This window comes from Bos javanicus, chromosome 5, assembly GCF_032452875.1.
Source record: "Bos javanicus breed banteng chromosome 5, ARS-OSU_banteng_1.0, whole genome shotgun sequence".
NCBI classification, from domain to species: Eukaryota; Metazoa; Chordata; class Mammalia; order Artiodactyla; family Bovidae; genus Bos; species Bos javanicus.
The window spans coordinates 15,936,240-16,008,328 of NC_083872.1; the positions used below are offsets into that span (position 1 = coordinate 15,936,240).

Genomic DNA, 72,089 nt, shown 5'->3' on the forward strand with positions numbered 1-72,089 from the left:
AATGTATGTTCATTTAATTTTTCTTAAGCCTATGTTATATTTATATGAATCAATATATGTACTACCATCATATATTTTCTGTATGTTTATGGCATGCATATATATACAATTGCATGGAAAAAAATAAATGGTTGATGGACCTGTTAATATGTTCTTCTTATGAGTTTTTATTATTGTGGTACCCTCTATTCCTCTGTATCTACAAACATTTTGAGGCCAACACTAACATATTAGTAATAAGTAATAATTCTTTCATATTGTTTTAGAAATATGAGTATTTGTAGATTCCTATAACACCAGAGTTCCAAAGAATAGCAAGAAGAGATAAGAAAGCCTTCCTCAACGATCAATGCAAAGAAATAGAGGAAAACAACAAAATGGGAAAGACTAGAGATCCCTTCAAGAAAATTAGAGGGAACATTTCATGCAAAGATGGGCTCGATAAAGGACAGAAATGGTATGGACCTAACAGAAGCAGAAGATATTAAGAAGAGATGGCAAGAATACACAGAAGAACTGTACAAAAAAGATCTTCATGACCCAGATAATCACGATGGTGTGATCACTCACCCAGAGCCAGACATCCTGGAATGTGAAGTCAAGTGGGCCTTAGAAACCATCACTATGACCAAGGCTAGTGGAGGTGATGGCATTCCAGTTGAGCTATTTCAAATCCTAGAAGATGATGCTGTGAAAGTGCTGCACTCAATATGCCAGCAAATTTGGAAAACTCAGCAGTGGCCACAGGACTGGACAAGGTCAGTTTTCATTCCAATCCCAAAGAAAGGCAATGCCAAAGAATGCTCAAACTACCACACAATTGCACTCATCTCACACGCTAGTAAAGTAATGCTCAAAATTCTCCAAGCCAGGTTACAGCAATACATGAACCATGAACTTGAAGATGTTCAAGCTGGTTTTAGAAAAAGCAGAGGAATCAAAGATCAAATTGCCAACATCTGCTGGATCACAATAAACTGGAAAATTCTGAAAGAGATGGGAATAACAGACCACCTGACCTGCCTCTTGAGAAATTTGTATGCAGGTCAGGAAGCAACAGTTAGAACTGGACATGGAACAACAGACTGGTTCCAAATAGGAAAAGGAGTACGTCAAGGCTGTATATTGTCACCCTGCTTATTTAACTTATATGCAGAGTATATCATGGGAAATGTGAAGCACAAGCTGGAATCAAGATTGCAGGGAGAAATATCAAAAGCCTCAGATATGCAGTGACACCACCCTTACAGCAGAAAGTGAAGAGGAACTAAAATGCCTCTTGATGAAAGTGAAAGTGGAGAGTGACAAGGTTGGCTTAAAGCTCAACATTCAGAAAACGAAGATCATGGCATCCGGTCCCATCACTTCATGGGAAATAGATGGGGAAACAGTGGGAACAGTGTCAGACTTTATTCTTTTGGGCTCCAATATCACTGCAGATGGTGACTGCAGCCATGAAATTAAAAGACACTTACTCCTTGGAAGGAAAGTTATGACCAACCTAGATAGCATATTAAAAAACAGAGACATTACTTTGCCAACCAAGGTCCGTTTAGTCAAGGCTACGGTTTTTCCAGTGGTCATGTATGGATGTGAGAGTTGGCCTGTGAAGAAAGCTGAGCGCCGAAGAATTGATGCTTTTGCACTGTGGTGTTGGAGAAGACTCTTGAGAGTCCTTGGCCTGCAAGGAGATCCAACCAGTCCATTCTGAAGGAGATCAGCCCTGGGATTTCTTTGGAAGGAATGATGCTAAAGCTGAAACTCCAGTACTTTGACCACCTCATGCGAAGAGTTGACTCACCGGAAAATGCTCTGATGCTGGGAGGGATTGGGGGCAGGAGGAGAAGGGGATGACAGAGGATGAGATGGCTGGATGGCATCACTGACTCGATGGACGTGAGTCTGAGTGAACTCTGGGAGTTGGTGATGGACAGGGAGGCCTGGCATGCTGTGATTCATGGGGTCGCAAAGAGTCGGACACGACTGAGTGACTGAACTGAACTGAACTGAACTGATAACACCAGTTCACAAATGTGTGCTTCAATGAATGTAAAATCAAATATTCAATAGAAGCTTCAATAGAAATGAAGCTTTGTTTACTGAGTTAAAGACAAAAGAGAAATTAGCTGGCTACTTATTTCAATAGAGTAAAATTAGAAAAACTAAAATATTCCAGAATAATTTACTTCCTAATGAATGTGAAAATATAATTGCTTAGACTATAATTTAATTTGCACTAGGCAAGCCATTGTTTCCCCAAATGTCTCATAAAATGCTACTTTAGTGGATGCTTTATAGATGTAACAGAAAAAATAGAGTTCAGAAACCAAATAATCTTGGACATAGTTATCTTTAATGAAGAAGGGTATTTATTATTGTGTTGTTCTTATTGTGTATTTTTGTTTGTTTTTAACACAGATATTCTCAGATACTTTAACATGCTCATATGCATTGCAAATAACCAATAATAGTAGGATACACTATTTCCCAAAATATTGGACCATGGGACTCCCCTATTTCTTTTCTTTTTTAATAACTGACAAGTGTTTTAGTGAAAAATCCCTGGTTAATGCTTGTGTAAAAATATCAGAAATGATTTTTCTTGAATATTTAGCATGTTATTTCTTTTAGTAGCTTCCACTTAGTGGTCTATATAGACTAGATTAGAAATGTTGTGCAATTTTTTTACACAATAGTCTCACAAGGCTTCAAACTCTTTAAATTCAATGATCTTTACTCTTTTGACTCTTTAGTCCTCAAGGTATTTGGATGTTAATTTCCATTTTTTAAAAAAAATTTTAGGCCATGCTGTTCAACATGTGATATCTTAATTCCCTGAATTGGGCTCAAACCTGCATCCCCTGCCTTGGAAGTGCAGAGTATTAACCACTGGACTCCCAGGGAAGTTCCTTCCATGGCTTAATCTTAAACCCTGAAATATTTTTCTCTTATCGTCTCCTCTATTATACTTCTTTACTTACGTGAGCAAATTCCCAATTATTAGGCATCACAGTCAGTACCTCAGTGAACCTCTTCCTTTTTTTCTCCTACTTTGGTTTTATCAATATAATCATCAGAGCTCTTCTTAAAATCATTATAGGGAATAGCCAAGGCTCAAGGCTTGGACTGAAAGGAGATCCAGCCAGTCTACCTAGAGGAAATCAGTCCTGAATATTCATTGGAAGGACTGATGCTTAAGCTGAAACTCCAATACTTTGGCCACCTCATGTGAAGAACTGACTCATTGGAAAAGATCCTGATGCTGGGAAAGATTGAAGGCAGGAGAAGTAGGGGATGACAGAGGATGGGATGTTTGGATGGCATTGCTGACACAATGGTCATGAGTTTGAACAAGCTCTGGGAGTTGATGATGGATGGGGAAGCCTGGAATGCTGCAGTCCATGGGGTTGCAAAGAGTCACACATGACTGAGTGACTGAACTGACTGAAGGCCACTGCTCCATGAATTTTCTCTTAGTGATAGCAACCGATTTTTAATTCTAATGAACCCTCAAAATCAGCAAATCAGAATCTTTAATTTTTTAATCTACTTTGGTTCTACTAAGTCCTACTCAATTTACAATTTTATGTATGTTTTGTCTCCTTCCTCAACCATAGACCAATATTTCAAACACTTTCCTACAGTTAATATTCCTGAATATCTGTCCTGTTTTTCCCTCTATAATCCCAATAGCAGCCACCCTTTAACACCTCATTTCCTCCTAACTACATTTTGCTATACCATCTATTCGTTTATCCTTCCAGCATGGTAATCTCAAAAAAGTTTTGATCATGTTATTGCCAATTTATTAACTATTTAAATTAAATACAAACAAATGCAACATTTGTTTATCACTTTTCCCAAGTCTGTTTCCTTTAGCCAGGCTAGACTATTCAGATCTCTTTCTCATTCCTTAATCTTTGTATTCCTTTGTTTACATTTTTTTCTCTCTACCAACTATTGAGACTTCCCTAAAGGTAAAGAGTCCGCCTGCCAATGCAGGAGACCCTGGTTTGATCTCTGGGTAGGGAAGATCCCTTGGAGAAGGAAATGGCAGCCTATTAAGTATTTTTGCTATGGAAATCCCATTAACAGAGGAGCCTTGCAGGCCACAATCCATGGGGTCATAAAGAGTCAAACACAATTTAGTGACTAAATAACAACCACAACTTTCCAAGTCCTTTGGGGTCCAAAATAAGATCTTTGGCATCATGAACTTAGTTTCAAATCTGACTGTATTATCATGGGAAATAAGCTTATCCTCTTTTAGCCTCAGAGTTTTTTGTTTGTTTGTTTGTTAATCTGGATGGTTGAGATGATAATATCTATCGCAGGCTTGTGCGATTGAAATGAGATAATGATTGCAAAGTCCCTAGTTAACTATGCTGCTGCTGCTGCTGCTAAGTCGCGTCAGTCTTGTCCGACTCTGTGTGACCCCATAGATGGCAGCCCACCAGGCTCCCCCGTCCCTGGGATTCTCCAGGCAAGAACATTGGAGTGGGTTGCCATTTCCTTCTCCGATGCATGAAAGTGAAAAGTCAAAGTGAAGTCGCTTAGTCGTGTCTGACTCTTAGCGACCCCACGGACTGCAGCCTACCAGGCTCCTCCATCCATGGGATTCTCCAGGCGAGAGTACTGGAGTTGGGGTGCCATTGCCTTTCTGCTAGTTAAATATAGACCCTCAAAAGTGTTAAGTTTCTTTCCTAACTGATTTTCCCTTCCCTACAGATTTTCTTTAAAATTCTGCCATGTTACTTTTTAATTATAATCCTCACTTCCTCTCTTGTCATGGCTGTATGTCTGTCTTGCTTCGAGACTGCACCCATCTTGAATCATACTTCTTTTGTCTTCACCACAGTACTAAGCATGTATTGCTTTCATTGTTAGGATCATCAAACATTAGTTGAATGGATTTTGCTAAATAAGTTATACATTGTTCCATTGAAGTATAATCTAAAATCTTGAAAATTTAAATTGTGAAGAATTTCATGGGTGCTCCTAATCTATAGATGAAAAAAAAAAAAAAAGCCATCTAACTTTTGGTATTTAAAAAATGAACACAAAAGAGAGGAAGGAAGGGAGGGAGGGAGGGTATAAGGGAGGAAGGCATGTCAAGAAGAGCAATTAAAATGTGGTTTTTAAAAAGTAAAATGTGTGTACAGTTTAAGATAAGAAACTGATATGAGAGAACTAAAAGACAAGTTTTATTCTATGCCTACACCTTGGAGGATAATGCATGGATGTGCATTTTGATGTGCTTTTGTTTTAGCATCTATAAAATGCAGTAAATTCACTTAACTCTTTTCCATGTGAGTTACAATGGTAGGATGATATCATATATGGAAATCTTTTGAGATTTTTGGAAAGTTTTAATTACTGCTATTTATAAAATGGGGTCATCTTTGTGTATACTATAAATATTGTGTAGATTTAATTCTTCCAGATTTATAATATTAGTTTATTTTTATAATTTCTTCTTGTTAGTGATGATTTCATGTTTACATAGCATTCATTTTACCTGATATGATCTATTCTTCCTTCCCTCCCTCTTTTGCTGAATATGCTCCCTGAAACTGGGACCTACCTAAGTTCAGCTTCTTCAGTCATCCCTAAAGGTTGTGTACCTTAAGTTTTAGGCTAAAGCTCAAGATGTTTGTTATTATAATTAAAGTACAGTAAGCTCTCAATTATCTATGATAATGGGTTACTGGGAGAGCCTATATAAACAGATTGGCTTGGAGATTTTTCACCTTGAGTAAACTCTCCCAGGGTGTCCCCTGGGAGTGGCGAAAAGGGTAGGGTGAGAGGAATCGGCAGGCTGACTCCCCACATTGACTGGAACTCCAGAGGGTGGCTTAACAGATAACTTCTGGAATGTTCCTGTGTCATTTATCCTTGCAGGATGAAAGGACTGACAAAACTGAAAGCCTTTAGCAAGAAACATTTGTTGAGTAAATGAGTGAGTGAGAGGATTTATTTGGTGTGGCTCCAGCAGAGAAATCTCTTCTTTTATTCCCATCACAAGTTTGGAGTAAATAAACGCATCCATGGAAGACAGACTATGGCTGTGCAGACTCTTGTCTCAGGAAGGCAGACTTCAACAAGAGATACTGTGTCAGCCTTTCTATAAACTATATTCAAGGCAACAAAGCAACAAATAATAATGAAATATTTTAAAATCTGCTAAATGTGAAATAGCACTTCTTTAAAGATTGTCTAATACTTATGACATTCAGAAACAATATTTATTCTGCCCCTTTGGAAACCGCTGCTGATTTTCCTGTAGTTATTTTTATTCAGTCACAAAGTCATGTTCAACTCTTTGTGACCCAGTGGACTACAATAGCATGCCAGGCTTCCCTGTCCTTCACAATCTCCTTACAGTTGGCTCAAACTCATGTCCATTGAGTTGGTGATATCATCCAACCATCTCATCCTCTGTCACCCTCTTCTCTTCCTGCCCTTCAGTTTCCCAGTATCAGGGTCTTTTCCAATGAGTCAGCTCTTTGCATGAGGTAGGCAAAGTATTGGAGTTTCAGCTTCAGTGCCAGTTCTTTGAATGGATATTCAAGGTTGATTTCCTTTAGGATCGACTGGTTTGATCTCCTTGCTTTCCAAGGGACTCTCAATAGTTCTGCAGTAGATACTTTGAAAAATGTTAACTGTTTATTGAGATAGGGAGAAGGTACATGTCTTTGAATTGTATAACCTGTTGTGTAAAATGACTAGTTCATTTGAATTCAACCAATATTCATCAAATACTTGTCAGGTCTAGCATTCTCTAGTAATTAAGGATGAAAAGGTAAACAAGATACTGCAGTTGTCCATTTGTTGCTTCTGTGAGTATGTGGTACGAGTTACAGAGAGCTTTGATCCCAGACTCTAAAGCTTCCAGGGCTTCATAAGACTTCTCTATCAACTGTTTTGTTTTGTTTTCCCCTCAGAGAAGGAAAGGATACTAAGATAAATATTCTTAGAATATTAGAATTGGGACAGTGTAAGTGGTAAGTTAATACAGAGACTGCAAATAATCTACTTTCCTAAAGGCAACACGAAGAAAGAGAGAGGTCTGAATCTCAGTTATAATTCTGCCACTAACTGTCTTTAAAACATCAGGTGTCTGGAATTTTGTTCATAATATGAAAAACATGAAGTACAGGAACTCTTAAATTTGTCTCAGGCCCTAAATGCAATAGTCATGTCCAACTCTCCGCGATCTCATGAACTGTAGCCTACCAGGCTCCTCCGTCCATGGGATTTTCCAGGCAAGAATACTGGAGTGGGTTGCCATTTCCTTCTCCAGGGGATCTTCCAGACCCAGGGATCGAAGCCAGGGCTCCCGCATTGCAGGCAGATGCTTTAACCTCTGAGCCACCAGGGAAGCCCCTAACTGCAATAAGACCATAATAAATATGGGATTTTTGAGAACTATGTGGATGACCAAAATAATGGATCATTTAATGTGAGGATTTGATGTAGTGAAGAGTCTACAGCGTTACTGAGGTTTCCAATTGGATAACTTATGTCTGGGTAAAGGTTTTAGAGATGTTAGTTAACTATTAACTCCTTCCTAATATACCTGAAATAAGAAGGAAGCAGCAGCCAGGGTGATTCATATACTTGACAATTGAGCACTGATTGCCTAAGAAAACTATAATCAATCTTTTTTCTTTTCCTTTTCCTGACTTGCATGTTCTTGTTCTACCCATCTAGAAAAATTCCCCTGGCGTATGCATTAAAAATTCATAACTCATTTAGCATAGAGTAAGCATACACTCTTCAAGCCTCATTTAATTTGTATCTACAAGGAATGATGAATGCCTAGCAAGGGCTATAATTATAATTTTAAGATAGTGGAGTAAAACATAAAGAAATGACCACCCATGATCCCAGTTAATGGTGGTATTAAGTACAATAAGGTGGAGACGGAGACTTCCAGAGCCAGTTTCAGCTGAGCTTCCATGGTGACTGAGGCCTGTACACAGTGCTTGTAAAAGTCTATCTGGGCTGACACATCACTGCATCAAGGCTTTAAAGTATTCAACTCACTTCACATCCTTCAATTCCATTATATAAAAAAAGTTGCTTACTTATTTATGTGTGTATATATGAAAAGACATACGATTTCAGTTGAAAATAAGTATATATTTTATCTTTTTATAGCATTTTGGGATTCTTCATGTTTAATCATTATTGATACTTTGGTTATATTGTAACAGCCACATAATTTTTTCCTATAATATTTTTATTACTTGAATCTCGAACATAATTGATACTAATTGCTAAAGTAATCTTTTCTTTTTGTTAATGTGACATGGAGATAGAGATCGGAGTTGGTCTCTTTCCAGGTGTTTCCAGCTGTTTCATAACTATCATCTATTTCCTCATGTGCCAAAGTCACATACTGCCTCCTCCCTCGCTCAACTAAACTAAAGTAACATTAGAGAAAGATGGTCAGCAGCCTTTATTTCTTTGGAAATTGGGGTTTTGATTATGTCTTTCTTGATGTTATCTGTTATGAAATAATAATGGTAAGGTAAAATGTACTATACATAGAATAATGTGTATTTGCTCAGTAATGTTTTTTGAGGAATGAAAGAAACACTACATGTTATAACATTATTGGCCAACCATTGTATCACTAACTTTTCTGTTATAACAAAAGTGCAGGTCAGTCTTCCTCTTAAGAACTCCTGAATTGTTCTAAATCACAAAGTATTGACAATTATGACTACTTCATATGTACCTATGGAGAAGGCAATGGCAACCCACTCCAGTACTCTTGCCTGGAAAATCTCATGGCAGGAGGAGCCTGGTAGGATAAAGTCCATGGGGTCACTAAGAGTCGGACACGACTGAGTGACTTCACTTTGACTTTTCACTTTCATGCATTGGAGAAGGCAATGGCAACCCACTCCAGTGTTCTTGCCTGGAGAATCCCAGGGACAGGGGAGCCTGGTGGGCTGCCGTCTATGGGGTCACACAGAGTCAGACACAATTGAAGCGACTTAGCAGCAGCAACAGCATATGTACATAAAATGCTGGTTTCATAACAAATATTTATGAACTTGATCTCATTATCTTGAGAAACAGAATGTAAACACTCTGTAATAGCTTTATTCCTTAACATAATTGAATATTATTGGAAATTAATTTTTCCAATCAGTCAGATGTTTTTGAAAAATTGTCATTTGGTGTCTGAGAGATATTTTGCACCATACATAATTTACTCACACCAACATTTCTTAACTTTGAAAATTTTGTGGTCTATTTTGAGATTCTAGGCAATTTTTGCTGCCTTTAATTGTCTGTTCTATGAATACACAATCCCTTCATAATTGTCTCAATGACCAAGTATAGTGCAACTTTATCTTATTAATTTCATTAAAATTTTGATTGTTGCTTCAAATTAAGTATAAAAGTAGTTGTTCTCCAAGAAAGGATATATATATATGTATTGCTAATAAAACTTGCATTTATATTTCAATTTATAGCTCTACTTCAATTCTTTTTTCTTTTTCATACAAAATTTTAGTTTTCATGCTGGACTGTAGTCAAGTATGTTAAGTGAAATTTTATGGTGTAGTACAAACTGTGTAAATACATAGGTGAATTGGCAAATGGGATGAATAGACGGACACTCTGTATATAACCCCCCAAAACTGACAGCAAAAACTAACATAACCTACTCTTCAACCCGATGGGCATTTAAAATTTTTTGACATAAATGAAATGATACATGATTATTTCATTATCCTTAACATACTAAAAAGTAATAAGATTGAGAACATATTGTTGTAGTAATACTTGCTGCAATTAAAAAAGGCCTACAGGTGCCATGCTCAGTATTTTTCATGCTACATCATTTATCCTTAAAGCGTTACAAAAATTCAGATACTGTTATCTCAATTTTTTAGTTGAGAAAATTCAAGCACAAAATGCTTGAACAATTTGACTAAAATCATGTAGGAAAACAGCCTGAAATCCAAATTGAACAGAATTGACCTGGCTTCCTGAATGAAAACTCTTAGCTATTTTATGATGGAAGAAATCATATTTAATTTGAGCTAATAAAACACACCAGGTTGGATAGTTTATTATTCTCAATATGCAAGCCTACTTACCCGCCTCTTTGAGGAAAAGAGTATGAGACACACACAAAAATATTTGCAGTACGTGTATGTCAACAGTAGTCCCCACGATAGTCCAATTTCTTCTATCATTTTCACCTAATATTACATGCTGTTTGAAAGTGATACAATAAGGGTTCTGTCCTTGGGCACCTGCCATCTCTGAATTTGTTAAAAGCTGCCTTTTAACAAATTTAGTGTCTGTTTTCAGATTGCCTTTGGCTTCAGACCCTAGAACTGTTTACATCTTTCCCAAGCCAATGATCTCTCTTAGTCAATTTGAGAATTCTTGCTCCTCACATCCTTTATAGTAAAGCCTTCAGTTACTCACCAGCTCTGCTAGAATTAATAAACCACAATTGAATGTTGTTGCTTTAGAAACATTAGGGTAGCTGTTTAACAGCACAACAGTTGGGGCTACAATCTAGACCTCCTTTAGTCCAGTTCTCCAGGGTGAAGTTTAGGAATTTTTAACAAGCACTCTTTGTGAGTCTGTTGTGGAGATAGGTTTGGGGAACTACTGCAGAAAGCTTCATGGCTCAGAATGCCTAAAAAGTTAACTCTCCAACCCAGGGCATGTTCCTCCCTACTCTGACATACTTTTGAATTATAAATCCCAGTTAGCATTACCATGCTTCATCCCAGGAAACCGCTGTTCCTCTCAGGATTGACATTTGTCATGATATAATCCTTTGGAAGATGACCTCAGGAGTGGGTAGTGTGAGTAGATGCTGAAAAGGGGGTAGTTAACTTTTCTGTACATCTTTGGGCCCTTTCTCCTTAAGGTAATTTAGCTTTTTGTCAATACTTGAAAAATCAGAAAAAATATTGGCAATCACTATGTCCAACACTTGCTCTTGCTAGAGGAGTGATTCATGAAACTCACATATGTGAAAACTAAGAAGCATTTCAAAGTCTTAGTTTCAGTTCCGAAATGGTATAAAACTCTCTCCATTCTCTTGTGTGAGGTATGACAAATGCTACTTAGAATGAAAAATAAACTTTAAAAATAGGACTCAGAAGGGAAAAACCTTACCTTGAATGTGCCTCTGTATAAGTGCTAGTGTATTTGTACTGAGTGATAGACAGTTATGATATAATCTTTCCAAGATACTTAAATTATAATAAGAAAATTATTGGATAGAAATTTCACTTTTTGCATCACTTACAAAATAATAGTTAACAGTTATAGAACAGCTTTTATGGTCTAGGAACTGTGCTAGAACTCTTAGTTACACATCTGATTTTACCAAAAATTTTTTGGTTAATACTAGGTGCTAATATCTGTTAGACTGGAGCAATATAAATATAAATAATACAGGCTATTTTTCTCTCCAACTCTATTTCCAGCATAGTTTTTTCTGTTCTGGAAACATAAATGATGTTCTTTTTCCCTGGCCATGTATTGTTTAACTAACATAACCATGACTCCTTGTCTACCAAGGGCCATGCTAACAGCCCTACAGCCCTGTCCTAACTAATCTGGAAAGAGATAAGAGTGAAAATATTAAGAAAGGCAGAATTTTTAGTTTTAACTCCTTCTTTCAATGGGTTACTTTGATTTAACCTTGCATAGCTGCTGCCACTGGAGAAGGCAATGGCACCCCACTCCAGTACTCTTGCCTGGAGAATCCCATGGACGGAGGAGCCTGGTAGGATGCAGTCCATGGGGTCGCTAGGAGTCGGACACAACTGAGCGACTTCACTTTCACTTTTCACTTTCATGCATTGGAGAAGGAAATGGCAACCCTCTCCAGTGTTCTTGCCTGGAGAATCCCAGGGACAGGGGAGCCTGGTGGGCTGCCATCTCTGGGGTCGCACAGAGTCGGACACAACTCAAGTGACTTAGCAGCAGCAGCAGCAGCTGCTGCTGCCAGAGATAAAAGAAAGAGAACAGATCCAAAAACAAGAAATATGTCAAGTGTTTGTTGTCATTTACCAAAGCCATTGAATGCATTATCTTACATAATTTAATCAAGCTAGAAAGAACCATTGCTCTTGTTGTTTAGTCACTAAGTCATGTTCCTCTCTTTGCAAAATGGACTCTGGCTCACCAGGCTTCTCTTTCCATAGGATTTCCCAGGCAAGAATACTGAAGTGGGTTGCAGTTTCCTTCTCCAGGGGATCTTCCTGACCCAGGGATCAAACCTGTGTCTCTTGCTTTGGCAGGTGGGTTCTTTACACTCAGCCACCAGAGAAGCCAAATGTGGATTAGCTAATTTATTTTTTTAACTTTTCATTTTCTTTTAAAAAATTATTTTATAGGTAGGAATTTGGTATTCTGGGATTCAGAAGGTTTGCTTATAGCATTCAGGCTTTCTGTTCCCAGTTGGCTAATCTTATCATTATTCATCACTCTAGCTGTTTGATGTACATGAAAGTCTCTAAGGAGTCACAGAAAAAAATATAAGAAAGTCAGAAGGATATTTTATTATGTACAGAAAACACTTTTAATGTCTTTAGGTTATGATGTGTATATATGAAGTATATTGTGAATCAAATTTTCACCTTAATACAAAAACTCTTAGCAAAAAATATGCATCTTCATTTTTATATGAATTTGCTATTTGGTATGCATTTTTTAAAAAACAGAATTGGTCAATATACATTTTCACAACATATTAAAAAAAGAGACGTCACTTTGCCAACAGAGGTCCGTATAGTCAAAGCTATGGTTTTTCAAGTAGTCATATATGGATGTGACAGTTGGACCATAAAGAAGGCTGAGTGACAAAGAATTGATATTTTCAAATTGTGGTGCTGGAGAAGACTCTTGAGAGTCCCATGGATTTCAAGGAGCTCAAACCAGGCATTCTAAAGGAAATCAGCCCTGTACATTCATTGGAAGAACTGATATTGAAGTGGACACTCCAATACTTTGGCCATGTGATGGGAAGAGCCAACTCATTGGAAAAGACCCTGATGCTGGGAAAAATTGAAGGCAAAAGGAGAAGAGGGTGGCAGAGGATGAGATAGCTAGATAGTATCACCAACTCAATGGACATGAATTTGAGCAAACTCTGGGAGATAGTGTAGGACAGGGGAGCCTGGCGTGCTGCGGTCCATGAGATCACAAAGAGTCGGCCATGTCTTAGTGACTGCAACAACAACAATGCATGGTTTTGTTTTTTTTAAACAGAATTGGTCAGTATACATTTGTAATTCCTTTCTTTCAAACTAGATTTCTCTGTTGTATGGTCTTATAAAAACATCAGTATTAATGTTTATAAATTTCTCACACAAGTAACACCTCAGAATTTACCTAATTTCTCTATTATTGGGCTTTTCATTTACTATTATTCATAAAAACTTGATAAATACTTGAATGTATATGGGTTTTCACAAATTTTGGAATATTTGCTTGCCATTTATTATGAAAAATAGGAGTACTGACTGAAAGCTGTGAATAATTGGAGTTGTTGATAGATACCAGCATTTCCAAGTTACTTTCTAATGTTAGTTATAGCAATCACCAGGTAAAGCACAAATTCTAATAAAATACACATCTAAATCAATGGAATGCTATAAATAGAGGAAAACAACAGAATGGGAAAGACTAGAGATCTCTTCAAGAAAATCAGAGATACCAAAGGAACATTTCATGCAAAATGAGTTCAATAAAGGACAGAAATGGTATGGACCTAACAGAAGCAGAAGATATTAAGAAGAGATGGCAAAAATACACAGAAGAACTGTACAAAAAAGATATTCACGACCCAGATAATCACGATGGTGTGATTCCTGACCTAGAGCCAGACATCCTGGAATGTGAAGTCAAGTGGGCCCCAGAAAGCATCACTACGAACAAAGCTAGTGGAGGTGATGGAATGCCAGTTGAGCTATTTCAAATCCTGAAAGATGATGCTGTGAAAGTGCTGCACTCAATATGCCAGCAAATTTGGAAAACTCAGCAGTGGCCACAGGACTGGAAAAGCTCAGTTTTCATTCCAATCCTAAAGAAAGGCAATGCCAAAGAATGCTCAAACTACCACACAATTGCACTCATCTCACACACTAGTAAAGTAATGCTCAAAATTCTCCAAGCCATGCTTCAGCAATATGTGAACCGTGGATTTTCTGATGTTCAAGCTGGTTTTAGAAAAGGCAGAGGAACCAGAGATCAAATTGCCAACATCTGCTGGATCATGGAAAAAGCAAGAGAGTTCCAGAAAAACATCTTTTTCTGCTTTATTGACTATGCCAAAGCCTTTGACTGTGTGGATCACAATAAACTGTGGAAAATTCTGAAAGAGATGGGAATACCAGACCACCTGACCTGCCTCTTGAGAAATTTGTATGCAGGTCAGGAAGCAACAGTTAGAACTGGACATGGAACAACAGACTGGTTCCAAATAGGAAAAGGAGTTCGTCAAGGCTGTATATTGTCACCCTGTTTATTTAACTTATATGCAGAGTACATCATGAGAAACGCTGGGCTCGAAGAAGCACAAGCTGGAATCAAGATTGCCGGGAGAAATATCAGTCACCTCAGATATGCAGATGACACCACCCTTATGGCAGAAAGTGAAGATGAACTAAAAAGCCTCTTGACGAGAGTGAAAGTAGAGAGTGAAAAAGTTGGCTTAAAGCTCAACATTCAGAAAATGAAGATCATGGCATCTGGTCCCACCACTTCATGGGAAATAGATGGGGAAACAGTGGAAACAGAGTCAGACTTTATTTTTCTGGGCTCCAAAATCACTGCAGATGGTGACTGCAGCCATGAAATTAAAAGACGCTTACTCTTTGGAAGGAAAATTATGACCAACCTAGATAGCATAATGAGGAGCAGAGACATTACTTTGCCAACAAAGGTTCATCTAGTCAAGGCTATGATTTTTCCTGTGGTCATGTATGGATGTGAGATTTGGACTGTGAAGAAGGCTGAGAGCCGAAGAATTGATGCTTTTGAACTGTGGTGTTGGAGATGACTCTTGAGAGTCCCTTGGATTGCAAGGAGATCCAACCAGTCCATTCTAAAGGAGATCAGCCCTGGGATTTCTTTGGAAGGAATGATGCTGAAGCTGAAACTCCAGTACTTTGGCCACCTCATGCGAAGAGTTGACTCATTGGAAAAGACTCTGATGCTGGGAGGGATTGTGGGCAGGGGGAGAAGGGGACGACAGAGGATGAGATGGCTGGATGGCATCACTGACTTGATGGACATGAGTCTGAGTGAACTCCGGGAGTTGGTGATGGACAGGGAGGCCTGGCGTGCTGTGATTCATGGGGTCGCAAAGAGTCAGACACGACTGAGCGACTGGTCTGATCTGATCTGAAAGAAAGTCCAGAAATAGACCCAAAAAACACACCAAAGGTTGGTTCACCAAAAAAAGGTGGGACAGATTTATTTAGTAAGTGATTAGGGATAACTGGTAACTATCAAAATAATTCTTTTTCTAGTAAGTATCAAAAAAAAATGTCTTTCTACTGTTGAACATTGTGGTAAACTCAATTTCAGATAGTTCAAATGTTTAAAAATAAGACATGAAACAAATGTAGCATACAGAAGATATGATAGAAACAGTTTTAAAATCACTTATCATGAAATGGAAAGGCGGTTTTAAAGAATAATCCCCCCCAAAAAAAACCCTCATGTGTTATTAATGAGAAAAATCCATAAATTCAAAATAAATTTTTTTTTAAATGTTTACATTCAAATACACAAGCAGCACACACTGTGGAAGGAATGAGTATGTTTCCAATTCAGTTCTTAAAGAGTTAATTTCCTTAAAGAATAATTAGCAATGTTCATTCAATTTTTAAAAATATATTTTTCATTCTTTAACAGAGTATTTCTCTAGCAATCTAGCCTATCAGAAATGCATTGATGAGATAACAGTAAATGATTGTTAATAATAATAAATTGGAATATACCTAAATGTCCATCAGAAGAGGACTAGTGAAATAAAATTATGGTTGATATAGTGGAATCCCCTGCTACCATCAAACCTCTACATGAATAATGTAGGAATATATGTGTGTGTGTGCATATATACATATATATGCATAGGTTATCTCTAAAACAGTAAATAACAGTGATATTTCTGAGGAGGATATCTGGATAATTAAGTAATGGGAGACTTACTTTTCCTGGTACACATTTTTTGAGTATTTGAATTATAGTAATAATAATAATTTAAATATCATGTGTCTATTTTACTTGAAAACAAACTCAATGGTATTACATGTACATTATATATATACATATGTGATGTAGGGAGAGGCTTAATAGTCTTCTATAAAAATGTGTCTGATATTAGTATTTAGGAAAAATTTAATAAATTCCTTTTTTAAAAATATGAAGGCATTTAGTTTTTCACTTCCTGATATGAAACTATTCATTATGGACCTTACAAATTGTGATTCTCCATTCCAAGGTTTATTGAAAACACAAGTTAATTTCAGGTTAAGAAAATGACTGCTGTGCATTTTCTCTCACTATTGAGATACACTAAGAAAACAGTGTTAACTTATTTCTATGTGTCACTACTAAATATTATATACAATCTTTCAAGAGCAATTTCATGGTCATTTATAAAGTGAACAAATGAGTTTCCTTATTTTCCAAATCATTGAGTTATTTCCAAAATTAATTAAAATTATTGTTGTTTGAGAAATAAGGGTAATGACAAACTGAATAATAGCAGGGTAGATACGTACTTGAGTAGTTTGGTTTTTAACTGGACTTCATTATAGAAAGTAAGATAGCTGTCTAGTATCCATCTAGTATAAATCCCACCATCTAGTATAAAAGCGAGGACATTCTTTCATGATAAGTTGAAACAAACATGTATGAAACCCAAAACAAAAGGTTTTGTTAGATCATTTTGCTCTATATTAATACTGTCATGAAACGATGCCTGATATTAACTTGTGCGAGTCAGCATGACAATTATATAATTTCAACTGAAAAACATTTATTTTTAATAGACAGATAACGAACCCCAAAAGGCAAACAATATCACACAAAAGTATACAACTATTCCTTTTATTATTCTGGACCAGTTACACTTGAAAAAATTGTATTTTGTACTTGTCACATCAAGTTATTAAACCAATCAGGTAGTATGAAAAGAAATAGCCTAATATTTAAAAGAAATCTGTATCATATTAAAAGGTATTCCTTTTGTCTCAAGAAAAATACATGTCAATTAAAATAATAATCCTACCTTGAAAAATTATAAAATGCAGCCACAGATATATATTTTGTCATGTACAGTAGATGTTTAAATAAATATAAAAATAAAATTTTAAGGGATTAAAATAGCTTCTACACACCAATGAAAGGCCATTTATTTATATTTTTAATGAAAAAGATAAAATAAAATAGTTAAGATATTTCAAAGTTATTTTGTGTGTCTACCACTTAAAACCTAGCTCTATGAAATATTTTTCATTAAATGCAGGGATGCAGTGAAAAACACCATAATTTAACCACTGAAGCTTTTATAAAGAAAATATTCCCATTGTTTGTAATTGGTAACTCTGTGAATTAAAAATAAAATAGAAAATAGTACGGTAACATTTTTTCATAATGACACTAAGACATAGTCTCTCTCCCAAAGGATTTATAAGTAGAATTGTTAATGTTTTAAGTTTGCTAAAATGCATATTTATATATAAAATGCACCGGTATTATTTACCATGTATAGAAATAACTTTTTTAAGTTATAATCTTCTAAAATTTAGCAATTCAATTTCAGAATTGAGTAGGGGCAAAGAGATTGATTAGAAGCAGTAAGGTTAACAAGACAGACAAGTAATAAGACAATAAAAATGTGTTGAGGGAGGGAAGTTAGATAAGTACATATATAAATATATGCTAAGCCAGAATATAAATGCTCCTTTATGAAAAATACACCTGATATAATTGTGGGTTCAGAGATAAATTATTACAATGGTTGAATAGAAAAACATGTTTCATAGCAAGAGATAACACATTGAAAAGCTTGAAATGGATGGTATTTCAGTATACAGCAGATGGAAGAAAAAAAGAGACATTTCAAGTGGGAGAATGAACAAGACACACTCTGAAAATCTGTCTTGTTACAGATTTTAGTCAGGGAAAAATAGTCAGGTTTTGTTTGCTATTTCTAGCTTCATATAACAATTTCATAGTTAATCTGTTAGGTTATTCAAGAATTTATAAACATTTTATTTTAAAGCTTCTATAAATAACTAAAATACTAAAGTTTCTATCAAGTTCTAAATTTAGACTATACATTCTCATTTAATTTTGCATAGCTCAGTATCCAGAGATGAGGGCACTGCATTTTAGTATTTTTATTTGTATTAATATATTATTCTAAATTAGAGATTCACCATGGTGATTGATGATTTAATACTGTAATGAATCAAAGGCACAAATACATTTGTATAACAACAGAACAAATTGAAATTTTAATGTGATTTTAAAACTCAATGGTCTTGCTTTCTGACAAGAGTTTTTAACATTATTTACTGAAAAAATAGAAGAATTAGCTCTTAGAATGCATCACTATGCTTAATTGTATAAAATCAAACATTGTATAAAATCAGGCAAAGTTTCTAAAATGCCATTATCTAACTAGTTCTATTTCTTATCAGATTTGGATTCAGATAATTAATCAAATTATATAGCAGGTAACAATGTTCTTCTCATTATTTTCTCACTAGAGAGTAATCCAAAGAGATTCAACGAGATTACTTTTGAAAAACAATACTACAACTGTTTTATCTTTGATGATGATCTTCTGAGTTTAATCCCCAGAAGAGAATAATAAATATGTCAATAGCTTTACATAGTACTGAATGATTAATGAAATATTAGGCAAATAAACTTCCCTTTCTTAAATGACTATTTAATTACTTTCTTATTTCTTTCAAATTAAACCCATGTTTGTGTTATTACTTATTATCATACTTTCCCTACAGTGGAAATTCCTACTTTTCTTACCATGCAACTTCAGATAAGGCATTTACCATGCAACTTCAAATAAGGCCTTCAGCAGAATCTTAGTATGAAAAAGGGTAACATTAGATACTCCCCAAAACTGAAATATTAAGAAAATTTTAAATATCTTCCCAAAGGTTGGCAAAATGTCTGGAGGATGGAGAAATTTTAAAAATATTAGGAGACTGAGTTAAAACATATAGTACAGTAAACATAAAGATAAAAAGGAAAGAAATGAGAAATACTGAGAATCTTAACTAATATCCACATATTCAAACTAAGTAAAATAATCTATTTACTCACATATGAGGAAGATGTTAGCTAAAGGAAAAACAATTGCAGCTGTATTCATGCAATAGTACAACAAAACACTTTTTAATACAATTATGTAATGTGTTCAATAGCAAGAAATAAGGCAGGGAAAGAAGGAGATAAGAGAGAGAAAGAGAAAGAGAAAGAAAGGAACTTCCTAACTAAAAACCAAGCCAAACCAAGCCTCTTCTGGCACTATAATGATTCTTAGTCAAGACAGAATCTAAATCATCTATTCAATTTGTTGGATATTTACTTTCATGCTTGAGAGTGGGATAGAGTAGAGCTCTTTTTTTTTTTTTTTTCAGTTTGCACCTTAAATGAAGGACCATATAGACCATCTGAATTATAGTGTAGCAGAATAAAAGGATTTTGTTCACATGAGTTCCTATCTCTATTTTCAGAGGAAAAATACTAATATTTATGGGTGTTTTTTTTGTGTGTGCCAAGTTGCTTCAGTCGTGTCTGACCCTCTGTGACCCTATGAATGGTAGCCCTCCAAGTTCCTCTGTTCATGGGATTCTCCAGGCAAAAATACTGGAGTGGGTTGCCATGCCCTCCTCCAGGGGATACTTAAGGTACATGGAGTTCTATTTTACCCACACAAAGGACTCCAAGATGCATCCCTTCACCTTTTTTAGATAAGGTATAATCAAACAGGACTATGACCCTGTGATTTTTCTCTGTGACTCACACCGTATCTCACTCAAAGAATGAACCTGCATAGATGACTGGTTTGAGCTAAAGGTTTGCATATCAGATAGAGAAAGCACATAAATATCTATTAATTTTCAGCTTTTTTAGAAAAGTTGCTATTGTCTGCAAAACTTGGCTTTTCTTATTTATACCCCTGTCTGATCCACTGACAGTATTTGTACATGTTCCAGTAACGACCCTTCCATCTCCTCCTATCTAAACCTAAACAGGTAGAGGGATTCAGGAACTAACAGAGATGATATACATTCTAAATAGCAAAGAAATGAACAAGGATTTGAATTAATATAGTTATAATATAAGAGTTATCATATACTTTACAGATTATAAAATACCAATGATACAGTGTTGAAAACTCTATAACAATACATCTTAATTTTACTTGTTCACGTGTATAGTTTCAATATATTGATGCTAATATTAAGAACTAGTCTGAAGTTTGAATACATCACTTCTCATAGAAACAGACTATAATTCACATCAAATTATTTCTCTGTTATATACCTACAAGCTATTTTTGCTGCATTCCTAATAAACAGCTCATTGTTTGAACTTGTAATAATTAGATAACACTGGAACTCTTAAATCAAAACAAACCAACAAACAAACTTCTCTAGCTCTTACTAGCTACTGAATTCCTTAACATTATTTACATTTTTATCAAGAGTGGAATATTTAAATTTTCCTATTAAATTAAACAAACACAAACAATATTAAAGTAAGTCAGAGTGAAGCCATTTAAATTACGTTGACAACAGCACCACATCTCCTGCAGTTGTTTCCGAGTCCTGACTGTGGTTAGAGCTGATACCAGTGTCTGAGTCTGTGTCATTTGAATACATGTTAAATATTCTTTGAGTAAAAGGAGAAACCACCCCATTGCTGGTGGGCACCTCAGATTCCTTTCCTCTGTTTTCCTTTAGCTGGCATTCATCTGCATTGCTGATATGAAGGGAATTGAACTCCTTGGCGAGGAGCTCATATTCCTTAGCTTTCATCTGAAGCAATGAGTCACTGTATTTAATCTCTTTCTGGATGCCACTCAAGTGAGAGTGGATTTTCAAACCAGCTTTCATGCTTTTCTCCAAATCACACTTAACACTCTCTAAATTAGAGCTTTCAAGTTCACTGGCAGCTGCCCCTTCTGCATCTTCATTTATCTCCATGCAAACACTTTTTACTTCTTTTTCTATTTCGGCAGAGAGCTTATCAATGAGCTTTCTGTAGTAGGTCAGTCGTTCCTCCAGCTGTACAATTCCATTACTTTCTCTCAGGTCCTCCAGCATCTGCCTTTCATCATATTCCAAGCCTAGCTTTTGCTCAACTTCACTGAAACTGGGCATCAAATATGCATCCTGGACATAATTTTCTCCATTATTTTCTACCCGATCAAGATGAAATTTAGCTTCACACTTTTCAATTTCCAGATCCAGCTCTTTCATTCTCTTCACTTGTTGATTAATAGTGTGATCCTGGGAAATAATCAGATGAACTAATGTCTCCATACTATCTCGCTCCTGGGAAACTGTGTCCTGCTTAATTTTAGCCAGTTTCCGGAAAGTTTTCCTGACTATTCTTTTTTGTTTATCTGGTGGTAATGTCTTCATGTAATTTGCCGGGCTGAGCTCCCACAGTTTTTCTGTGTTTTGCACTAATTTGGCTTCAGCTGTCCGCCACAAGGGAACTGGAAGAAAAGCATCTGCTTTAACCAAAACAAACTGCATATTAGGCTGCTCGTCTCCCCATGCTTTCCAAAGCTTCAGGATTCTAGTTAGGGGAGGAAGAACCCGTTCAGAGCCTCTCCATTTTTCTATGATGCAGTAATCACTGGGATTTCCCAGAAGAAATCGTTTCTCCCCAAATGTAGTCTCGTGTTCCTCAAGCAAAGCCTGGATGACGTCGGCAGAGGTGGTGCGTTTGGTTAGCCCACAGACAATCTTCTCTTCTTGGCAAACCCAAACCACAATTTCCTTCTCTTCTGAATCCATTTCTTTAGTTGGAGATCTAAAAGAAAAACAAAGTACATTATATTACTGTTATCACGTGTATAAGCTCAGAAAGATGGTTTAATTTTAATACCCTTTCTAAATCTTACCCTTAGTGAGAGATGCATTTTGAGGTGAGACTACATAAGAATCACACGTTTTATGGTAATAAAGAAAATTTAAGACCATGAAAAATATCTTAGTTTTCTTTTTAACTCTTGTTGGGCTCTGGAACAGGCAAATTGTTGTCAAAGATAATGGAGGCTATTTTATCTTTAGAAAGCCAGACACAATATAACTGCAGTTAGAATTACCAGAGTTAAAATAATAATCAGAGTGGTGATGAATAAGAGGTAGAATAAGACTATTCTGGGGCTTCCCAGGGCGGTGCTAGTGGTAAAGAACCTGCTTGCCGATGGAGGTGACCTAAGAGTTGCCGGTTCAATCCCTGGGTCAGGAAGATCGCTTGGAGGAGCACGTGACAACCTACTCCAGTATTCTCACCTGGAGAATCCCATGGGCAGAGGAGCTACAGTTCATAGGGTCACAAAGAGTAGGACACAACTGAAGTGACCTAGCATGCACATACAAGACTATTTTGCTGGAGATGTAGGACTAGGGAATAATCATGGAAATGTAAATAGAATGTTAGTAGAGTAAAAGAATTGAAAATAGTCCATTATTGAAATTAGTGATTATTTCATCCTGCAAATATTTACTGTATGCCAACCATCTGCCAGATATGTCTGAAGATGCTAAAGATATAGCAATAAGCAAAGGAGACAAGGACATGGACATAAATGTGTAATTAAGATAAGATAGTGGTAAATGCTAGGAAGAGAATTAAAGAGGATGAAGTGATAGAGAATGACTTGGAAGAGAAGAGGTCTACTTTATTTAGAGAGCTCAGGAGAGATTTCTCTAAGAAGGTGACATGTGAATAGGAACAAAGTCACACAGTAGTGACAAAGTGAAGATTCAACCTAAGCAAAAAAGCTGACTGGAGTATACTTTTAATTAATGCACTGTGAAAACAAGTTTATGAGTTTAATGGCTTAGATGTGGATTAAATTGGAAGAAAAACCATAAACTACTTCTTAAAGAGGAACTTTATCACATAAATTAGCCTTTGATAGCAGTGGAACCACAGTGCCTCATTAGAGCACCCAACTGGTCAAGGAAGGACATTTCCCAATAGCCAGCCATGGAGAAAAGCATGTGGAAATGTATTACCTTCTATGCCTTTTTCTTATTAATCTTGTTCCTGCTTTCATACAGCAATAAAGGATTTTGACTTGCCTGGATGCCTCCCTTAGCTGACAAAACTCTCATAAATATAAAAGCCCTACTGCTAACTCCTTAGAGTAATCCTTACATCCTGTTACATTTTCTAGATGGGAAACATCAGTTCTGGGTCTGTAGCTAAGGATGACACATGACTTATAAGCGCTTCAGCTCTACACTGCAGCTGTGAAGAAGACTGGAAAACAGGGATCAGGGAGTCTTTATGTACGCTAGAATAATAATGACATACATGAGAATTCCCCAGTTCTTCCATGATCCCTGCGCTAATTGGGATTCTTTTGTTTTGGAAGGAGCAAGTGCTTATATGTTATGGCTTCCACTAGAGACCTGATAGTTTTCAGCTCATGTGGATGATATAACCCTAACAGTCATTATGCACAATCAAGAAAGATATTATTATTTCCATATTATATATGAGAAATTGAGTGCCTTTATTAACAGTTCACAAGCTAACTGGTTTCAAACACTTAAAAAAAAATTTGCTCTAAACGTCCTTTTATTTTCTTGACTCAATTATTCTCTAAATATTTTGAGGAATTTTTATTATCATCATTCAAACCAGGTAATTTTCGAAACTTCTGCCACTTGACTGAGCGTGTTTAAAAGTAATTACTATTCTTCATTGAATGTAGGCAGTAAATCTTCCATACCTAGTATAAGCCACATTATGTTTAATTCTACTTTGTAGCAGGCTTAGGATTTTGCAAATGATGTTTATTTTATAGTATGGCTCCAATCGAGTTTCTATTTACTCATTCATTTGACAAATATTTGCTGAGCATTTCTTCAGCGGTTGATACCATCATGGAAATGTGGATCACAGAAATATTTGTATGATTTATAAAACATTTGCTGTTTAGTTACTAAGTCGTGTCAGCCTTTTTTACCACCCATGGACTGTAGCCCACCAGGCACCTATGTCCATGGGATTTCCCAGGCAAGAATACTGGAGTGGGTGATCATTTCCTTCTCCAGGGGATATTCCTGATCCAGGGATAGACTTGTCTTTTGCATCTCCTGCATTGGCAGGTGGATGCTTTTACCACTGAGTCCCCTGGGAAGCCCAATATATAGTATACTGCACCTATAATTATGTAGTATGAAAGTGTGTTAGTTGCTCAGTCATGTCCCCATGGACTCTTTGTGACCCCATGGACTGTATGTAGCCTGCCAGGCTCCTCTGTCCATGGGATTTCCCAGGCAAGAATGCTGGAGTGGATTGCCATTTCCTCCTCCAGGGGATCCTGACCCAGGATTGGAACCCAGGTTTCCTGCATTGCAGGTGGATTCTTTACCATCTAAGCCACGTAGGAAGTCCTTATTATTATATACACAATATATACTACATAATTATTTACTATATATTATGACCTTTCCCATACATACTTTAGAAATTATATATGTATTTTACACTTTATTAAATTTGATATTATTGAATATATCCAAAGATTCTAATTAAGTATTGTTTTGTTTGGGATCCAGATTGATGGGAGAAATAGCAATAACCTCAGATATGCAGATGACACCATCCTTATGGCAGAAGGTGAAGAGGAACTGAAGAGCCTCTTGATGAAGGTGAAAGAGGAGAATGAAAAAGCTGGCTTAAACTCAACATTCAAAAAATTAAGATCATGGCATCCAATCCCATCACTTCTTGGCAAACAGATGGGGAAACAATGAAAACTGACAGATTTTATTTTCTTGGGCTCCAAAATCACTGCAGATGGCAACTGCAGCCACAAAATTAAAAGATGCTTGCTCTGTGACCAACCTAGACAGCATATTAAAAAGCAGAGACATTACTTTGCCAACAAAGGTCCATACAGTCAAAGCTACAGTTTTTCCAGTAGTCACATTCTTGGCTGGAGAATCCCATGGGCAGAGGGGCCTGGAAGGCTACAGTCCATGGGGTCATAAGAGTCAGACACGACTTAGTGGCTAAACCACCATCACCATGTTTGGATGTGAGAGTTGGACCATAAAGAAGGCTGAGCGCCGAAGAATTGATGCTTTTGAACTGTGGTGTTAGAGAAGACTCTTGAGAGTCCCTTGGACTGCAAGGAGTTACAACTAGTCCATTCTGAAAGAGATCAGCCCTGGGATTTCTTTGGAAGGACTGATGCTAAAGCTGAAACTCCAGTACTGTGGCCACCTGATGCAAAGAGCATTAGAAAAGACCCGGTTGCTGGGAAAGACTGAAGCCTGGAGAAGGGGATGACAGAGGATGAGATGGTTGGATGGCATTACTGACTCAATGAACATGAGTTTGAGCAAGCTCCGGGAGATGGTGAAGGACAGGGAATCCTGTCCTTCTGCAGTCCACGGGGTCGCAAAGAGTCGGACATGACTGAGAGACTGAATAACAACAACATGCTCTGTTTATGTTTTCAAATAGTTTATAATCACAAAATAAGCTTAAAAATTATTTATGTATATAAAAGAAAATAAAAAACACTCATAGCACCACAGTATCCATTTTTATCTGATGTTTTAAATTCTTTTTTGCCTTCTGAAACATTAACAAGATTTATTTGTAAAGATTTTCAAAAAAGGAATAGTAGGAACAATACTTGATAGTTTAAAATATGATTTCATCTTAATTTTCACTAACAATTCATTTTCACTAATTCATTTTGAATTCCAATAAATTATTTTAATGTATAGAATTTATTTATAAATTTATTTATGAATTTATAATTAGAAAAATTATAAATTTTTCTAATCTTCTGTCCTCATCACTGTAATACTGCAATATATATTATATATCTGACTCACATTTCTCACAAGATTGCTTCAAATATCAGATAAGAGAAAGAAGAAGAGTCCTTTGAAAATTGTGGAAAATGTACTGGGTAAATATAGGTTATTAACACTAATGGTAAAATTACTGTTATTATTACTTAATGCTGAGAAGGGTGTGGTATTATTCAGTAACATTATTGAGCTTGCTACAGTAGTTAACAGTATTATTTTCAAAATATTTTCCAATCCATCCCACAATATTTTTTCACCTGTTTTTAGCTTGTCAGTATTTTTGCATGTACACTTCCAATATAACACAACTGTTTATCTAATTAAAGATGTTTAAAAGGATCATTAGTATAATATTTGGATCACAGATGAGCTGAGAATCCTTGTAATCTTTCTCTGATTTATAACTCTCTGATTTTAACACTGTGGTAATAAAGTTTATTATACTGAAAATAATCTATACATATATTTATATTTCACCTGACTACTCTTCCATAACTATTTCATTATTCAATTTTTTCCTTTTAGATTATCTTCTTCAGACAATTAAGAAAATGTATATGCCAAATGAAACTATTCAGCAACATGTGTTAGCCTCACAGGTACTTTTCCAGATTTATTCTGAAATAGAGTGAAAATTATATTTGAGAATTTTTGCATTCACCCTGTATTCAATCATGAACTTAAAAATGTCTCCACTGATAATTAGTTTTAATACCACAGAACACACAGAATTAAGATGAGTTGGCTTGGAATTATATATGCAAATTCATACAACTAAACATTTCTTCAACAAGTTTCCATTGAGAAACTATGGTGCATAAAGCAGTAGGGAATAAATCAACTATTTAAATCTGGAAATCTTAAGTATTAAATAAGACATTTTAATGTCAAATTGAAGATCCACAACATAAGTATTTACCGAAAAAGGATTAAGTGTGAAGGCAGAGAAAAATAAAGATAAATAGATAATATTTGGCTATCTTTAAGTTGTACAAAAAAAAAAAAAAAAGAACTTGGGGCCCAGGAGAATAATTCAAAAAATGACATTTCTTCCTAGTATGGTAGACATTGAAGTTTAATTGAAATTTGATATATAAAATTTATCAGGACAAATATTACATATTGAGCCCTACTTAAAAAAAATAAGAATCATTAAAATGAGAAATTATTAAGAATAATTACATTATAAGATATGCTAAAACCCAGTATATGTAAACTAGCAATCCATGGTATTTATAAAAAATATTTAGATCTCTGAATGCATTTTTCCAAAGAATCTACATTATAACTTTTTATTTCCTAGGCCAGCCTGGAAGTATGATACTAACATAATCTAGCTGCCATATATAGGAGTGATTCTAAGTGAAATGCTCTTATTGCTCAACTCTGCAGAATCATATTCCATGCTTGGAAATCAAAAGTTATACTTTTATCAGTTTCAAGCAATTGATGGAACCTCTGTCTGCAAACAGTGATGGAAGTCTCCAACAGATTGAAGGGTACAGACCTGTGAAGCTTTACGAGCATGTTGGACATATCTCTTAGTGTTGCCTCATTGCCCAAAGACTCTTCTGTTTCTTTTTATTACCATTGCTTATTATGTAAACTGAACGCTCTCCTTCTAAACCAGTGGTTCTCTACCAGCAGTGATTTTGCCTGAAATGTGTGGGGACATTTCAGGTTTTCACATTAGGGTCAGGGGATGCTAGGAGCATGGGAATGATCTAGCCTAAAATGTCAACAGTGGTGCTGTTGAAGAACCATGTATGCATACATGCGTGGGCTCATTGCTTAGTCATGTCCAACTCTTTGTAACCCGGGGACAGTAGTTCACTAGGCTGCTCTGTCCATGGGATTGTCCAGGCAAGAATATGGAGTGGGTTGCCATTTACTCCTCCAGGGGATCTTCCCCACCCAGGGATTGAATCTGCATCCCTTGTGGCTCCTGAATTGCAGGTGGATTCTTTACTGATGACTCACAGAGGAAGCCCGTTGAGGAATCTTGATCCATATATACAACAAAATATACTTTCATCACAGCTTTGTCTATTCTGTTTTTTCTTACATCTTGTGGAGAATCTAACAGTAAAATATATTAAAACAAAAATAACAAATAAGTGAGACATTTCCTAAATAAGTGATGCAAGTTGGCATTCTACTTAATGGATTGCCAATGGAACTTTTTCTCCTTTCACCCTCATGGCCAGTATTTATAATTATTATTATTAATCCTGTCCAACTGGACTTCCCTCTGTTAGTCCCAGAACTGGTCCTAAAGAATACTGATAGCTGCATTAAGATGCTATAGAAACACAAGTATTCAGAATAGGATTAATTTTAGTTCAGGGGAAAAACAAACAAACTTGCATTCATAGATTTCATTAAGAAATAGTAAATCTTCCTTCTTCATTAAGAAATAGCATTTGAATATCTGACCATTAAATGGGGAATGGACAGTAGGAAGAAAAGATGTGGGGATGAAATGACAGGATAGAAGTGGCCAAGGAGACTAGGGCAGTGCCAGAGGCATGGAGAGGGTTGGAAGTCAGCAGAAAGGGTTTCATTGTATTTCTCCCTTACTCTTTCTTTGCAAGTTTATTCTGCCCTGTGAAAGAGTGGACAACCAAAGACCAGAATTAGGAATGAAGGTTTTGAGACACCTTCAGTTTAGGAGAAGAAGTAGTCAAGATAATATCTGCAGTCTTTACAGGACCAAAGGGAAATTCCCAGAGATAACCAAGGGAAGTGAGAAAAATAAATAAATAAATAAATCTATCACTTAGTTAAGGTTGTGGACAGTACAGGCATGTACGACATGCCTAGACAAGTTAGAAAGTATCTTTAAAAATACTTTAGCAATAAAACTACACTGAATATAACATTTTCTTGCTTTGGTTATTCAAAGGCACCCTGGAATATAATATTGTCTTGAAGTCACATTATTCAAATGAATTGGAATACAATACTGTATTTTTATTTTATTTTTTAGATCTAAACCAATTTTTTAAATTTTATTTTATTTTTAAACTTGACAATATTGTATTGGTTTTGCCAAATATTAAAATGAATCTGCCACAGGTATACATGTGTTCCCCATCCTGAACCCTCCTCCCTCCTCATACCATCCCTCTGGGTCGTCCCAGTGCACCAGCCCCAAGCATCCAGTATCGTGCATCAAACCTGGACTGGCGACTCATTCCATATATGATATTATACGTATTTCAATGCCATTCTCCCAAATCATCCCACCCTCTCCCTCTCCCACAGAGTCCAAAAGACTGTTCTATACATCAGTGTCTCTTTTGCTGTCTCGTACACAGGGTTATTGTTACCATCTTTCTAAATTCCATATATATGCGTTAGTATACTGTATTGGTGTTTTTCTTTCTGGCTTACTTCACTCTGTATAATAGGCTCCAGTTTCATCCACTTCATTAGAACTGATTCAAATGTATTCTTTTTAATGGCTGAGTAATATTCCATTGTGTATATGTACCACAGCTTTCTTATCCATTCATCTGTTGATGGATATCTAGGTTGCTTCCATGTCCTGGCTATTATAAACAGTGCTGCAATGAACATTGGGGTACATGTGTCTCTTTCAATTCTGGTTTCCTCAGTATGTATGCCCAGCAGCTGGATTGCTGGATCATAAGGCAGTTCTATTTCCAGTTTTTTAAGGAATCTCCACACTGTTCTCCATAGTGGCTGTACTAGTTTGCATTCCCACCAACAGTGTAAGAGGGTTCCCTTTTCTCCACACCCTCTCCAGCATTTATTGCTTGTAGACTTATGGATCGCAGCCATTCTGACTGGTGTGAAATGGTACCTCACAGTGGTTTTGATTTGCATTTCTCTGATAATGAGTGATGTTGAGCATTTTTTCATGTGTTTGTTAGCCATCTGTATGTCTTCTTTGGAGAAATGTCTATTTAGTTCTTTGGCCTATTTTTTGATTGGGTCATTTATTTTTCTGGAATTGAGCTGCAGGAGTTGCTCATACATTTTTGAGATTAGTTGTTTGTCAGTTGCTTCATTTGCTATTATTTTCTCCCATTCTGAAGGCTGTCAATACTGTATTTTTAAAAATCTGATTATTTGTGCTTTTCTGATTGCTGAATACAAAACAAAGGTTGCTATTATTCTAAATTTTATCAGACTTTTGGCCAAACTAAGATATTGTCTTAGTATTTTTTTTTACATGCAGTTCAAATTAAATGAATGCTTTCCAAACTTCTAATTCTATAGAAAAGTATGAATAATCTCCTTAATATTTCCTAACACATAGTAAAATTAATTCCCTTTGAAATTTTGATTAAACCTCAAAATATATTTAAACTCCTCAAAAGACATTTATTTTTCCCTGATATCATCATGCAGTTCAAAGCCATAGCAAGGACCACAGTCAGAATTAATATAACATATGTTATTCATTTATGTATCCTGTAATAAAAATAAGAGTACAGAGGGAAAAAAAATACATGTTGCACTGAATTCTGATTCAGCACAGAGAACAGACTTCAATGCCTCCTAGTAGTAAGATTTTTCCATGGAAAACATAGATGCCTGTAGAATTATAAAAATCCTTATGAAGTCTGTTCTCAAAATATCTTGACCAAATAAACTATCACAGGGAATTAGGTCCAGTCTATAGAACTCTTTGGTGTATAACCCACTACATGTGGCACTCATATTTAAAACAAGTCAGTAAATAACACTTGGAGACAGACTAACTCAACAATGCAAGATTCAGAACTAAAGATTAGGACTGGCAGCTATAATACAGTAACAAAAGAAATTCAATTTCAGGATATTTATCTCAGGCTCAAATCTAAAATTACCTTGTAGAAGTTTACATTGTCTTGAATAAAAGCATAAAATTAATTAAAGAATAAAGATCAGATCAGATCAGTTGCTCAGTCGTGTCCGACTCTTTGCGACCCCATGAATCCCAGCATGCCAGGCCTCCCTGTCCATCACCAACTCCTGGAGTTCACTCAGACTCACGCCCATCGAGTCAGTGATGCCATCTAGCCATCTCATCCTCTGTCGTCCCCTTCTCCTCCTGCCCACAATCCCTCCCAGCATCAGAGTCTTTTCCAATGAGTCAACTCTTCGCATGAGGTGGCCAAAGTACTGGAGTTTCAGCTTTAGCATCAGTCCTTCCAAAGAAATCCCAGGGCTGATCTCCTTCAGAATGGACTGGTTGGATCTCCTTGCAGTCCAAGGGACTCTCAAGAGTCATCTCCAACACCACAGTTCAAAAGCATCAATTCTTCGGTGCTCAGCCTTCTTAACAGTCCAACTCACATCCATACATGACCACTGGAAAAACCATAGCCCTGACTAGATGAACCTTTTGTTGGTTCTGCTTTTGAATGTCTCTGCTTTTGAATATGCTATCTAGGTTGGTCATAACTTTCCTTCCAAGGAGTAAGTGTCTTTTAATTTCATGGCTGCAGTCACCATCTGTAGTGATTTTGGAGCCCAGAAAAATAAAGTCTGACTCTGTTTCCACTGTTTCGCCATCTATTTCCCATGAAGTGATGGGACTGGATGCCATGATCTTCATTTTCTGAATGTTGAGCTTTAAGCCAACTTTTTCACTCTCTACTTTCACTTTCATCAAGAGGCTTTTTAGTTCCTCTTCAATTTCTGCCATAAGGGTGGTGTCATCTGCATATCTGAGGTTATTGATATTTTTCCCGGCAATCTTGATTCCAGCTTGTGTTTCTTCCAGCCCTGCCTTTCTCATGATGTACTCTGCATATAAGTTAAATAAACAGGGTGACAATATACAGCCTTGACGAACTCCTTTTCCTATTTGGAACCAGTCTGTTGTTCCATATCCAGTTCTAACTGTTGCTTCCTGACCTGCATACAAATTTCTCAAGAGGCAGGTCAGGTGGTCTGGTATTCCCATCTCTTTCAGAATTTTCCACAGTTTATTGTGATCCACACAGTCAAAGGCTTTGGCATAGTCAATAAAGCAGAAATAGATGCTGTTCTGGAACTCTCTTGCTTTTTCCATGATCCAGCAGATGTTGGCAATTTGATCTCTGGTTCCTCTGCCTTTTCTAAAACTAGCTTGAACATCAGAAAATCCACGGTTCACATATTGCTGAAGCCTGGCTTGGAGAATTTTGAGCATTACTTTACTAGTGTGTGAGATGAGTGCAATTGTGTGGTAGTTTGAGCATTCTTTGGCATTGCCTTTCTTTGGGATTGGAATGAAAACTGACCTTGTCCAGTCCTGTGGCCACTGCTGAGTTTTCCAAATTTGCTGGCATATTTACTGCAGCACTTTTACAGCATCATCTTTCAGGATTTGGAATAGCTCAACTGGAATTCCATCACCTCCACTAGCTTTGTTCGTAGTGATGCTTTCTAAGGCCCACTTGACTTCACATTCCAGGATGTCTGGCTCTAGATCAGTGATCACACCATCATGATTATCTGGGTCGTGAAGATATTTTTTGTACAGTTCTTCTGTGTATTCTTGCCATTTCTTCTTAATATCTTCTGCTTCTGTTAGGTCCATACCATTTCTGTCCTTTTTCGAGCCCATCTTTGCATGAAATGTTCCTTTGGTATCTCTGATTTTCTTGAAGAGATCTCTAGTCTTTCCCATTCTATTGTTTTCCTCTATTTTTTTTTGCATTGATCACTGAAGAAGGCTTTCTTATCTCTTCTTGCTATTCTTTGGAACTCTGCATTCAGATGTTTATACCTTTCCTTTTCTCCTGTGCTTTTCGCTTCTCTTCTTTTCACAGCTATTTGTAAGGCCTCCCCAGATAGCCATTTTGCTTTTTGCATTTCTTTTCCATGGGGACGATCTTGATCCCTGTCTCCTGTACAATGTCACGAACCTCATCCCATAGTTCATCAGGCACTGTATCTATCAGATCTAGGCCCTTAAATCTATTTCTCACTTCCACTGTATAATCATAAGGGATTTGATTTAGGTCATACCTGAATGGTCTAGTGGTTTTCCCTACTTTCTTCAATTTAAGTCTGAATTTGGCAATAAGGAGTTCATGGTCTGAGCCACAGTCAGCTCCTCGTCTTGTTTTTGCTCACTGTATAGAGCTTCTCCATTTTTGACTGCAAAGAATATAATCAATCTGATTTCGGTGTTGACCATCTGGTGATGTCCATGTATAGAGTCTTCTCCTGTGTTGTTGGAAGAGGGTGTTTGTTATGACCAGAATAAAGAATAATTATAGGTGAAGATAAAGGGCAAGTTTATTAAATCACATTCCATACCAAAGATTATAAACTGGTATTTTAACTTACAAACCCAGCTCTACAAATTATGAAGTTTAAAATACTGAGGGATGCCATAAGTAATTAGTTTGGGTAGTCAGGGTTTAAATTACATGACACATCTCTTTTCAAACTAAAAGGTCAAGCTTCCAAATTTAATAGCATCTTTTCCCAATAATCAAAATTATCAGAATACAAATATTGGTTTGGCCATAACATCTTACAGAAAAACTCAAATGAACATTTTATCCAATTCAATACAATGAGTTTAGCTAATTAATTAGTTAATATCACTACTATTATGTAAGAGAAAAATTTATATTTTGTGTACTATAATTGGGTGGCTTTGTAGTAAGAGAAAAAAAATGACCCAAACAGAAATTTAAGACAGACTCTGGTAAAGATAAAAGTTTAAATATATGATTGAAAAAAGTTCTATGTAAATCAAATCTATCCTAGTAACTAATAAGTTAGTTATTCCCCAAATAAATTGTCCATTTTGAATTATAGCATACATATTTTTATAACTTGATTCAAGATTCATTTCTTAACATATTACTGACCAGAGGCATTAGTTTCTGCAAAACATCCCCTGGTCAATAATGTGTTAACAGAATTATGATTTTAATAAATATGAATAAACAATGCGGGTAAAATTCTATAGAAGATAAGATGGTCTTTAATTTCAGAAATGCATTATATAGCTAGGGAAGGACAAAAGATATGTTTAGAGAGAAAGATTTTAAAAATTCAATATCATCTTAAATATTATTGGAAATCATGAGATATTAACATATTCTGTATAAAAATGCCACAAAAATTTTTAAAAAGCAATAATAATCAAAGTTAGGTAATATGTAATAAACCATAATAAGACATAGAAGTTGACCCCAATGTCTTCAAGACATTCTCAATTTCCATAACCCTTTAAAGTCAAATTAGGTAAAAGAACCTCATGAGATTTCATTTGGGACAGGATCTTGGATCCTGTATCTAAGATCCTTAGATCTTATCTGTGAGGAGGACTCTTTCAGTTTATTACTTAATATGATGATGTTTAGGCTTGGTGGTTAAGGAACAGATACTTAGAAAATAAGTAAGGTGACTGGGGAAAAGAACAGTGGGGTGTGTGTAGAAGGAGACGTTAGATAACAATCAGATCAGATCAGTCGCTCAGTCGTGTCCGACTTTTTGCAACCCCATGAATCGCAGTACGCCAGGCCTCCCTGTCATGACCAATTCCCTGAGTTCACTGAGACTCACGTCCATTGAGTCAGTGATGCCATCCAGCCATCTCATCCTCTGTCGTCCCCTTCTCCTCCTGCCCCCAATCCCTCCCAGCACCAGAGTCTTTTCCAATGAGTCAACTCTTCGCATGAGGTGGCCAAAGTACTGGAGTTTCAGCTTTAGCATCAGTCCTTCCAAAGAAATCCCAGGGCTGATCTCCTTCAGAATGGACTGGTTGGATCTCCTTGCAGCCCAAGGGACTCTCAAGAGTCTTTTCCAACACCACAGTTCAAAAGCATCAATTCTTCGGTGCTCAGCCTTCTTCACAGTCCAACTCTCACATCCATACATGACCACTGGAAAAACCATAGCCTTGACTAGATGAACCTTTGTTGGTTCTGCTTTTGAATGTCTCTGCTTTTGAATATGCTATCTAGGTTGGTCATAACTTTCCTTCCAAGGAGTAAGCGTCTTTTAATTTCATGGTTGCAGTCACCATCTGTAGTGATTTTGGAGCCCAGAAAAATAAAGTCTGACAATAGCTCACATTTATTTCATGCTTAATATGTGCCAGGCATTGTTTTAAGTGCTTAAAATATATAAACTCATATAATTTTCATCACAACCCTATCAGCTATGTCCTGTAATCAAATTCATTACAAAGATTAAAAAACTGAAGCACAAGAAATTAAGAATTTGTTCAATACCACCCTCAGTTAGTAAGTGGGAGGAAATACAGATCATGTAGAAATAAGGAAAATAAGAATAATTTGGATTAAATGAGTTAGAATTGAATCCATATTGATGAACTCCCTACTGCCTAATAAAATAATCAACATATTTCATTAAGTTTTCTCTCACTGGAAACAAGACACTAAATCTGAGTCAGATACAGTCATCTACTGAAGAGGGAAAAAAATTGTGGTATTATGATAAAAGTATTTTATATATTTACTTACTACCTGCTTCTATACATTGTCCATACATACAGGATCATCTATCAATGTGATATTTAATGACTGACTTTCTTGGAAATCTGGAAGCTTGTCAGTACACAGACTCCTAATTCTTTCACCTGTTTAAGAAGCAACTATAAAATAATTTTATAGTTCCTCTAGTAGACATCTGTGTAAAATGCTGAATTGCCCATTCAATTCAGATTTTTTTAGAAGTATTTTATTCATCCCAGCAACTAGAGAGAATAAATATTTTTTCTATACATATACTACATTTTTAGTAAGTTCTAAAGCATGACATGGTCTCTAATCATTTAAAAGCTATACTGAGAACCTCCCTGGTGGTCCAGCGGTTAAGAATCCACCTGCCAATGCGGGGTGCACAGGTTCAATCCCTGGTCTGGGAAGAGTCCACCTGCCACAGGGAAACTGAGGCTGTGAGCCACAACTGCTGAGCTGGCACCCTAGAGCCCACACTCCACAAGAGAAGCCACCACGATGAGAAGTCCACGCACCACAACTAGACAGTCTGTGCACAGCAATGGAGACCCAGCATGATCAAAAATAAACACATTTTTAAAGCTATATTGATTTTAAAATCTATTTGGTTTGGGCTGTTTTCTGTACTTAAACATTGATCACCTTAATGCACCATGAAGGCATGTGAAGTAAGCAAATGTACTATTGATGGGATTCAATACATGATATGTCAAAATATGGTACCTGGAGTATTTGAAGCGGAAGGAGTTCTAGAAAATGGGAGAAATGGGGAGTTCACTTGGACATTCCATCCAAGCCTCTCCCCTGAAAGTGATCCTAGCATCCTCAGCTGAGAGATGCCCTTCCTATATCGGAAGGAAAGGCGCACTCTTATCTCTGAATACAAAGTGAAGAGACGAATCCAGACTCCATTAAATTTCTCCCAGTTTGCTATACTTACTTTGTATTCTTTGACCTATCTACCACACTTCTCCATGACTGTGCATTCTTCATTAAACCTAGCATAAAACAATTGGGATTTAACCATTTCTTTAGATCTTCATTTCCTTAAGAAGGCTCCTGTGTCATGTAAAACTTACAATAAATTAATGTGAATGCTTTTCTCTTGTCAGTCTGTTTTTGGTCAGTTTAATTTTCAGAACCAGGCATGGAACTTAACAGGGTCAAGGAAAACATTTTATTCCCATACACTACCCATAAAATTAAAAACAAACAAACAAAAAAACCTGTTAAGTGACAATTTTGACTCTTTCTGTAATGTTTACACACTTCAGTTCAGTCGCTCAGTCGTGTCCAACTCTTTGCAACCCCATGAATCATAGCAAGCCAGGCCTCCCTGTCCATCACCATCTCCCAGAATTCACTCAAACTCGTCCATCAAGTTGGTGATGCCATCCAGCCATCTCATCCTCTGTTGTCCCCTTCTCCTCCTGCCCCCAATCCCTCCCAGCATCAGAGTCTTTTCCAATGAGTCAACTTTTCGCATGAGGTGGCCAAAGTACTGGAGTTTCAGCTTTAGCATCAGTCCTTCCAATGAACACCCTGGACTGATCTTCTTTAGAATGGACTGGCTGGATCTCCTTGCAGTCCAAGGGACTCTCAAGAGTCTTCTCCAACACCACAGTTCAAAAGCATCAATTCTTCGGCGCTCAGCTTTCTTCACAGTCCAACTCTCACATCCATACATGACCACTGGAAAAACCATAGCCTTGACTAGATGGACCTTTGTTGGCAAAGTAATATCTCTGATTTTGAATATGCTATCTAGGTTGGTCATAACTTTCCTTCCAAGGAGTAAGCGTCTTTTAAGTTCATGGCTGCAATCACCATCTGCAGTGATTTTGGAATCCCCCCAAATAAGGGAATGGTTTACACACTTAGACACACACAAAACAAAGTCTGAACACAATTAAAATTAATGAAGCAGACAAATGGTGAGGAATCTCTCTGCATCTACATGCTAAAATAACTCTGGTTATTTTACCCAGAGAATAACGCATGCCCTCTGAAGTAAAATTTTTGAGATCATAGTACTGCAGTCTCAGGAAGAGATCATCACAGATCGTGTCAGTCACAAACAATACAAGTCTTTGCTTAGGCTGCTATGTAAATTTGGATTACTGTTTTGATAGATGAAGCATGAAAATAGTGCTATCAAATAGTTTTCATTAAGCGCAAACTGTTTATTTTATTCACATTTTATTAAAATAGTGTTAAAACTAGAGTCCTTCAGAAAATTAATCATTCTATGAAAAATAGGGGCAGCAAATATTAAAACTATCTTGAAAATTAAAATTTTATGCATATATATGCATAGAAAAAATCACTAGTTCTATGCATTACTAATACCAGTTTTAATTTTCTAGGGTGTAATAATATAAGCCAGTCATATAGGATAAGAAAAACCCTAAACATTCCATCACTGCAGGGTCCTATAATACTATACATAATTCCCGTAAACAGAGAAAAGGGAAGGGGATGTGTAAAGAATGTGTATTGGAGATTACTGGAGGTTAAGTAAACTAAGCTTATAGTTCAGACTCCGGAAGTTGATTATACTCAAAATGTAAATATTAACATGTAGTGTTTACCAGATGAAATGCTGAGAAAACGTCTAATCTTATTGGAAATTCTAGGGCTTACTTCCAAGTGTTACTTGTGCTTCGCAAAACTTTCCTTATTGATTTGTACTTTGTAAAGAAATAATTCAAAACAAGAGAGCACATTCATTAAAGGAAAGTTACCCAGCCTGAATATTTAGTTTAACAATAGCTGTAGTTATGTCAACTACTAACATTTGTTTTCCTTTTGGCAGCTAAGCCCATAATTGGTTTTGCCTTCTTAGTGGAAGCTGTTTTCTAATGACGGTGATTTTCAGCTTGTATTTGCCTGCAGCCACCTACTCATCCCTCTCTAAATGTGTTCTGAAATATGATGGTAGATTTGAATGGCACTAGAAATATGTAAGAATTTGAATTATCCAGTAGGATAGCTGAAAACATAAGAGGAGTTCCTTTATTTCTGATTTCTACATTCTGAACATGGTCTATAATAAACAGTAATAAACTGTGACTTCCAAATGGCAGTTTTATTTAAAATAATCATCTCTTCACATTAGTCACAAATCAATTACCTAAAGAGCAACAAGTAAATTACTTGTAGAAATAAGAATATACCAGGGCCTCATGCCATTTTTTTAAAGAGCTACTTGAAAACGTTATGGATAAAAGAAAAACATTGGTCATCTACATGAAAAGTATCTTACATCCATTTACCTTCTCAAAGTTTTTAACTCTTTAATAGCCTCTGAATGTCACTGTCTCCACCTCCTCTAGGACTTTGCTTCATAATTTATCCCTTCTTTTACAATGTTTTAAAATAACTTTATTTTTATTTATTTATTTGGCTCAGTGGGATCTCAGCTGCAGCACGTGGGATCTTCATTGCATCATGTGGGATCTTTTGTTGTGATGCACAGAATTCTCTAATTGTGGAGCTCAGGCTAAGTAGCTGCAGTACAGGGGCTCAGCTGCTCCGGGGCATGTGGGATCTTAGTTCACCAACCAGGGATCAAACCCCTGTTCCCTGCATTGCAGGGTGGATTCTTAACCACTGGACCACCAGGGAAGTCCCAGTTTATCCCTTCTTGCTTCCCTGGTAGCTTGGATGGTAAAGCGTCTGCCTACAATGCAGGAGACCCGGTTTCAATCCCTGGGTCGGGAAGATCCCCTGGAGAAGAAAATGGCAACCCACTCCAGTATTCATGCCTGGAAAATCCCATGGACCGAGGAGCCTGGTGGGCTACAGTCCGCGGGGTTGCAAAGAGTCGGACGTGACTGAGCGACTTCTCTTCACTCTTCAAACTCTTTATATCTTCTATCTTTACTTCTGGTCCTTCCTACAATCAGGTCACTCAATTTGACCACACACACACAAACCTCAACTATCTTTCCTTCACAAACTCAAATAATAACCCACAGTCACTTTCTCCAATTCACCTCTTTCCAATAACAACCACTTTAAAGTGACTTCCACCACCACACACCCACAGCAGACACATTTCTTCCTAGCTTTATCAAAGACGTAATCTCTAAATCCAATTGCTATTTTTGGAACTGATCTGACTTGACCTCTTTATAAGATTTATGTTGTGACCTTTTCCTCTCATTTTTGCAGTAGTCTGTTCCCTTGACTCTTTCTTTACTCTTTATTTCGTTCCCTTTCTAACTTCTTTTCAGTTCTGACGTGGCCCTTGTTTCTGCATACTCAATAAATGTAGATGTGATGCAGGGGTGGCCACTAATTCTTTGCAGCTTTTTCCATTGAAAGATGGAATCTATTTCTTTTTCCTTGAATAGACCTTGGGACTAAGTATGGCCAATAGAATGTGATGAAAACCACATGTGCACGTTCTAGAGTCCAGGCTTCAAGAAATCTTGGAACTTCGCCTTCTTCCTCCTGGAATGCTGTTCTGAGACTGCTGTTTAATGAAAAAACTTGAGATGAAAGACCACATGGAAAGACAGGGAGATCCAGCCATCTCAGTTGACCAGTTAACCCACTGAACCCTAAGCCTTGACTAACTCATTGCTCATGAGAGAGCTCAAGTAAAAACCGGAATAACGATCCCAATTTATCCAGAAAATCAAGCAAATAATGCATTGCTAGAACTTTCCTGGTAGTCCAATGGCTAAAACACCATTCTCCCAATGCAAGACGTCCAGGTTCGATCCTTGGTTGGGAAACTAGATCCCACATGTTGCAACTAGACCCCACATGCTGCAACTAAGACCCCATGTGGCAAAAAAAAAAAAAAATGTTTTCAGCCACTAATTTTTATGATGCTTTTATTATCAGTAAATGATAACTGATACAATAGGCATCTTCTAGGTTTTTAATGACTCATTTCTTGTCTCACTATATACACAGGACTGGAAAAAGTCAGTTTTCATTCCAACCCCAAAGAAAGGCAATGCCAAAGATGCTCAAACTACTGCACAATTGCACTCATCTCACATGCGAGTAAAGGAATCCTCAAAATTCTGCAAGCCAGGCTTCAGCAATACGTAAACTGTGAACTTCCAGATGTTCAAGCTGGTTTTAGAAAAGGCAGAGGAACCAGAGACCAAATTGCCAAAATCCGCTGGATCATGGAAAAAGCAAGAGAGTTCCAGAAAAACATCTGTTTCTGTTTTATTGACTATGCCAAAGCCTTTGACTGTGTGGATCACAATAAACTGTGGAAAATTCTGAAAGAGATGGGAATACCAGACCATCTGACCTGCCTCTTGAGAAACTTGTATGCAGGTCAGGAAGCAACAGTTAGAACTGGATATGGAACAACAGAGTGGTTCCAAATAGGAAAAGGAGTTCGTCAAGGCTGTATATTGTCACCCTGCTTATTTAACTCTTATGCAGAGTACATCATAAGAAACGCTGGGTTGGAAGAAGCACAAGGTAGAATGAAGATTGCCTGGAGAAATATCAATAACCTCAGATATGGAGATGATACCACCCTTATGGCAGAAAGTGAAAAAGAACTAAAGAGCCTCTTGATGAAAGTGAAAGTGGAGAGTGAAAAAGTTGGCTTAAAGCTCAACATTCAGAAAACTAAGTTCATGGCATCCAGTCCCATCACTTCATGGCAAATAGATGGGGAAACAGTGGAAACAGTGGCTGAATTGATTTTGGGGGGCTCCAAACTCACTGCAGATGGTGATTGCAGCCATGAAATTAAAAGACGCTTACTCCTTGGAAGGAAAGTTATGACCAATGTAGACAGCATATTAAAAGCAGAGACATCACTTTGTCAACAAAGGTCCGTCTAGTCAAAGCTATGGTTTTTCCAGTGGTCATGCATGGATGTGAGAGTTGGACTATAAAGAAAGCTAAGTGCTGAAGAATTGATGCTTTTGAACTGTGGTGTTGGAGAAGACTCTTGAGAGTCCCTGGGACTGCAAGGAGATCCAACCAGTCCATCCTAAAGGAGATCAGTCCAGGGTATTCATTGGAAGGACTGATGCTAAAGCTGAAACTCCAATATTTTGGCCACCTCATGCGAAGAGCTGACTCATTTGAAAAGACCCTGATACTAGGAAAGATTGAAGGCAGGAGGAGAAGGGGATGACAGAGGATGAGATGGTTGGATGGCATCACTGACTCAATGGAAATGGGTTTGGGTGGACTCCGGGAGTTGGTGATGGACCAGGAGGCCTGGTGTGCTGCGATTTATGGGGTCCAAAGAATTGGACATGACTGAGCAACTGAACTGAGCTGAACTGATATATATCTTATGGGTGACTGTAATGTCAGCGACAACCTTATCAACCAGCTGTATGATGATAGTTCCAACATCTATTATTTTTTCCTTTGAGCTCTAGACCAATATTCCCAACTTAGTATTTACATGTTTACTTGATCTTTATATTATAGCCACCTCAAACATGGCCCATCAAAATGAATTCACCACTTCCTCCTCACACATCTCAAACTCTTCCATCTCTTGATTTCCCATCCTAACAAAAGGGAATCACTATCACCCTGCCATTTCACTCGAGTTTGCAAATTCGGAGTCTTCCTAGATTTTTTCTCTAGCTCATCCCCCTTTAACACAGTCACCATGTCTACCTAAGTGTTCTTTTATTTATTTATTTTTTTGGAGCATGAGTGGTGGAAGGGTTTTGAGGGAGAAATAAATAAAAGGAATTTTTCAGTCAACTAGGACCTGCTGGTTATAACTATCCACTCCATGTAAATAAAAATTAGTTTATGTATAGTCACACCCACTTAATTCTGAATTGTCTATTTCACACCACATGGAAAGAGTTGAGTGGTTCAGACATTATGGTGGGAATAACCTAAACATTTATTATATGACCTTTTACACAAAAAGTTTACCGACTCCTGACCTAGATGATTTACTTGTATCAAAAATCTAGATTCTGTTTATTTAATTACTAAAATATTATTTGAACTCTGATATCTATACAGTGGTTCTATGTATTATTCTTTAGGGGATAAGAAAGTAAAAATAGTGCGAGGGAGGTTCAAGAGGGAGTTGATATATGTATATATATAGCTGATTCATGTTGTACAGCAATTATCCTCCAATTAAAAAAAAAGAAAGTAAAAAGAATCTGGTCTTTATACAGTAGAATGCATAATCTCATGGAAGTCATGACCATGTTTGGAGGTAATTTCAGCCAAAGGCAATGAGTGAAGGCTCACTAAGATGATGGCAGTGAAATGCTGGATGAAGAATGAGTAGGTTTAACATAGGATTAGTCAGCTTGAAGGTCTTGGCTGGGAAACTAGTGTGTTTTGCCTTTAAAGTCCCATTCCAGGTGCAGTATGTTCCATATTAATCAGTCCCATATGGATGTCAGGCGGGATGGGAGTAGGCTGGATGAAAGGCTGCTTTCAATGTGCAGGGTGTCCAAACACCAGGTGTTTGGAGGTGGAATATTTGGTAACATTCAAAGGACACCTTGAATTTTTTTACTCTTCACCCTCATGTTCTTCCCTCCCTCAAATTACTCTTGCCACTTTTTCTTTATGATGATACAACTATATTCCTATTTACTCAGAGCCCAAATTATAGTTATCATTGATTGGTTTTTTCCCATCCTGATACTTTCTATCATGCCCTTCTACTCAGTTTTGAATTCTTATAGTTCTGTCTTTATAGTGATTCCTATAACTGTAATCTCTACCTGAAATTTCTTGTTCATTTATTGTTTGCTTACTGTCTGCCTGTCCACCACGGCACTACAACCTCAATAAGAATAGAGAGATTGACTGTCTTTCTCACTTTTTAATCTGCAACACATAGAAAAATGTGTGGCACACATCTTAAGGTAAATAAATATTTTTGTTGAAAGCATAGATTTTATTATGATATTTTAAAATACCTGCCTATATTTTAATTAAAGTATGTCTGTGTGTCTACCAAGCAACAATTTCCTTAAAGTAAGGTCCATTTAATCTTATTAATGCCCCCCAAAAAAGGGATTCATTTGATATTTTTGAATTTTTAAAAATCATCAAATAACCATTATCTTGAGTCCAAACAAGGGAAATATATACAAGTAGATACCAAATCTGATAGAGTGGGAGAGTTGAGAATGTTTTATTTTCAGATGCTAAGGTAGATAATAAAGCAATACTATTATATGCTGAGAATACATAAGGCATTGCATAGCAAAAGCTGCCATTTTACGTAATTCTCTAAATTGCGATTAAGCAAGTTCTCCTAGCTAAAATAGAACCACTAAAAATGATCATTAAAAAAAACAAACTTAGTCTAAGTTCCATGCCTATTATTAGTAATTCTAAGAAAAAGTTCTTTGACTTTCACTATCAAAGTAGAAGAACAAGCAGTCAAGAAATTAAATCTAACACTTTGTGGTTGCCTGCTACAAAGTGCTTGACTTCCTGTGCATTAAAAATGGTAGAACTCAAAGGTCCACTAGAGTTTCATAAGTGCTTTTGCTAATTGTGTACAATTCTTTTCTTCTTATGAGATTGTAGTTATTATATGTCTACTCCATGGAGACATCCATGGTTTTTCAATAGCATCTCTCGTAGCTTCCAGACAAAGCTAATTATGTGCAGAGCTAAAAATACATATCTCCAAGTTCTGCTCTCAGGGTCTGTGGGGGTGTGCATGCTAAGTCATTTCAGTCGTGTCTGACTCTTTGCTACCCTATAGACTGTAGCCCGCCAGGCTCGTCTGTCCATGGGATTCTCCAGGCAAGAATACTGGAGTGGGTTGCCATGCTCTCCTCCAATGGATCTTCCCAGGGATCAAACCCATGTCTCTTACGTTGCCTGTGTTGGCAGATGGGTCCTTTAGCACTAGCACCAGCTGGGAAGCCCAAGAAGGTCTGTGGTCTCCCCCAAGCTGATTCACTGCTAATAATTCTTATGTACCTTCAGTTAACCGTAACTGCAGGGAATTCTAGAAGGACTGAAAAAAACCAGAGTAAATGAGGAGCATAAGAGTAACCAAAGACATCTTAGGTGGCTATAAAATATCTTAGTCATTGGTTGAGACCAAATATATACTGTGTACGTCAGTAAAACCCAGACACAAAATTCCTATCAATTATACACCATAATTAGTGAGGATGAAAATTTGTTGAAATTGGACCACTATCTGCATTAGTAGAGCTAAAATTTAAAAGATCCACAAAATAGTAGAACAACTCAATTCTATAAACTGATAGACTGACCAGTTTAACATGATTATTAGAATAAACACCAGTCAATTAAAGTTGACTGTAAGTCTATTACTTTATATAAACACATCCTTAACATTTTTCTCAATTGTCAAATATTGTTTTCACCAACCCAAGCAAGATTCTGGATTCTTGCCAAACCGACCCTATTTCTGCGGGCTTCCTGAATTCTTCTCTTTTGATCATCCTGAGTCATTCGTAGCTTTGTATGATTCAGTCCCCTCCTACCTCTCTTTATATTCCTTGCTGTGTTCCCTTCTCTTGTCCAAGCCTGTCACCTAACTGTGGGAGTTCAATAAACACTAATTATGACGATGCTCCTTTTATTTTTATTTTTCTTCATTTACTTCTCTATTATGTATTTCTATTTAGAAGCAGTCAAAAACATTTAGTGAGCAGCTACTCTACAGAGGAACAGCCTTCCTCAACTCTAAAAGATTATACTTTCATTTTTTAAAATTGTAGTATAAAGATTATGACTTTATTTACCCTGTCAATGGTAGTTTCCCATGGAAGAGTGATTTTTAAAAAACAATTTCATGCATGATATACTATAGTGCTGTTTTCTCAATTAGGAGTTTAGTCTCTTAGGAATGAGGTTGTGTCTTTGCATGTTTGGTACAATATGAAATACATTGTTTACCAGTCCTGAAGAAATAAAATAAAATGATAGCTATTCCTAACATTTTTACATTTGTGCTACTAAACTTAAAATTGTGCTTAGCAAATACTCAATAATTTTTAGATATTATAATTTATAAACTAATCATGTCTCTTTATAATTGAAAATAAACCATTTGACTTTTACCATAATGTTACCTTTCATGGTGGAGGTTATGTGGCAATGCATGAGATGTTTAAGTAAAATAAAATTACAAGAAAAAATCTTTCTTTCAATTCCATTTTTAAAAGTTTTCTTGAAAAGGCATAAAAAGCAGGACAAGAGAATTGAATTATATTCTGCAGAGGGAATTTCAAAATCACAGAAGCTTGAACCATGAAAGACACCTTAAGTATTCAATTCAGTCTCTCATATTATTAAACAAAGATAATACTAAAATATTCAAATTATGTATCATTTTGTTTTAGTTAAAGTTCACAGAGGCACATAAAGAACCGTCTCTTAAACCACGCTGAGCATTGCTGCACACTAAGTCACTTCACTCGTGTCTGACTCTTTGCAACCCTGTGAACTGTAGCCCACTGGGCTCCCCGCTCCATGGGATCCTCTCAGCAAGAATACTGGAGTGAGCTGTTATGCCTTCCTCCAGGGGATCTTCCCTACCCAGGGATGGAACTCATGTCTCTTATGTCCCCTGCATTGGCAGGAGGTCCTTTACCACTAGCGCCACCTGGGAAGCCCTATGCAATACACTGCAAAATCATTAATTGTCTCAGAATTTTGCTAAGATGAGATGTGATGACAATTAATTTTGCTAAGATTTGCTGAGATGACAATTAAAGGGAAAACTGTCAGAATTGAAATATTTCATCAAGATCCAAAGTTAGTACTGTGCAACATTTATATACTTATATCTAATTACATTCGGTCATTTTTGATGTTACCTCTTTGTATCTAGGGAGGAAAAGAGATGAGTGGTGATCAGGAAAAGAGACCAGAGTTCTAGTGAGTCAAGGTTGAAATTTTGAACCACAAAATATCATGTTTAGGTATTAAAAATTTAAGATATACTTCATAACATATTTAATCCAAGAGACTTAAACAAGGAGTGAATATTTACTGAATTTTTACTCTCCTAGCACTGTGCTAAGTTTTTATTTACATTCAGATTTAATCCAAATTCTTGATGGTTTAGGATTAACTCTGTTTTAGAGATGAGAAAACTAAATACTAAATAAACTATGCAGAGTAATGGTTAAGAGGATGGATTCGAATTCTGTCTCCGCCACTTATTAATTGTTGCACTACTCTGGGTCTTAACTGACTAATATGTATGAAACAGGGGAAAAAGTCGTACCTTCTTCACAGGGCAATTTTAAGTATTATGTAAATTACTTAGTGCACATAGTAAGTGTTTTAAGACGTGTTATAAACGGATTTACTCTGAATCTAATGAAGTTGAGGCATAAGGGCTTCCTCACTTGCACAGTCACATTCCGAGGCCCCATAATGACTTTAGTGTATTATCAATCATAATTGTGTATTTCCTCTACTTAAAGAGCAACCCCTTCAACTGTCAAACTTAACATTTTGCCTTTGCAGGATAACTGCTTTACAGAATTTTTCTGTTTTCTGTTAAAAAAAAAAAAATTGCCTTTGCTTGCTCTTGTTACTGTTATTGTTGCATTAGAAAGATAAAATAGGGACTGCCCAGGCAGTCCAGTAATTATGACTTTGCCTTCCAATGCAGAGGGTTTGGGTTCCATCCTTAGTCAGGAGAGAAGATCCTACATGTCTTGAGGCCAAAAAAACAAAACATAAAACAGAAGCAATATTGAAACAAATTCCATAAAGACTTTAAAAAAAAGATGCACACAACCAGTGATGGCAAATCCGAGATAAGACCTAAACTTTAGGTGACTAAAGAACTGGAATTTTCAATTGATTACTTTCTGCCTATTTCTAGCATTTTCCCATTGTCTCATAACTGTAATTGTCATATACAAAGAGCATAAATCCTCCTTTCATGTGAGAAAACAAACTGGTCCCCAATTGTATTTCCCTCTTGTCTCCACAGAAGAAGGAAATGTTCTACATTCAACAGTGGGGTCTAGAATAGCCAGCTACCATCACCCGCCAAACCTAACTCACATACATACATGGCTACACTCAAGGAGCATGAGCGGAAGTGAGAGCATCCCTAGAGAAGAATGAATCACCCTGTGCCTTGGTTTGTTTTTTACCAGGAGTCCAGTAAAAGTCTCTTACAGCATCTATTTCTCATAGATGGCCCTTAACCATCTGAAAGCAAGGACTTGAGCCTAGAAGCTGGGATGATGAGAGGTCAGCCATGAATTTATGGATTCATTCTTTGACTACCCATGAATCTGTTCACCACAAATGTACAACTCTGATGCAAATGCTTTATGGGGACCAGCTGTATTTGGGGAGTATGAATTCATTTATTCAATCAACAAGTTTTATTGAGCACCTACTCAATTTTATCTAGAAAGAAACAAGATAGGAGAGGTCCCTGATCTCACTGAGTGTGTATACTCCATGATAATTTTTTATAGATATCTTAAGTCATCTTACTTATAAAAACAGTGGGCATTCTAACATGCAGATATAAACCATTGAGAGTAATTTGCCTTGTTAGTCAGCATATTTAATACCCATCACTCATTTTTGTTCTTGAAATAGTTTACTGATCACTGCCAATGCTAAACATCTCCCAAGACTCTATTTTATTCACACAAGTAATTATTAAATACTTTGCTGTTGGGTGACCATTTGCATTAGTAATTACTTCAAATTACAATCAACAGATATGCAATTTATGCAGATATGCAATATGCAACAGATATCTCTAGAAGGTGTAGCCTTGCAATAGTCTCCCCAATAATTGAATCAGAATCCATTTTTTTAAAAAAGAGATATAAAGAAATCAATGTTGTATGCGTTATGCATGTTTTGCCAAATGGATATCTTTTAAAACTCCCAGGCAAGTATACATTAAAGAACATTATTACACAGAAGTACGCTGAATGTTTTCCCGTCATGTGTACACAATGCAGATGGCATGTTGCCTTGTTTAAGAAAGCCAATATGTTACTAAGAGATTTCTTATCAAGGACTGGCATCCACATTTACCTGGAAGAGGTAAATTCATACTACTACTTCAACTTTTTTCCATTTTTAGAAATAAAATCAAAAGAAGAGAGCCATAGTTTTGTGAATTACTTAGAGATCTACCCAAATATATACCAACCAAATAACATCAAAACTTTCTAAGTTATACAGTCTAGCTAATAAAAAGGCCATATAAATAAAACTGTTAACCAGCTACAAACTTTTAAATACTTAAAAAAAATCCTTAAGATTTTCATCTTTACATGTTTCACGAATTGATATGGTGCATAATAAAGCATCTTATGTACTGGGCTCTAAGTTGGCTTGTAGTTTTTCGAGTAACAATTCAAGATTTAACCTAGGGCTCAATTTCACCACAGCCACTGCTCTCAGGGTATTTTTGCCAGGGTTAGAGCATTCCAATCATTGTTCCTAATGCACTGTCTGCTGCCAAGTAATAACTACTTAAGTTACCAGGTATCATCAGGGGAAATCTCTTTCAGGAACACCTGGGAACTGAAAAGATGTACGTACTCAAATATCTGGCATTTCTCAAGTCAGTTTCAGGGGCATTTCAAATATTTACTGGAGGTTAGACAAAACAGTTCACATGATAGTTTCCTGTTTTACAGAATTCATAAATTACCATACTTCTAATTACAAAGAGAAAACATCCGGCTTGCCAGTAATTTCTATCATGAGCACAAAACTTTAATTCTTCCTTCTGATGAAGTATTGGTGGCATGCGGAGCTTCCGAGAGCAATATGAGGCACCCGGTTTTAGAAAACTTTGGTTAGATATGTTTTCATTCATTTAAAAGCAAATTTTAATGCAAATTATATGTCAATTATAAAACAATATAGCTGTGTTATTTACTACTAATAATTTTTTTACAAAATGTTTGGAGACTTTTGATTTCAAGTAGATATTAGGGCAAAGTTTGTTATCACCTCTGAAATAGGTATAGGAAAATGCCAAAGGAAAGACAAGTTGTCTGAATAGCGCATCCATGCATGCTAAGTCATTTCAGTCATGTCAGACTCTTTGCGACCCCATGGACTGTAGCCCGTTAGCCTCCTCTGCCCGTGGGATTCTCCAGGCAAGAATACTGGAGTGAGTTGGCAAGGCCTCCTCCAGGGGAACCTTCCCTACCCAGGGATCAAATACATGTCTCCTGCATTGGCATGAGGGTTCTTTACCACTGGCCCCACCTGAGAAGCCCAGCTGAATGACACCTAATGATAATTATAAGGTCTTATTCACACAATTACCCACTCCAGTGTTCTTGCCTGGAGAATCCCAGGGACGGGGGAGCCTGGTGGGCTGCCGTCTGTGGGGTCACACAGAGTCGGACATGACTGAAGTGACTTAGCAGCAGTAGCAGCATTCACACAATTAGACTCTTTCATAATCATTGTTAATTTTCAGTGAATCACCTGAAAGAAGTATTCTAATTTTATATTTCCAACAAACATATGAAGTACTGCTTTACAAAGGCAATTTTTTGCTTCTAGCAAGGTTTGGTAAAAAGTCCAACCAATTCTCTGCCCCCAAATTTTATTAAACACCAAGGAATTGTAGGCGTTTCCCAGGTAGTGCTAGTGGTAAAGAACCCGCCTGCCACTGCAGGAGACATAAGAGATGCAGGTTTGATCCCTGGGTTGGGAAGATCCCCTGGAGGAGGGCATGGCAACCCACTCCAGTATTCTTGCCTGGAGAATTCCACGGACAGAGGAGCCTGCCAGGAGTCTATAGGGTCACAAAGAGCTGGACACGACTGAAGTGACCTAGTACAATACAAAGATAAGCACACTCACAGATGGAACTTCTGTGAGTACCTAAATATGTTAATAATCTAAATTCAATCATTGAATGTCCATTTGAATACCAATGAATTCACACTTCATTATTTGCTTCTCTGGATTTTCTGTGAGAAACAAAAGCCGCCTAGCGACTTTTTAAAAACATTTTCATAAACTTTAATTGTTCATTGAAAAGAAAATATCTAGACTCTCCAACATTTTTATTCTTTATGTGAACAAAAAGTTGCATAAGAAGGTAATCCTCAATCTTTGGGATTCAATCACAGGACATTCTAATTATTACGGAAACAAAGTAAACAATCCACTTCCTGAGACCAAAGGGTTTTCTGAAAAGTGTACTCTTCCTGTTAAATATTATAACGATCAGAAAGTTGTAAAACAATTATTCTGATTTAAGCATAAAGATTTTAGATTGGCTCCATTTCTTTTAAATATTTACATGAAAGTTAGAAATGAAAAGCATAAAATGTTTATGTGTCCAAATAAAATTGCTTTGTGACCAAGCATTATCCTCAGTATTCCTGAAGACTATTTTCCAGTTTTTTGAATTGACTAATTCTTAACATTTAGAAAATATGTTCTGGTAGGGCAGGATTAGCTTAGTGTTCAAATCCATATAATTTTTTTGTCCATCTCCCTGGTTTTTGGATTGCATCAATTGTCAACCAATCCTTTATAGAGTATTCACATTTATATACTACCAGGTGATATCAGATGATGACGAGAGAATAGAATGTTGCTGTGTTTTTTTTACTTGAGTACAAGTAACAATTTTAGTTTATAAAACTACATAAACAACTGTACAATATAAGTCCATCACATGTCGGGCACTGTCCTGAGAATTAGAACCAATGGGGACTAGACAATGGTGATAGCTGGTGATGGACAGGCAAGCCTGGCATGCTGCAGTCCATGGGGCCGCAAAGAGTTGGACATGACTGAGCGACTGAACCGACAGATATGGCTCTACCTTCCTCAACATTTACAGGGCATGTTTTCTAAAAGTTTTTATGCTTCATACTTTGAAGCTTCATTTGTTTTTCATCTGTCTTTAAGACTCTCAAATATCCATGTATTATGAGACTACTGGCAGAACTACCTTAAGAGGTTCAATCTTGGGTGATTAAATATCATTCTATTAATAAGAGTGAACAAAACTGAAAAGAGAGAGAACACGATGCACTGGGACGACCCAGAGGGATGGTACGGGGAAGGAGGAGGGAGAAGGGTTCAGGATGGGGAGCACATGTATACCTGTAATGGATTCATTTTGATATTTGGCAAAACTAATACAATTATGTAAAGTTTAAAAATAAAATTAAATTAAAAAAAAAAGAAAACTTCAATAAACAAACTTTCTTCAAATTTTATGATCTCAAAATGCTAATATTCCCTCCAAAAATCCTCATTTCCGTACTGACAAAGATACAATAATCCTTTAACTGCATACATTTTATATCACAGTGTATACAAATACATTGTTCAAATTCTTCCTTTACTTTTTACAAGGAATTTTATACTATGTACTTAAAGAATGCATTGGCTGTTATCAGATAACTGTTTTATCATCAAAGAATGAATCGATCAAAGGATGAATCACCTGTCATCTAAGGAAAGTTATTTGGTTTCTATGTTTTGGAGTATAATTATTTAAATCATTATAGAACTCGGGAACTGAAATTGATAAACTTAATCCTGTAACTAAATTTCACTTGTAGTTTTACCTTTGAGAATATGGAAAAACGAAACAGACAAAACAACAACAAAAAATCTCATCTATAGCAAAACTAAACCTTGAAGAAAACAAATATACATTAATTCTCTTTCAACACACCACGTGGCTTATTTACCTACTTAGTTGGAAATACCCACAGTTTTACATCCCAAGTCACCTCTGGGTTTAAGTGTTTCTTAAGGATTGGAAAAACACAAATCTTTAATAACATAGTTATTACAGTCGTTACAGACTACTACCACTTTCACCAAAACACATGTTCATAATGAAGCATCACCTTCGATTACTTCAATACCATTCCACTTTCTCAGAGCAACTTAAAATACTATTAAGCTTCCCCATCTTTCATTGTCTGCTTCCACTTTTTCATAATTTTGCATAGAAAAGGTCATATTAAAATGTTTGTATACTCACCTCCATGAACAAAAGCCAGTTGTATGGGTAGATGTTGAAGAGTCAATTTGAGGCAACGGAAGTAGACATGGGAGGGAAACTCCCAGGGGTGTACCCAGATTTGTTGTACGGTTATTTGGCGTACCAATGACAGAATTCTTGAGTTATTTAAAACACACATACAAATACAAAACAACTCTGATCTACAGGGGTGCTATTCAGAAAGATCACTATACCGAAAACATAACTTGTTTTATAATACCATGAACTTTCCCAAAGTAATCTTTTATATATCTTTACAGCATTAAACAAACACACTTCAGAAATAATGGTACTGAAATACCCTTCAAAAAGCAGTAAGGATTTTCTTTTGGCAAAGGGAGTTGTTTGAAATAATTTTTAATGCATTGGCAGTACTAAAATACAAGCTTATTTTTGATAACTATCACTACCACATTTTTAAAGACTACTCTGGTAGCTCAGACAGTAAAATTCCGCCTGCATGCTGTGCGGGAGACCTGGGTTTGATGCCTGGGTTGGGAAGATCCCCTGGAGGAGGGAATGGCTACTCACTCCAGTATTCTTATCTGGAGAATTCCATAGACAGAGGAGCCTGGCGGGTTACAGTCCATGGGGTCACAAAGAGTCGGACACTGAGTGACTAATACTTTCACTTTCTTTAAGATACATTTAACATATACATAGTCTCACTAATGATAAGAAATATTTGTGATATATATTCAAATTATTAGAAAATAAAACATATTTAGAAAGTTTGATAGTACTGATTATTGCTGCTTTCATTTCTTAATTTAGTCAACTAATTCATAAAGACACTTGGAAAGAGATAATGACAGTGTTTTTCAAGTAGACATTCAGGCCCAAATTAAAGTCTAGAGATTTGACTTTAAAGTTGTACCACTATAATGCATGCAGACCCTCTAAAATAATCGTATCATTTCCTGCCATGTAATTATACGCTTTCAAATTTATACTACGTAAATTATGACAAGTACAAACAAGTGTGTTTGAGAGAAAAGTTGTGGAAAAGCCCTTGTGTCAAAATATTTTAAAAAAGTAAAGCCCCTCTCTACAGTTACCCTCACATTTTTTTAGGTAAAAATGTGGTATTTGAGTTAATAAAATATTTAATAGGACTGACACACACATAAATACATTTCGAGAAAAATTTGCATGTATGTGAAATACATTTATTTACACTATGGGCATTGCTGGCTTGAAAAATGGTAAATCAAATCAAATAGTAATAATAAGGATTAAGGAGGACAGCTGTTTGAATCCTTTTTAGTGCCTAAAATCACCTAAATTTCTCAAAGATTTTCGAAAGAATGAGTTCACAAAAAGTTTCTCTACCAAGAAGTTTCACTTTGGGAACTTTCCAGGTTTCAAGAATGCCCCACTCAAAGGGGAGCCAAAGCATTGTTTCCAGACTGTATCAGCAGTTCTGGTTTCTTTCTAATTAGTAGGTAATAAATTGTAGTTCTATCTTCTTCTAATACACTAAAATCCTGTCTGACACAAAAGAAAACTTGCCATTCCACTACTATCAAATAAGCAAGGCAACAAGCACAAAGAGCAGGATGCTAGTGGTGGAACCAGCAGTGGCCAAAGGAAGAAAAAAGGGAGTTAAAAACATCATTTTTTATTTTCAGAGATCCTTCAACTGCGGTCACTGCAGTCACTGTGACTGAACAATATCCTTACCAGTGGAGTGCAAATACAATACCTAACTCTCCAGGACTTTATTCCCCCAAGAGCATTTTAAATCAGAATCTAACTACCACAGAACACATACTTTCACACAGAAGCTTGTGAACACACACACGCTGAACTTTTACCTGTTTTTATGCCGAGTCTTTAGCAAGTTTCTTCCAAAGGGAGCCATGGTCCGCCAGGCCAGCGAACAGCAAGGATGATATCTTAAAGTTCTCGGGGGAGAGAGTGGGGGTGGGATGGGGGGGTTGGATTTGTAGGGTGGAGGGAGGAGAACTGGGAGCTTCCTCTTCACCTCCTCAGATGCTCCTGGTTTCTTAGCTCATTAGTAGCCGCCTAAAGAGAGCGGCTGAAAGTTGTGCAACTGCTGCTTAACTTTGAACTGCGGGATTGTTGTGATTGCTGCACCTTTGGAGACCTGCCCAGCTTCAGCCTCCAAGAAGGCGTTTGGAGGCAGGAAAAGGAAAAAAAAAGAGAGAGAGAGAGAGAGAGCTAGAGAGAGGAAGGGAGGGGGACTGTATTGTGTTCTGTAGTTATTTGCAGACTTGCTAAACTTTAAAGAACTGCCAACCCCACAGGCATGATAATACCCACGAATGGGAATTTCACTAGATTTGGAAACCCCCCCTCCCCCGCTCTCCACACCCAACCACACAAGGTGTAGTGAACACATACAAAAGATTTAAAAGTAAATATCCCCCACCTCCCAGCCAGCTCCAGTCTGTGAAAAGTAATCTGACCGAGGCCAGCAGGAGTGAGGGTCAAGAATTCTTTGCCTAGCGATTCGCCACAAAAATCCCTGCCTGGGGTTTCAGGCTTAGAGGAGCGAAGCTGGAGGCTGGGTCCTGGTGGACTCGAAGACCACCTCGGAATCTGAGCCCCCCGAGTTCAGGAGGTTAAGAGGTTCCCAGCTCCTCCGCCCTTCCAGTTCATCTTTCAAAAGTTGGAGGACCTGAAGGACCAAAGGGCTTCAGGGCTGAAAGATCGCAGCACTGGCACAGGAACCAGCCAGGGTTTGGGGTCTCGACCCCGCCCCATCTTTGTCATTGACTAGCCCTTTTAGAGTTTGAAGGAAGAGCCAACTGCCTGCTCTCACCCCAGGACGAGTAAATTGAGATAGGACGCGCCGGGCGGCCTTTTGGGACCGGGAGTGTGTAGTGCTGGTCTAGGGGCTGGGGGCATCTCCCGGTCCCACGTAGGCTCGAACCCGGGACCCCTGCAACCCGCGGGTGCGGGGTGGGCGGAGCTCGCCTGCGCGGAGACACCGTGAGAAACAAAGCGCTGTCCAGGGGCGAGGCCCTGCAGAATTTTCCCAAGACATGTTTTTCTCAGATTTCATTTCCACCCCTCTCCTCCGACTCCCCTCTCGTCTACCACCTCCTCGCGCCACCTCCTGCCCGCCCCCAGCCCCGCCGCTCTTCTGATCTTTGCTTGGAGGAAGGGAGGGGAAAAAAAAATCAAAGGACTGTGGCTTCAATCTGAGTAACACTTCAGGCTAGTGGATCTCTAGCCCTCAGCGAAGGACATGAAAGGCTTTTACTTTCTTTGGGAGCACACTTCTGACCCTCAACAAAAGCACACCGAAAAAAGGGTGATCTCAAAGTTTTCTATTATTTTTATATGCACTGATTTGTACAGAATTCTACAGAGCTCAAAAAACTCATCTTTCCAAAATTTATCATAATTCTTACCTAGTCCTTTGTGCTGTATATATATATATATATATATGTATTTTATATAGCATTATTATTTAAAATTTATTATTTGTAATTGTACATAAATATTACAAGCCACATATATATCCCTAATTGTTATGTTAGCTCATTTATTAGAATAGCCAGTGCTTTAATTCCATTCAGTTCAGTTCAGTCAGTCATGTCCAACTCTTTGTGACCCCATGGATTGAAGCACTGATAGGCTTCACTTACCTTTTATCTACTCCTGGAAGATAGGACAATTTTTAAAAAATACAGTCATCTTTTAAATGCATCTGTGGCAATGATGCCAGAGAAAATCTTTAAAATACTAAAAGTAGTAAGTATTAATGACATATTTTGTTTTATATGTTTATATATATACATATTAATTTATACCTGTATGGGGCTTCCCAGGTGGCTCAGTGATAAAGAATCTGCCAGCCAAGCAGGAGACTCAGGTTTAATCCCTGGGAAATGGCAACTCACTCCAGTAGTCATGCTTGGGAAATCCCACGGACAGAGGAGCTTGGCAGGCTACAGTCCATGGGATTGCAAAGAGTCAGAAAGGACTTAGCAACTAAACCACCACCACCACCATACACATGTATGTGTGTATATATGTATATATACATATACACGTACACACTTTACATGCAACATAAATAAAACAATCTTGGATATAATTCAGTTTCAGTCCTTGACTTTATTTTACAAGCACATCCCCCCAAAATGATACTATCATGGAAACTTGCCCAGTTATTCTAAGTTGTTCAAAATAGAATCCCCTAAAGCTATGCTGTTCACTTATTAACAATGGCTGCAGCCAAGTTGGAAAGAATTTTGCATTTACAAATATCCCTGCGTTTCCTGTAGTTTCAGTCCTCGACCCTTATTAACATTATTTATATATGTAGTTTTCATATAAAACAATTTTTAATAGAGCAGTTTAATGGAACAAGAGGAAACAACATTATATCTTTATTAACATAATCATGTTGAGTTTCAAGTTAGCACAAATGAACCTCATTTAGGATGTAATTATTCCTCACATAAAATATTCTATTAATACTATTTATGACAAGCTCTTTGATGTATGAGAATTAAACACAAAGGATTAATATCCCTCAGATATTAAAAGCTGAAAGGAGTCAAAAACATGGTCACTTTTATCTAAATAGAAATGCAAGTGAACAATAATTTGAAAGAAAATAACAAAACTATGTTTTAAAAAAACAGCTATTAACCAGATATTATGTAGATAATTGAAATGAGATTTTATTTTTCATCTACCAAAATGCCTGATTTTTAAAATGATAATGCTCAACTCTGTCAGTTGATGGTCAGAGTATTCTATTCTACATGAATAGTACAGATGGTTATATCCCTTATAAAAACGAATTTGGCTATGTACATCAATAACCTTTAAAATATTTGAACTCTTTTATCCAAGTTTTTTCTCATAAGAATTTTTCTTAAGGAAATATTCAATTTCATAAAAAGGCTTATGCTTATTAATGCTCTGTTGAGAACTAAATAAAAAATTACACATGAAGTGTTGACACAGTATTAGACAAGGAACTGGGTACTTTTCTTTATTAGGTAGAAGGTAGTATAAAAATTATCTAATATTGAAAATAAGGCAAACTAATGACTTCATGGCCTTTCAGTGATATAGTGGAACTTTTTTCTAACAGTTCCTCTCAAAGACCATCCAGTTCCCTTGAAGAGTGAGATTTTTTGAACTTACTATTTACTACTGATTAGGCCCAAACTCTGTGAAATAAGGGCTTAAGTTGTATAAAAAAAAAGAAACAGAAGAAAATAAAGATGCAAGTAGAAAGATAACTCAAAAGATTATAGTTTTATTGCTCTGTGAGACATCAACCAATCTTACATCTAACTGAGAACTATTTCAGCCTTCTTTCTTTAATTCATTAACTGTTAATATATATGGCAGTCTTTCCTATCTGCTTTTGGACTGGCTTTACAATTCTGTTGAATTCTTCATTAATACGTTAATCATTGACACTTGCACACTATATATTAATATTTGTATGAGATTCATACAGTTCAGGTTTTTGAATAATATACTTTAGAAAAACTCTGAACATGCATCTGTCCTTTTCTGAACCAATGGAAAATCTTCTTAGCAAAAATTTGGTTAACTTCCTATACAATCCCTATCTTTATTAAAAGATAAAACGTGTAAAATGTGTTTTGATGGTAGAAAATAGAATCTTCCTTCAATCATAGTTAAGTATACAGCTCAGCCAAAATAAATAAAAATAGTATATTTCCTTATATATTTAAATTAAGATGAAAATCAACAAGAAAGATACACATCAGACTTGATAGAAGAATGAATGTTCTCCTGAATCATATGAATGCTATTGAATCTGTGGTTAAGCTGTTATCAGAAGCTAAATAGTGTCAAAACAGGTATTCTGATAGAAAGGCCTGTTTTAGAAGGAGGTATAACAAGATATATGTATGAATTTGGGGTCCAGTTTATTCAGAGCCTCTCTTCATATTAAGAAGGTTTTTTTTTTTTTTTTTTGGCTACACCATGCAGGATCTTAGTTCCCTAACCAGGGATCTAACCTGTGTTCCCTGAAGTGGAAGCATGCAGTCCTAACCATTGGACCACCAAGGAATTCCCTAGGGAGTCTTTTTTAAATTGAATTTTCCCAGTTTTATTGAGATACAAGGGACATATATCACTGTATAAGTTTAAGGGGAATGGCATAATTGTTTGACTGACATGTATTGTGAAGTGATTACTACAATAGGTTTAACCAGCATCAATTTCATAGATACAATAAAAAGAGAAAACAAAAAAAGAAAAAAAAAATTTCTTGTGAGAACTCTCAGGATTTACTCTCTTCAAGTTAGTATACCTTTTGAAAATGAAAGTGTTAATCGCTCAGTCGTGTCCGACTCTTTGGGACCCCATGGAGTGTAGACCACTAGGCTCCTCTGTCCATGGGATTCTCCAGGCAAGAATACTGAAGTGGGTTGCCATTCCCTTCTCCAGGGGCTCTTCTCGATCCAGGGATCAAACCTAGAACACCTGCATGCAGGCAGATTCTTTACCATCTGAGCCACCAGCCCAATGTACTTATACACCAGTGTTAACTATAGTTATCATGCTGTTCATTGTATCCCCAACACTTATTTATCTTGTAACTAGAAGTTTGTACCACCTGCCTCCAATTCCCCCTCCATCAACCCTGTCTACACTTCTGCTGACCTTTTTATTATATGAATTTGGCTGACTTTTAGCTTTAGCAGTGTTACTTCATTACAAGGATAGTAGATATGAGTATAGCCTTCCCAGGCGGCACTAGTGGTAAAGAACCTGCCTGCTAATGCAGGAGACATAAGAGATGTGGATTCAGTCCCCGAATCAAGAAGATCCCCTGGAGGAGGGCTTTGCAACCCACTCCAATATTCTTGCCTGGAGAATCCCTTGGACAGAGGAGCCTGGTGGGCTACCGTCCATGTGGTCATGTGAATCAGCAGCTAATCACTCCACTCCATATGGTAATCTGTGAAGAAATAGCATACTATATGTTATTATATTTTACTAAATATAACAGCTTATTATAATCAATTAGTTTAGTGATTTACTGAAAACGCCATTTTCAATTAAGAGAAAAATAATAAGACAGAGAGAGCTTCTCAGGTGGTGCTAGTGATAAAGAATACACTTGCCAATTCAGGAGATGTAAGAGACTCAGGTCTGATCCCTGGGTTAGGAAGATCCCTTGGGGGAGAGCGCAGAAATCCACTGTGGTTTTCTTGCCTGGAGAGTCCCATGGACAGAGGACACTGGCAGACTAGTCCATGGGGTCGCAAAGGTGGACACAACTGAAGTGAGTTAGCACAGCACAGCAAGACAGAGAACCTGTTTTATTTGGACAATGAAGAACTCAGAGATAATTAATACTAGCCAGAAGAGTGGAATCCAAACTTGGATGAGAATCTCTGGGCAATCAAGATGCAGCAAAAGGGCACCATGTGGAACAGAGCTGTTTAAAGCAAAAGGTAGAAAATCTAAAAAAATGTGAGTGGAAGATGTGGTTAAATGGAATTCCAGAGCTATTATCACTGTTATTATTATTCCAATAAGTGTCTATCTTCTGAAGTTCTTTCCTCTCTTAAGGGTGCTCATGGAAGTAGAAAGCATGTCTAAAAAGGGGAATGGATGTACTTTTTCTCACAGAATCTTTTAAATAATGGATGTGTTATGGGTTATGAAATAACCTCTCTAAAAGTTTGAGCAAGGAAGAAATAGCAATCTTGAATGGTTGAGGAAAAGCCCAGAAGCACAAGTTCATTTCAGTTCCAGGATTCTACAGTGGCAATGCTCTTTCGATTCTCCCAAAAGAAAAATTTTAGAATGGCACTTTGAAGCTTTTGAAGATTTTACATAAGCACATGTCTAGTTAGTCATACAGCTTCAATAGGTGGCTTCAAGCTTTTAATTGATTAAACAGTATTTGAAAAGCTGGTTTGTTGGGTGTTGGCCAGATACCTGTGTCCTAAATAAAAGGCCAAATTTCTTCCCTTAACAGCCATGGCTATTATTAACCCTAAATGAGATAAAGTGACAAATCCACATAAGGAAGGCTGTTCCTAGAAATTGATCAACTTCAATGATTATGTTGTGAAGCACAGATACTTTAATAAAATAAAATGAGTATATATGAATATATAAGCATCCTCAAATATACATTCACCTGTTATATGAAATAATAGAATTATAACATTATGTTATAACAATAGAATTCAATAATAATAGAATTATAACCTTTGTGCTTTACACAAAGCATTTATATGCTTGATCCCAGTATGTTCAGCAGAAGAGAAAATATTGTTTTAGTTTTATAAATAAGGAAAACTGAAGTGTAAAGCCATGTGATGGTTTAACTATTATTCAAGACAAAGAACAAAATGTGGAGGCAAAGATGACTTTAGTATAGGTAAGAAGCATAGCTCTACCCTCTATTTCAAATCTCTCATTATGTAAATGAAGAAGACGAGACTCAGATATAAATGCATTTGCTCAAAAAAATGTGTTAGCATGAAGTAGAACCAAGAACAGACCTTGTTGGCTATATTAACAACTCAAATACAGCTTTTTGATTAACATTAAGATAGAACAAAATAAAAATAATCAGCCTAAATAGCATAATTAAAAACACAGCCCTTAGAATTCATCCGTGCAAGGGCTCATTTTACTGCTTAAGTGCAGAGGAGAGTAGATTTCCAAATTTAATGCAGTAGTAGGCTTTCAACACAGTTCTTCCAATTCAGTATCCTTGTAAAATTATATAACTGTATGTCCTTAATCTATTTTTCAAGCATTTAAATAACCAGTTCAAATCTCATAGACCTAAATAACCTCTATTTCATAGTTAATAAAGAAGGAAAACTATTTTAATTCAGTGAAAGAAATTTTTATGAACTCATGAAGCACTAAGAGTTTTGCTGCAAAAATTATATGTCTTATAGAGACATGTGATGTGTTTATTATGAGAAACTTACTATTCAAGTTTTAATATGCCAGAAACTAACAATTTTAACATTCAAAACTCTCCTTTAGAAAATATAATATGGAATGAATAAGAGAAGGTGATACAATATGTTTCCCGTAAGGAAATTAAACACTACTTTAGGTAGTTCAAGATAAGTGAGGTTTGATGCAGCAAATTGGTTACAAAGGTGTTGGAAAGAATGGAGAACTATAAGCTGAATACCAGGAAGTTGCTACCATGACTGTACTGAAACCCATGAGCTAGCACCAGATTCTCAGCTTCTGGAGAAACTTCATCAACTTCTTCCACTTCTGTTTTAACTATTCCCGGTGAAAATCCTGACGTGTGCATTCCAATAGCACTGGGTCAGTATTTGCAAATCTCTCAGCTTCTCCAACTTTCCAAACTCTGCCTGCATTTCTCAATGTTAGAACTTAAGAGAAAGTTGGCACTGAAGCCACTAGCTTGGCAAGTTCAGTTCAATCACTCAGTCGTGTCTGACATGACTGAGCTTGGCAAAGCATCTCATAAATATAGTTTGCAGACTTCTAACCCTGTTGATGTGGGGAAATAAGAGAATGATATGGAATTAAGAACATCATACACAATTTGACATTTGGTAAATAGTATTTCAGTGTAGAGCCGCCAGGAAGATTTCAGGGACAAAAGACATGCTTTCTGTGTATGAACTAAATGAGTGAAAAAAAAAAAAAAATTCTAGAACATGGTCCAAAGAGCCTGAGTAAACAGTCAGACTGTTGGTATGGCCCATCTTATGACTGATGTAAATGGAAAATCATACAGTGAGTGCTCAAGATTTGGTTCATACTGTTAATGGAAGCTCCCAGTCAACATTCCCTTGTCTAAGAAAAGGGTCAAATGTTCTAAGAGAGAGAACTATTGTCAGGTAATATAATTTCCTAACTAATTTCAAATAGAATCCATACTTAATGTGACTATTATGAAAATTAGTATAGTAACAGAGATAACATTCAAAGTACATTATACCTGATTAATAAAAGTCAGTTCCATAAACCTGCAGTCCCTGCCACTCTGAGTGTGTATGTTCAGCTCAGTTCAGTTGTTCAGTCGTGTCCAACTTTTTGCGAACCCATGAACTGCAGCATGCCAGGCCTCCCTATTCATTACCAACTCCAGGACTTTACTCAAACTTATGTCCATTGAGTCAGTGATGCCATCCAACCATCTCATTCTCTGTCATTCCCTTCTCCTCCTATCCTCAATCTTTCCCAGTATTCGGGTCTTTGCAAATGGGTCAGTTCTCATCACGTGGCCACAGTAATGGAGTTTCAGCTTCAACATCAGTCCTTCCAATAAATATTCAGGACTGATTTCCTTTAGGATGGTCTGGATGGATCTCCTTGCAGCCCAAGGGACTCTCAAGAGTCTTCTCCAACACCACAGTTCAAAAGCATCAGCTCTTCGGCGCTCAGATTTCTTTATAATCCAACTCTCACATCCATACCTGACTACTGGAAAAACCATAGCTTTGATTAGATGGACTTTTGTTAGCAAAGTAATGTCTCTGCTTTTTACTATGCTGCCTAGTTTGGTCATAACTTTTCTTCCAAGGGGCAAGCATCTTTTAATTTCATGGCTGCAGTCACCATCTGTAGTGAATTTGGAGCCCAAGAAAATAAAAGTCTGTCACCGTTTCCATTATTTCCCCATCTATTTCCTATGAAGTGATGGGACCAGATGCCATGATCTTCATTTTCTGAATGTTGAGTTTTAGGCCAACTTTTTCACTCTCCTCTTTCACTTTCATCAAGAGGCTCTTTAGTTCTTCTTCGCTTTCTGCCATAAGGGTGGTGTCATCTGCACATCTGAGGTTATTGATATGTTTCCTGGCAATCTTGATTCCAGCTTGTGCTTCATCCAGCCCAGCATTTCTCATGATGTACTCTGCATATAAGTTAAACTAGCAGGGTGACAATATACAGCCTTGATGTACTCCTTTCCCTATTTGGAACCAGTCTGTTGTTCCATGTCCAGTTCTAACTGTTGCTTCCTGACCTGCATACAGGTTTCTTAAGAGGCAGATCAGGTGGTCTGGTATTCCCATCTCTTTCAGAATTTTCCACAGTTTATTGTGATCCAAAGGCTTTGGCATAATCAATAAAGCAGAAGTAGATGTTTTTTTGGAACTCTATTGCTTTTTAAATGATCCAACAGATGTTGGCAATTTGATCTCTGGTTCTTCTGCCTTTTCTAAATCCAGCTTGAACATCTGAGAGTTCATGGTTCACGTACTGTTGAAGCTTGGCTTGGAGAATTATGAGCATCACTTGGCTAGTGTGTGAGATGAGTGCAATTGTGTGGTAGTTTGAGCATTTTTTGGCATTCCTTTTCTTTAGGATTGGAATGAAAACCGACATTTTCCAGTCCTGTGGCCAATGCTGAGTTTTCCAAATTTGCTGGCATATTTAATGCAGCACTTTCACAGCATCATCTTTTAGGATTTGAGATAGCTCAACTGGAATCTGGAATTCCACCCACTAGCTTTGTTCGTAGTGATGCTTTCTAAAGCCCACTTGACTTCACATTCCAGGATGTCTGGCTCTAGGTGAGTGATCACAGCATCGTGATTATCTGGGTTGTGAAGATCTATTTTTGTACAGGTCTTCTGTGTATTCTTGCTACCTCTTCTTAATATCTTCTGCTTCTGTTAGGTCCATACCATTCTGTCCTTTATTGAGCCCATCTTTGCATGAAATGTTCCCTTGGTATCTCTAATTTTTTTGAAGAGATCGCTTGTCTTTCCCATTCTATTGTTTTCCTCTATTTCCTTTCATTGTTCACTGAGGAAGGCTTTCTTATCTCTCCTTGCTCTTCTTTGGAATTCTGCATTCAAATGTGTATATCTTTCCTTTTCTCCTTTGCCTTTCACTTTTCTTCCTTCCACAGCTGTTTGTAAGGCCTCCTCAGACAACCATTTTGCCTTCTAGCATTTCTTTTTCCTGGGGATGATGTTGATCACTGCCTCCTGTACAATGTATGACTCAGGCTCAAATTATCCTGTTGGATGTATTGTTCTTGGACAGAACTGGGGTCACTTCTTCTCTTCTCACTTCCTCAACCACTCACACATGAAATTGATAGAATTATTACTAGTGAAAAATTAAAGTTGGTTGTCAACCTTCAGGTTTGACTAAGTTATAATTAGTAAACATTTAAAAGGAGTTAACTTTTATATGTTGAAGATGAGGAATAATTAGACTATTCTTCAATCAGAGCATTTAAAAATGTTACAAAGGGCAATCATCTATTGATTTAAGATTCTTGGATTGCCTCAACTATTCAGTTCAGTTCAGTCACTCAGTCATGTCCGACTCTTTGCGACCCCATGAATCGCAGCACGCCAGGCCTCCCTGTCCATCACCAACTCCCGGAGTTCACTCAGACTCACGTCCATCGAGTCAGTGATGCCATCCAGCCATCTCATCCTCTGTCGTCCCCTTCTCCTCCTGCCCCCAATCCCTCCCAGCATGAGGGTCTTTTCCAATGAGTCAACTCTTTGCATGAGGTGGCCAAAGTACTGGAGTTTCAGCTTTAGCATCATTCCTTCCAAAGAAATTCCAGGGCTGATCTCCTTCAGAATGGACTGGTTGGATCTCCTTGCAGTCCCAGGGACTCTCAAGAGTCTTCTCCAACACCACAGTTTAAAAGCATCAATTCTTCGGCGCTCAACCTTCTTCACAGTCCAACTCTCACATCCATACATGTCCACAGGAAAAACCATAGCCTTGGCTAGACAAACTTTTGTTGGCAAAGTAATGTCTCTGCTTTTGAATATGCTATCTAGGTTGGTCATAACTTTCCTTCCAAGGAGTAAGCGTCTTTTAATTTCATGTCTGCAGTATAACTTATACCCAAAATTAAAGCCTTGAATCTGGTTTTCTTCTTTGAAATACATTTTGTGAGTGAAAATTTCAAATTAATTTGTGGTAATTTGCAGAGAATTTTAGAGAATGGCAAATTTTGATGATTTTTTAACAAAGGTTAAAAACAGTTAAATTATTAGTGTTAAAAAGATACAAGCATAATCTTAATACATTTGCTAATTAGTATTTCTTCTCATTTATGTTTGGTTCATGTTTAACAAGCACATTGGCTTAAGGCTATTAAGTTCTTTGACAGAATAAATGTTTATTAGACTACTAGAGTATGCAAAGCACTGAATTAAAAGTCTGCTCTTAAAAGGTGAGAAGGCACTGTTCTAGTTTTCAAAAAGTTTGAGTTGAATGTGAAAAGCAATGGTAATATAAAGCATTATCCCTTGAATTAAGCTGTGCATAAAACACAGTGGTGTTATGGGGGAGAAGCAATTAAATCTATTAAGGCAAGTTAGAGGAAAATCATAATAGCTCTGAGAACTAGGTATTATTATTTCTATTTTATGAATGTTTGCAACAATAATAATTTAAAGTTATAATTACTTACGTGATCTTTGGAAAATTTTCCTCATATGATACTTAATAGATATGTTATTAAGTACATTTGGGATTGTTTCCTTTTTTAAACTTAGTAAAGATTTTGTGAATGTAATTTTAGTTCACCACACTAAAGAAAGATTGCTATCTTTCTTTATGATGTGTAGAATGTACTAGCCTCATATGTGTCATAGCACTAATATCCATTGTTATGGACAGAACTGTGTCCTCCCCGAATTAATAAACTGAAGCTCTAACCCCCAGTGTGACTGTATTTGAACAGACAATATTTGGGGACTCACCTAAATGAGGTTAAATGAGATAAGTGTGGAGTGCTGCTCCCACAGCTGGTGTCCTTATAAGAAGAGGAAGAGGCACCAGCACTTTCTCTCACTGTAGGCAGAGAGAGGAAGGTCATTAGGACACAGAGAGAAGACAGAAGACAGTTTATGAGCCAGGATGAACATCCTCATCAGAAGCTAAATTTGCCAGCACCTTGGTTTTGAGTTTCTAGCTCCCACAACTCTGAAAAAATGAATTTCTGTCACTTAAGTAACCCAGTTTGTGATATTTTGTTATGACAGTCCAAGCAGACGAATATACCAATAATATGAAGCAGATACATTTGGACTAATCTTTCTTGGGGAAGAACAAACCAGAACCTTTTGTCCCAGAGAAAATATCCCTTTTGAACCTGTTGTCCCTCCTTTAATATTCCTTGTGTTCTTGGAGAAGAGGTGGGGCAGTTTGCACTTTGATCCGGGAGCCTCCTGAGAAGGGCAGGGGTCTCAGTCCACATCTTCCATTAATATTAAAGGACTTCTCAGTGAATAAAGGTGCCATTCTGGACCAAAAATATACCAGGGCTGCCAAGGGTGATTCAAGGTCAACTTGAAAGAAGTTTTCAGGTTGTGTCTTTCTCACTAGTGTTCTATCAGAAAACTCTAAGCCTGTGAGGGAAGACTTATTCTGGAAACCTCTCAAAGTAGCCACCATAGACTTTCCAATTCTACTATGTTTTTAGGGTAGGTTAGGAAGAAATGTGTGACCTTCCAAGTTGCCTTTTATGCACTTGCTTTCTAGGGCAGTGGACACAGATCTGACTTTGTGTTTCCAGTTTTTGAGACTGAAACCTTGTGAGAGCGATAGGGACAAGGGCAGTTAAAAATCTAGAAAAAGTTCACATGTGCAAAATTTCCTTCCCAGTATTTTCTGTGAGCAGGATTGCTTTGTTTTTCCAAAGAAGGAAGAAAGTAAAGGAGAGAGGAAGAGGTGATACTAGATTTCCTCATAAATATAGGCATTTACTCAGGTGATTGATGGGAGAGATTTGTTTTTAAAATGTGACTCTGTTGCTACTCCAATCTTGTGGCTTACAATTTGTAGATTCTCAGATGCAGCAGAGTCCTAAAACCTATGACTTAAAAAAAAATGGTCATGTTTGTAAACACAAAATTCATAGAAAGATTAGAGATATCCAGTGTTGAAGTGTTAAAAATATTTCCACAGGTTCTTTGATGCTCCCTCCTTCAATAAGATGAAGCTTAATTCTCCTCCCCTTGTGTGTTGACAGGTCTTAGAGACACACCTAATAGCCGTAGGTTTGACTTAATGACTTTCTTCTAACAAATAATGGCAGAAGAGACCATATGGCTGATTTATTATAAAGGATATAACTCGGGAGCAGCCAGAAGGAAGAGACATCCAAGGCAGGGTACGGGGACAGGACGCAGAGCTTCCACGCCCTTTCAGAGTGTTCCATTCTCCTCCTAGTTCCAAATCCAGGTGCACTCTGAACCCCATCCTTTTAAAATTTTATGGAGGTGTTGTTACATAGGCATGATTGATTTAATCATTTGCTATTTGTGATTGAACTCAACCTCCAGCCCCTCTCCCCTCCCTGGAGTCGATAGGGGGCAGGGGAATGACAAGTGCAACCCTCTAATCAAATGGTTGGTTCTCCTGGCAACCAGACCCCTATCCAAAACTCACATAAAAAAGACAGACATCGTTATCATTCTCACTTAGTAAATTCCAAGGGTTTTAGGACCTCTGTGCCAGAAATGGGGATGAAAATCAAATATATATTTCTTATTATCCCATCTAAAATTCACCTCATTTACATAAAAAGACAGACATCTTTACCATTCTCATTTAGTAAATTCCAAGGGTTTTACAACCTCTGTGCCAGAAATGGGCATGAAAATCGAATAACTATTTCTTATTATAAATCACAATATTACACAATATTATATGGTTAAATAACTATTATTATCATACTTACTAGATACCAGACAAATGCTAAATAGAACAACAAAGTCAAGTAACTTTTTCAACATTACATTGGCCAAATTTTAAAAATAATATTTACCAGGGTATACACTTTTTGTAGGTATTCAATCAAAATGATCTGTTTGGGAAATAATTTTCCAGTGTACACTCTATAAAAATGTAAAGTATACATATCTTTGATTCAGTGGTTCTGCTTCTAAAAATCTAACCTAAAAAGTATTTGTAAGTGTCCAAATGGTGCACTATTGTATCATTGTGTGCAATAGTGAAAAACAAATTGTGTAATGAACATACTATATGTTAGCACTTTCCTTAATTCTTCTGAGAGTCTATGCGGTAAGCTCATTTTTCACATGATTCAGTTCAGTTCAGTTCAGTTCAGTAGCTCAGTCATGTCCGACTCTTTGCAACCCCATAGACTGTGGCACGCCAGGCCTCCCTGTCCATCACCAACTCCTGGAGTTTACTAAAACTCATGTCCATTGAGTCTGTGATGCCATCCAACGATCTCATCCTCTGTCGTCCCCTTCTCCTCCTGCCCTCAGTCTTTCCCAGCATCAGGGTCTTTTCAAATGAGTCAGTTCTTCGCACCAGGTGGCCAAAGTATTAGAGTTTCACCTTCAACATTTATATAATTATGTCACAGATAAGGGAGACTAGAATGTACACAAGTGAAATAACTCCCTTGAGGTCACAAAGCTACTGAACAGCAGGACAGAGAAGCAAAGCTATGTTCTTACCAATTACGATAGGCTGCCTCTCATAAAAAGAAGCATTTTGAATACAGTTTAATAAGAAAGTATTTAAATAAATAATGTACTCCAATTTTAGACAACTCTATTAAAAATAGTGTTAGATCTATATACAGTTCGATGAAATAAGAAATGATTTCCTTCAAGCTAAGCTACATATCAAGGATTGCTAAGGAAAGTACCTGAAAGTTGTTAACAGCTGATGCTAACGAATACAGTGCCCTGCACAGCTCTAGCATATTGGAGCTATGTGGAATATGAGTCCATTGGAGCTATGCTGTATGTGACTCTGTATTGCCCTGTGGCAAAGCAGTTGAGAACTTGAGCCTTTGAGCCAGATACCATGTTGAATGCCAACTCTACCATTTGCTAGGTGCTCAATCTTTCTGTGAGATAGGGATTATAATTGTATGTACCACTTCAAAATACTGTGAGAAAATAATGGCTGAATAAATATTAGCTATTATTACTGTGCAAGCCAAGTATTAGATTACCAGAGCCTGGTGCCAGAAACCATTCTTATCATTTAGCAATCTTTGTGCTGATTTCATTCTCGCAAAACAACTCTTGATTATAATAGACTTGTATCAAATGAAAGAATGTTTTGGTCTGAGGGTGTGGCAGCAGACTTTGAGGGCAACCCACTCCAGTGTTCTTGCCTGGAGAATCCCAGGGACGGGGGAGCCTGGTGGGCTGCCGTCTATGGGGTCGCACAGAGTCGGACACGACTGAAGCGACTTAGCAGCAGCAGCAGAGAACTCAGTATATATTAAGAAATTGCTCTTTCAGAGTAAATTGCTGTTTACTCTCCAGTGAGTTCAGTTATCATGAATTAAGTTGTCTAGGATTTGATTATATCTAAAACTAAGACATGGTTAGTTTTCTGGATCCTAAATCATGGCGAATTCACTAATATAGATACTAACCAAAGAGAACTCTTGGTATCTAGGCAGTTGAAATGTTCTATTTTTTTCCCACTGTGATATTTTTCTTTCAGGCTTTCTTCTCTTAAAATTGAAATAAAAAATTATGTCTCTCTTCCTCATTGTTTAATTCCTAATCTTTAACCCAGTGCTTGACAAAAAGTCACTGTTCAATAAATATAAATGGAACGAATTAATTTAAAATGAATCAACAATTAAAAAACAATTTTCTTTGCATGAGGTGGTTTGTTGCCATTTACCTTGTTTCAATTGAAGCGTCATGTGAGAGAATGATTTCTCGTTCATTGACGGTCCCTTTTAGTTGAGTTCCAAGTATTGAGTATTTTGCTGTGTCTTTTACAATTGGAGCAGGAATTGGAGAGTGGAAAATGAGGAGTGGAAGAAAAGAAAAACAATGAGCTATTTGAGAGAACATCTTTCATTCCTTTGTGGGTAAGAGTTTTCGATAATGATTTATATACCCAGCAGTCCTGGCCACAGCAGAATACTGAATGTCAGGTTTATCTTCCTGCCATAAAAAAATGAACAAAATAGAATGAAATATATGAAACACCTTTTTAAGCTTTGGAAAAAAACATAGCATATAACTGTAATTCATGAAAGAAGGATAACTCCAGAACTGAGTCCCACATTCCCTTTGATTTTCTATCTGGGCACATTCAAACTGCTGCCTAAGAATGAAGAACTCCCAGAGAAGAGAGCAAAGCTGCTGGTCAAAGAAAACAGTGATTCTATTTTGTTGCTGCTAAAGCTGCTATATTCCGTGGCATAGGCTAGCAGAGATGAGGGAGAGGCACAGAGAAGGAGCCTCAGAAGTATGCATAGTGGCCCCTCCAGATATCCAACTAAACAAATTCATGGCAATGTCCTGCAAGACTTGACTCCACAAACAGGCACTCAGTAATTGCTCAGAAAATGAGAGCAGAGATTCTGGAAGTAGCCCAGTATTGGAAGAAATTGGGTTTCCAAACTGCTAGAGAAAAGAATCTTCAGAAAGGCCATCCTTGGAGAATAAGGACCGTGCCTGAGCTCAGCCTTAGCATCATTTGGGAATTTGTTGGAAATGCTGATTCTGTGACTCCAACCTGGTCTACATAATAAGGACTTTTCAGGGTGGGATCCAGCACTCTGTGGATCAGAAAGAAAACCTTCGAGTAAATTAAAAAATGTTTTTAAACGAATGGTAGTGAAAATACACTTTAATAGGAATTAGTGAGAAACAGCTAAAACCATGATCTGATAAAACAATTTATATGTTTAAATGTTTATATTGGGGAAGAAAAAGAATAGCTTTGAAATTAATGTTCTAAACCTAACCTTAAAAAGATAAAGAAGGAAGAATAATTTAAGCCAAAAGTAAGAAAAAGGAAATAGGAGTAAAGGTAAGACTGAAAATCAGTAAAATAAAGATCAAATGATGGAAAAAATAAAGACAAAAGTAGCTTTTTTGGAAAGATGAATAAAACTAAAAAATCTGCCACAAAATTGATCAAGGAAAAAGTGAGAAAAGAGAAGCACAAGCAATATCAGCAATTAAAAAGCGAATGTTGCTGTAGAAACTCTCAGACAATAAAAAGATAGTAAAGAAAATTTACTAAAAATGGTATATGAATACCTTTGATAATTTAGACAATTTAATAAAATGTATTGAAGGATACCAACTAATAAGAAAAGGATAATTCAATCAGGTCACATACATACATTTTATTTTATTTTTTTCACATACATGCATTTTAAAATAGTGAAATACTGAGATAGCATCTCAAACTGATTGTGATCATGTTGTCAGATTAGTAGACAACTTCCTAAGATGACATAATGAAAGACAATTATTGAGAAGTGTTGGTGTCAGCATTTATTAGTCTGGGATAGAGCCTAACAGAGAAAGCAATGGCACCCCACTACGGTACTCTTGCCTGGAAAATCCCATGGACAGAGGAGCCTGGTAGGCTGCAGTCCACGGGGTCGCTGGGAGTCTGCCATGACTGAGTGACTTCACTTTCACTTTTCACTTTCATGCATTGGAGGAGGAAATGGCAACCCACTCCAGTGTTCTTGCCTGGAGAATCCCAGGGACGGGGGAGCCTGGTGGGCTGCTATCTCTGGGGTTGCACAGAGTCGGACACGACTGAAACGACTTAGCAGCA

At 37.0% G+C, this 72,089-nt stretch overlaps 1 protein-coding gene across 1 annotated transcript; it reads right to left on the reverse strand.

The window, feature by feature from the left end:
• Positions 1-17,105: 17,105 nt before the first annotated feature.
• On the reverse strand, positions 17,106-55,741 carry RASSF9 (Ras association domain family member 9). The gene is made up of 2 exons (XM_061415668.1): positions 54,389-55,741; positions 17,106-22,095 (listed from the first exon to the last, which is right to left on the reverse strand). Exons 1-2 carry the CDS (start codon positions 54,433-54,435, stop codon positions 20,835-20,837), a joined length of 1,308 nt encoding a protein of 435 aa, XP_061271652.1. The 5' UTR covers positions 54,436-55,741; the 3' UTR covers positions 17,106-20,834.
• Between the last annotated feature and the right edge of the window lie 16,348 nt (positions 55,742-72,089).

Coding starts and splice junctions, on each gene's coding strand:
- RASSF9 (XM_061415668.1), bottom strand. CDS start 54,435: ATGGCTCCCTTTGGAAGAAACTTGCTAAAGACTCGGCATAAAAACAG. Junction 22,096..54,388: donor AAGACTCGGCATAAAAACAG/GTAAAAGTTCAG, acceptor TTTTTCTTTTAG/ATCTCCAACTAAAGAAATGG.